Below are 69,803 nucleotides of genomic sequence, written 5' to 3' on the forward strand. Positions count from 1 at the left end.
AGGTGGTAAAAGTTAGTTAAAGCCCACAGAACCCTTTAGAACAGCTTGGGTAGCCCTGCCAGGTTACCCTGGTACCCTGAGTGCCAACATGTTGGGAATAAAGCCCACTTAGTCGCGATGGATTCACATTTTATTACATTTTTCAGTTCACGGAAGTTGTTTTAAAGCATAAGTTTGGAATAATAGATAATCCCTGTGTTATTTTAATGACCCCAGAGGAAAGCGAAAGGAGGAAGGAAATCACCCCGTTTGTTCAATGCAGCTATCATATTCTTAAAATGTGGGGAGGAAGCAAGCAAGTTCCTTTTTAATAAGAAAACCTAAGATCGGCAAGATGAAGGCCCTCGAAACAGAGGTCAGTTGACTGCTGCCGGGAAGGACTTGCAGGCTAGAGCCTCAAATTAAAGGAAAACCCTTAGTTTGAAAAAAAAAAAAAAAGCTAATGCCTTTTTTCCTCGAACTCAAACTCCTGTCTCAAACATGCTAATTTATTCTGTATTACTCATATTAAGACTCTCAGCATAATTTCATTCTTTCAAATGCGAGTGCAATATTGCTCAAGCTAAATTTTATAATTCATGAAAATTGATGATGATTCAAAAAATATGTCAGCGGACAGAAATGATTCAACAGCAAGCTTAGCAAATTGCTTAAAGATCTATGATATTCAGAGACGGAATGGGTGATTACAGTATTCAGAGCGATCCCTTTTTTTTTTTTTCATTCTACCGGAGTTTTCAAAGATGTGATATTTGACAGCTTTCTTCAAATCCTGAAATCCAAAGTCAAGTAATTCTTTTTATTTTCAACTTTTCCTCCCTTGTTTTCTAACTCTATAAAGGCAGCAAAAAAGAGCCCTAGAGATGAATCTTCCTCATACGTGCAGAAACAAAATGAATAAAATTTTGGCAAATCAAACCCAGACCTGTTTTAAAGACACATCTGACAGAGTAAGAGTCATCCCAGCAGTTCAGAGATGGTGCGAGTATAGGAAATAAATCAGCACAACCAAATGAAAGGAGAGATGCTGTAAGTAAATTTCAGGACATTAGCAGCCCCCCACAACCCATGACGTTGTCTCCCTGCTGGGTTTGGCATCCCCAGGGTCTGTCCCACCTCTGTGGCGTCTGTGCCACCAAGTCGGGAAATGCCAAAGCAAAGAGGCAAAGTTGGACAGATGGGGCGACTTTGCCTCAAAGCAGGCAAAGTTGGACAGATGGGGAGACTTTAATCAAGCAATGAGGGGGCCAGGGGGTACTACAATGAGGTTTGAACTCAGCTCTTCTGAAACAAGGGCAGGAAAGTTGTAGGCGCTGGGGTGGCAGGGAAAATATCTCACCTTGCCAAAATTATGTTGCAGGAAACCTTCTGGGTTGGAATTCTGCCTGCTTCTCCTAAAAATGAGAGGGAAGTGATTGTGTCATCACCCTGGGTGGTGAAGGAAGTTGTGAGTGGATGGGACCGGGCCCTGGGTGCTCCTCCATCTGGCTGCTGCGGGGCTCCTGGGCCCCAGGCAGACGCCCAACTGGCAGGAAACCGACCGGAAGGCCGCCCTGGAGTCTGAGGACCCCTGTCCCAGCAGAGGACTGGAGAAGTACGGGACTGTCAGGTCCCGCTTCACAACGTAACAAACAGGCATTAAAGGAGAACATTTTTGGAGTCTTCTCCATGTCTCGGTGCTGGGCGACTGCTGTCATCTCACGGGAGAGCAAACAGCATCCCAGGGCAGAGGGGGTGTTGTTCCCAACGCGGCACCCGGGGCCGTGGGAACCCAGGGCCGGCTCCTTGGCCTCCAGTCTTCTCTGGGACGGACCTGCTGTCCCAGACGTTCGCTGCTTATGCGCTCACAGCACCCCAGCCCTTGTCCCAGGCACAGCCTGACGCCCCCCACCTCTGACTGAGCAGCCCCTCACTAAGTGGCTCAAGGTGGAGGCCACCCTGCTGTCACAGGGGGTGCCCAGCAAGGCTGCCCCTGAGCTGCGGGTGTGCTGGGCAGTCGGCCCGGCACCTGTCCCCCTCACCTTTGGACTGCTCAGCACCAACAGACACGCCCCTGTCAGTTTGTAGATTGAAGGTTTCTTGGGGCTCAGTGGGCTCTGGGCCCCTGGACGGTAAGGACATGCCCGTGATCGCGCCCTCTCAGACCTCTTGGTGATGACCCGTTTGCCAGCCCTGGCTAGCATGGGCCTCTGTCTCGTGGTCAGATGCTCTGAGAGAGAACAAGCCCAGGGAGGCCCCCAAAGTCGTGATGGGGATCAGGACTGGCCCAGGGTGCAGCTTTCACTGTCCTGTGGTGGAAGGAAAAAGCCACAAAGGCAGGGGAAGACCCAGTGGCCACCAGTCTCAGTCGGGAGGGGCGTCCTGTCCCCTGAGGTCAGAAGTCCTGCTCCCTCTGAGTAATACAGTGCATGCCCTTCCTTAAGTTATACAGCGATCTTGATGCTAAATGACTGTCTCTTCCTATTAATTGTTCTTTATTTTAAAATAAAAAGTTAGTGCTCACCTTTCCTTCTCCTTCTTTAAATTTTACTCGCCAATATCAGGGGCACCAATATCAGTCTGGAGCCCACGTATGCAAGAGAGTGGAGCTGAGAAGGTGGTAGCAATCGAGGGGAAGGAGGCCCCTGCTGCTAATTGGGGCGCCAAGCTGTGCCTGCCGCTGGAGGACCACCCAGGTGGGCACATCCAGGGCACAGGGAGCACACCTGGGAACCGGCAGGCAGGACAAGGCAGGTGTCTCTCTGGAATCTTCACAGCAGAGATACCAGCATCGGGATGAAGACAGGACTTGAGTGTCAGAGGCCTGTGCCAGGTGACCCCGCTCTCAAGGATAAGTTTGCACCCTGGGGTGAGCCGAGAGGCACGGGGTGGGGGGCGGGGGAAAAGCTCTCCCCCCACACCCCCAGCAGCAGCCCAGGGCTGCTCCAGGGGCTGGGGAGGGATCTGAGCGCAAGGGTGACTCACAGCATGGAGCTGCCTCTGAGGGAGGGTCAGGAGGTGGCTGTGACTGGAGTCAGGGGTGGTGGGTGAGGAGGACTGGGGACCCCAAAACACTGGCCTTGGTAGGGGGAGCTTTGGAGAGATGGGAGAGAGGTTGAGGCCCACCTGGGCTCCTCCCCTGTCCTGGCAATCCCCCAATCACCCCCACTGGCAAGGACCTTCCCAGGCCCCACATGATGCCTGGCCTCTGTCCCAAGTCCCCGACTTCAAATACACAGACCTGGGGGCCAGAGTGTGAACCCACCTTTCCCTGGACTGTGGTTAGTCCAGACCTTCCTTTGTATCATTTGATTCTTTTGAACTGATAGCTTGAGAAAGACAGGGGAAGTGGTGAGCATTAGGAGGCATTGCCTACACACCGGGCTGGTACACCACAGAAGGGGTTGGGGGAACAAAGGGTGGGGCTGGGCAGGACACGGTGTCCAGGAGCTCTGGTCGGCTGGGACCCTTGGGTCCTGGACTGTCCCCTCACCACCACCAAGGTGTGAACACATCTGTTGCTCCACTGTCTCCTGATGGCAGTAACTGACCCGCCACGGGGTCTCCTCTAGGTACCCCCAGGAGAGAACCCTCTGGGCTTGGGGGCAGTGGCTGGCAGGCAGGACCCCCAGCTGGTCTGACTTTGAGACGACTTCCTTGGGTGGGCCCCACTTGGAGGCCTCTGTGTCCTTCATATCATCCTTTTATTATGTCTTTTCCCTCCACTGAATGCTGACAAATCTTACAAAATAAACTCCCACAGATCTAAAGCAAGCCATTGTTAAAGAATTTATGTCATTTGTTCTCGTGAGAAAATCCAGCGGAGTTACACCATGTCAAAATCCTTGCACTCACCTTCAGCACGGTCGGGGACACGGAAGTGACTGTGTGTGAGGAACAGAAACTGTCGTCATGTCTCTGGACAAGTCTTACTTGGCTATTTTCAATTTCCAGGTTGTAAAATAGCTCAAAGGCAAGACAAGGCTGGACTCAGCGCCCTCCTCCTGGCTGCTCTAACGAAAGTGGGGTTTCCCTTTGGAGACATCCACTCAGTTTTTTTTTTTTTTGCACACTCCAGACTGCCTTAAGACACAAAGAGGAATTTTTAAGTGTCTGATTAAAACTGTTGTAGGGTTTCTAGCAGGCCAAGGGCAAGAAAGAAAGTGTACTGAGCCCATATTCTGAAGCCAACTGGGCGAGGACCTGGCGCTGCATTCTGTCTCAGGGGCTGGCTCTGTCTTTTTCTTTGGTGATTATCCAAATATACACCAAAGGGCTGCCAGAGCTTCCTGGGGTCCCTCTCCCTCTGTCCCCAGCTCTGGGTGAATGGGACTTGTGGAGGCACAAGTGCACCTGCTCCTCTGGTGACTGCAGGCTGGTGAAGGTCATAGTCCATAGGAAGGCAGGGACCCCGCAGAGGCGCTGGGCCTTCTCTGGAAGCTTCCAGGCACAGGTGGCATGTGGGCCGTGAGCAGACAAAGCAGGCTGAGCTTCGGGGCTCCTGAAGGCCTGTCCAGCATAGCTGCTGGACACCAGCCCACGGGCCAGACCACACCCTCCCACCCACATGCCCAGCCCCCTGACCCTTGTCCTCTTAAAGCACCACATTTGAGGACAGGCTCAGGCCTCCGAACCCCAACCAGGACTTCTTCCCTCAGCCCCCACACTATGCCTCCTGGGGGCTGCAGACACAGAAGCCCCTTTCTCCCTTGGCTTCTCCTCCTTAGGAAATAGTTGAAGGCCTCGTGGAGGGTGATCGGCCTAACCGCGCTAAAGCCCGTGATGACTTTATGACAACAGGGATTGTTTCCATTTTACAGAGGCGGGCCTGGGCTGTGGGAGGTGCCTCGCTGGCTCACCCCCCCTCCATAGGCCTCTCACCCCCCAGGCCTTCTCTGTCCACGAGGCCATGACACAGGGGAGCCGGGCGACTTCACCCGCCCCCATGGGTCATGTGGCCTCACTCCCTCTGCACCCTACTGGCTGGTGTAAGTCATAGGCAGCGCAGACCCGGGGGCGGGAGAAGCAGACCCCCCAGCATGCCAGGCAGCAGTGTCCTTTCTGCATCTTCTCCACAGGAGCAGCGTTTGAGGTGTTGGCAGTGAAGATGCCTTATGCTTATTAAAGCCTGCTGGGTCATGCAAATTACATGCCAAAGTCCATCTTCAATGAACATATTTCATTCCTTTATTTCATAAATGTGTATTTATTATGGGAAAATTTGCAAAATACTGCTTTACAAAAGGGGAAATTGGAAGTCACCTGAAATTCCACTCCCTAAGGAAAACACAGATCTTTGGACTGACCATTCAGCCCCATTTCTGACAATTAAAATTCTTGAGAGACATGTTGCCTTCTGTGAATATGCATTGAAACTCACTCTGGGGAAGCTTGGCTGTTACTGGAACAGAGAGGAGGTTACGTTTCATCCTAACTTATTAGCTGTCTGTCTGGGGGATACTAGGCTTCTGCCCCAAAGCTGTGGGATGGGAGAGATGAATGTGGTAGTGGGAGCTACAGCAGAGGGATGCAGGGGAGGCAGTGGGGCCTCAGGGTATGAGTGGCATCTGGGAGACATGAGGAGAGATAGACCAAGTTCTCACATGTGTGATGCCCCCGAACATCACACATGGGAGATGCCCTGAACGTGGGATGAAAAAACATGGCACATCAGGGCTAAAAGACAAAGGGAAAAACTCGAACAAACACAGGCAGGGGAAGAAGCAATTTCTACAAGAAGAGCCTTTGATGAATGCCATGTCCCAGGTTTTGGTTTGTTTCCAGATTGGAATTTTATCCTTTAAAAAAATCTTTTATCTGGAAAACAACACAAGTATCCCAAACCGCATGAAGCATGTTCAGCTGAGCAAATTATTATAATGTGACCTTCCCTGGAGTCGCTCTTCCATGTCCTTCCCCAAGACAGGAGAGAGAATTTAGCCAGCCGCCCAGAGTGTCTCTCACCCCCAAACCAGCCTCCTGGCATCTACAGCCAACTCCAGCACTATCTTAATTTTCCTTATTGTTTTATGATGCTGTGTGCATTTCTGAATCCAAGCCAAAGTTTTTCCTTTTTAAACCTATGTTTCCCCTCCACATCGCTCTCATTTCAATGTGTTTGCTTATATACTTTCATGCAGAAGTTGAATGTGTCAGTTGAAGTATAAACACATACTTGTTATTTCAAGAATGAAAGGCTTATACTAATGAATGATTGTGAAAGCTGCTAATTTTATAAAGACAAACAGTAATTAAGAGCTTTGAATTGTTGAATGGGGAAATAGATTGATGGTTAATACAAATACTAAGAAAGAGTACATTGGCAGAGGCCAGGCACTGAGCTAAGGTCTTGCATGCAGTCTCTAGCTGGGTTCCTTCTACAGCCTTCAGTGGTTGTAGATGCTTCTCTGTGACAGGCAGTGTGGCTCCAGGGACCTGGACAAGTTTCAGGCAGGTGATTTTCACAGGCCACATTCTGAGCAGCAGTGGAGAGAGGGATCCAGCCCAGGCCTGCCTGGATCAGTGCAGCCTCCTCCCACTGCAGCCCCCAGGCATCCGGGAAGGCTACATAGAGGGACTTTGCATTGAGTTGACAGTTAGTGGCAGCGTAGGAGTTTACAGGAGACAAGGTGGGCAGAAGTGGTTCTGGCAGAGGGAACACCACCTACAAAGACAGTAAAACTCAGAAAAAAACTTGGTGTCTTTGTGTCCACATTTCTAAGAAGTCAGGCAATCTTGTGCACAGTCTCTTGTGTAGAAATGGTCCAACCAGCATCATTTCCTCTTTCTGTTGTTTCCTAACAACATCAGCATAAATAGGAAGCCTGAGAGACTCGGTGCCCCTGGACGCTCCAGCAGAAGGTTGATCTGTCCCACCACCAAGAGGTAAGACCCAGCTTTGGGGGATAGATTGGAAGGGGAGTGGGGAGCAAGGGGAGTGTGGGGAGACTGGGATGGAAAGGGACAGGGAGAGCCTGGGGGGACTGAGTCGGCAGGGGTGCTCTGGGGACCTTGGGGAGATTAGGGCTTGACCTCTTGACTGGCATTGACTGGGAGGGCCTAAGGGAGATTGCTCAGGGCTCGGGGGGACCCTGCTCCAGGAGCAGAGCACGGCTCTCTGTGCTCTGTCCACTGCTTTCCTCTAAAGCACTGGGGAACGTGAGAATACCCCAGGCCTCTGTCTCCTCATCCTTCCAGTAGGGACGCTGGAACCAGGTCTCCTCCCCTGTCCTTGGACAAAGAGAAGAAGGCGGGTAGGACCTGATTTGTCCTGTGTCTTCTCCCTCAGGCTCAGGAGGAAGAGCGTGGGTGGAAGACCACACTGCTGGTGAGTCAGGCCTGGCCTCCCAGGCATTGAAGACCCGACACCCCCGAGCCAGATCCCCATGCTCATCTGGAGCCCAGCTGGAGATGGCACCGAGGTGGGGGCTGCTCCCTGTCGCCCTGCTGGCCCTGTGCTGGAGGCCCAGCATTGCAGGGGACCAAGGTGAACCCCACTGCTCCTTCTCCTTCCCTGTCCCCCTGGCCTGGGGTTGATGCCCCCAGTCCCCTGGCCCCTTCCAGGAAGCTCCCAGACACCAGCAGCTCTGGCCTCCCCCGCCCGGCTTTCTTTCTCCCTCGCTCCCCTTCTTCAATTCTCCAGTCTTCCTGACCTTGCCTGCCCCCTGCCCTCCCTCACCCCACACTCCTGCTCATTTCCTCTGGCCCTGAGTCCATCTCACTTGTGCGGTGACACTGGACACCTCCAACCTCCAAAAGGCTGTTCCAGACTTTTCTCTGCCCGCCGTCCCCCAGGCACCTGCTCCTCTGATGACCTTGACTGGTTCCCACCTCTGAACTTTTGCTGCTGGGGCCCCCGAACCCCTTTGCTGTCTCCCTGCCCTGGCCCCAGCAACCTCCCCTGCCTGGAACCCCAGCTGGCTGGTCCTCAGGCTCCTGAGGCCTTGACCCCCTCGTCCAGGCTCCCAGAGAACTTGGCTTCTGGGTCACCTGGGAACCACAACCTCTTTCCACCATCAAGCTGGGGTGCCCACCAGAGACTAGGGTTGGGAGAAGGCTGTGACCCACTGCTTCTTAGGGTGGGTTTGTGCCTCCCCCTGGGCTGCACCCAGGAGTCAGGGCAGACCCGGGCCTGAGGCACATGCTGCCCTGGGGTCCTGGGATTCTGGGGTCCCGTTGTCCTGGGCTGGGGAGACCCTGCTCCAGGAGCAGAGTGCAGCAAGGCTCAGGACGTGAACCAACCAGAATGTTGAGGTTCTATGTAGATGGGAGAGTCCACACAAGGGTCCTCACAGCCCAGAGCCCCCACCCAGGGCCCCTGGGGAGCCAGGAGCCTCACAGGACTCTGGGGGAGCCCTCACCCCCAGTGCCAGGGGCTGGGAAGGCTGGGTGGGCGGAACAAGGGACACCTGGGGGAGAGGCGTGACCCTTCCTACCTGTCTGGGGTCAGGGACCACCCCGCTGAGGACGCTGCGATGCCACAACAACTACGACAGCCGCATCACCTGCAGGTGGGCGGACACGCGCGCCGCCCGGCGCCTGCTCAATGTGACCCTCCACCGCCGCCTCAACTCGTGAGTGCAGCTCGGCCAGGCCGGGCTGGGGTGCTGGGGCTGTGCCTGCGGGGCTCCCCAAGCACAGAGGAGGGAGACCCGCCTGGGAGCTCGGCTGGTATTGAGGTGGGAGCTGCAGGGGAGACCCTCTCTCCACGGCGATGCTGCTGATGGAGACGGGGAGAACCTCGCGGCCTGACCAGTGATCACAGCACCCCACGAGTGGGGCGGGGGTGCCGACGCCCAGGTCACACACGGGGCGGGCTCACAGGTGGGCTCCCCCTCCCAGACACATGGGGGTGAGAGGCCCAGGGGACCAGCGTCCTGTGGGGGTCAGGGCTGGGCTCCACATCTCCTGGACCTGCTGCCCCAGGGGCGGGGGTCCTTTCTGCCCTGGGGGGTCTTCAGGACATGTGACACTGGAGAAGGGCCTGGCGCCATTCCTAACACTCCGGCATTGAAAGAGTTAAACAGCTGGTGTCACAGGGTCCTGGGGTCCCCCCACCGCAGGCCCCCTGGGGGGGGCCCCCCCGCAGCTTTGCCTTCAGTTCTCTTTCCTGCTCTCCAGGTGCCCCCACCGTTCCTTCTCCCCGATCTTCAACCCCCCCTCCCCTCAGCTGGCACCTGCTTCTCCTGCACTGAGACCACAGAAAGCCCCAAAGTGAAGTCCAAGCCCCCTCCCTGCTCTCACTCCCCCCACATCTGCCACCTCCCTGGACCCGCCCTGCTGGGATCCCAGTCTCAAGCCTGTCTGAGGCCGCAGCTGGGGTCCCCCCGGCTTTGCTGCTCAAGCTCAGACCTGCTACCCTCGTCCCCCTCTGCCCTGTGACACAGCCCCTCTCACACTTTCACGCCCTGTCACCCAGCAAGCGAGCCAGGCCCCCCTGACAGACGCCCCTGAGGATGGCAGCTCAGTACCCCGTGACCTGCTCTCCTCCAGCTGAGCTTCATGCTCTGCTTTTTTTCTGGGAGACGCTGCTACCTTTTTCCATGTACCTCCTGTGAAGCCACCCCCATAAGGTTTCACCCCCCATGGCAGCCAACCCCCCGTTAGGATGCCTGTGCCTGTGTGCTGAGCCTCTAGCAGCATTCCTGCCTCCCTGGTGACCTCTGCAGAGGCGCACGGGAGACCCCCTGCCTTCTGCTTGACCTCAGGACAGTCCACTCTTGGGGGTACTTTGTGTCTCTCTGGCTTCCAATATCCTGCCTGCTTCTCCCTGTGCCCCGCCCTGCAAAGGGTCAAATCACAGCCCGTCCCCTCCCGGTGTGGTTTGTCCGTACGCAGTTTTCTCCGTGGACACGGGACAGAATACTCACCAGGAGGTCGGCTCTGCAGGCCGGGATGTCCGTGTTCATCACTGCCAGGCCCCCGTCCATGGCCAGGCCCCGTCCCTGGGAACCAGCCAATAACGCTGCTGCCGGAGTGATTCCTCCTCAGGGCTGACCCCCGCTCTCCCCTGGCAGGGACCCCCGTCAGCCAGTGTCCTGTGACCTCAGTGATGACAAGTCCTGGTTAGACGGCCCGTGTCCTGACTGTGTGCCCCAAAGATGCATCATTCCCTACCAAATGTTCTCTCTTGACCGATTGGACTCGTTCTCATTCCGCCCAGACCGGCCTCTGAACGCCCAGATCAGCATCCTTCTGACCCAGCATGGTGAGGCCTGGGGTCCCTGCAGGGGTGCTCCCCTGGTGAGCAGAGGGGCCCAGCCGGCAGGGAGCATGTCTCCCAGGGGAGGAGACCTGCTGGGCTGGGCTCCATCTCGGGAACAGAGGAGGCTCCTTGAGCACGCGCTGGCTCCATCTTTACCCAGCCTGAGCCACGCGCCCGTGAACGCTCCGCCTCACACTCACATGACAGCCCCTGGGTGCAGCCCAAAGGTCTGGGCTCCCTGAGGACAGGGGTCTCGTCAGAGTCACTCAGCTGGTAGGGCAGCCCGCAGCCCAGGCCAGTCTGCCCCAGGCTGGAGCCACACAGGCCCCTAGCTGCCCCCAAGTGGTGCAGCCCCTCCCAAGTGGGGCCTTTCCCTCCTCCCCTGCAGTGCGCCCCCCTGCACCCAAGGACCTGCAGATCACAGCCTCTGGGGACCAGGTCCTGCTGAACTGGAGCATGGCCCTGGGGCCTCCCGGCAGCCTCTGGCTGTCGGACCTGGAGTACGAGGTGGTCTACAGGCGACTTGAGGACGGCTGGGAGGTAGGGACCTCGGCAGCTCTGCCCAGCACCCCCAGGGAGAGGCTCCCCAGTCCCTGCTCCAGCGCCCCTCTCTCCCCACAGGACGCCCTCACCATCTACTCCAACTCCACCCAGGCCGCTCTGGGGCCCCAGCACCTCCTGCCCAGCAGCCCCTACCTGGCCCGAGTGCGCGCCCGGCTGGCCCCAGGCTCGGGGCTGTCTGGGCAGCCCAGCCACTGGAGCCCCGAGGTGCAGTGGGACTCCCCGCCAGGTGAGGAGAGGGACTGGCCGGGCTGTCTGTGGGACGCGGCTCTGGACGCTCCCAGGCAAAGGCAGAGCTTCACAGGGCAGGATCCGAATCTTCTGTGTCCTGGGGTTCCGGGAGCTCTGCGGCCCCCCCGCCGCCCCCGCCAGGACTGCAGACTGCGGAGCTGCATCCTGCTCAGTCCTGGGCCTGGTTTTCTGAGCCCCTGCTGCCAAGGCGCACGGCCGCTGCCCATGCCTCCGGGCCAGCTGTCTGTCCTGGAGCTGCCCCGGGAGCGACAGCCCCCACCTTCATGTCAGCCCCGCACAGACACTTAAGTGCTCGGTGCAGGCAGGTGAGCAGCTTCTGGAACGTGCGCGCTGACCCGCGGGCAGGCCGCTGGCAGGTCCAGGGTTCCCTGTCGCTGCTGGGCTCATTGGCCCCAAAGCCCTCGATCTGTGCGGAGGCTCCTGGCGGTGCCCGCGGGGGCTGGCGAGGGAAGGGGGCAGGCGAGGAAGCAGGGGCTGTCTGTGCTCGCAGGGGACGAGGCGCAGCCCCAGAGCCTCCAGTGCTTCTTCAACGGGCTCGACGCGCTCAGCTGCTCCTGGGAGGTGAGGTCCGAGGTGACCAGCTCCGTGTCCTTCTCCCTCTTCTACAAGCCCGGCCCCGACAGAGAGTGAGTGTCCGCCCCTGCTCGGGTCTCCCGTCCCTGGGCATCAGCGGAGTCCAGGCTCCTCCCGAGCCCCCCCTGCTGTGTGTGTCCCCCCACCCTTCACCTCCCCCGTGATCCTCAGGGAGAAGGAGTGCTCCCCAGTGCTGACAGAGGCCAGCGGCCCCTACACCCGGCACCGGTGCCAGATCCCCGTGCCCGACCCCGGGGGCCAGGGCCACTACACCATCTCCGTGCGGCCCAAGGACGAGGAGAAGCTCATCAAGAGCTCCAAGAACAGTGAGTCTGTCCCGGCCCCCAGCGTCTCGGCCTTTTACTCCTTGACGGGACTGTTCAGGTTGCAAGTGCTGCCCTGGCTGGGGTCCCTGCCGGACGAGGACTGGCCAGCAGGGCCCGGGGGTGTCTAGGGACGGCCGCCCCACGCGGGCTCACGGCGTTGCTTCCTCTCCCGCAGCAGGGCCGGGGGAAGGGCCTCCCGCGCCGCTCCCCATGTCCAGGTCCTTGCCCAGGCCGCGAGTGTGTCAGAGCCCAGCCCAGCAGCAGGTGGTCTCAGCCCCCTGGCCCGCATGCCCGTCTCCCTGGTGCTGGGCGCGGCTGTGACTTCTGCCCCCGCCAGGTCTTAGTTGCCTGTCGCTGGGCCAGTTGCCGAGTCCTCCTGGGCTCCGTCTGCCCCGCTCGTGGGCGATGTGAAGAGCGCCCGCTGGGCGGCTTGGGGTCTCGTGACATAATCACGCACTCTGAGCACGTGCTTCAGTGCCCACAGGTGGTCAAGACTCTGGAAGTTAACCCACTCATGGTGATTTTAGTTTTACTTTAACCCTCGGAGTCACCCGGTGTTGGGGTCACCTCACTACAAAGCAAGTGTATTTCAGCCTCGCCCCCGGGAAATGCTGCTGAGGTCCAGACAGATGACATGGTGACTCAGGGACACGAAGGCCCTGAGATGGGTGGCATGTGAGGTCTGGGCCGGGGACACACCTGTGACCAGCATGCAACACCGGCACGTTCCTCCGGAGGGATGGTCGGAGCCACGTTCCCTAAAATGCCCCCTCTCTGCAGTCCAGCTGGCGCGCCCCACCATCAATGTGACCAAGGGTGGACATGGGTACACGCTGCACTGGGAGGCAGAGAAAATGCTCTTTGACCACATCGGGCAAACCTTCCAGGTCCAGTACAGGAAGGATGCAGCCTCATGGGAGGTAAGGGCCTGGGGTGGTGGGGTCTGCGTGGGAGAGGGGGAGCCACCGCACCCCTGTATCCGGGGGCTTGGCGCTGATGACACTGTGTGATCAGCAGGTCAGCAGGTGAGGGAACTGAGGCCGGGAGAGGGGATGTGACTTGTCTGACGCTGTGTTGCAAAGGGGTGCAGAGGTCAGGGAGGGGAGGCTGAGAGATGCCAGGATGAGGGTTTGAGATGATGTCAAGTCCTGGCACATTTCTTCAGAAGAGGCCGCTCTGGGACCCTAGTGTGCAGTTTGATCAGAACTGGTCCTGATGGAGCAGGCAGGGCCCAGGCACCAGATTCTGGCTCCACCCCCTCCCCCAGGAAGCACTCAGACTTGCATGCAGGACAGAACCAAGAATGACACCTCAGAGTGTGACCAGTCTTTTAGGCTGGAAGTGGGAAACAGGGCAGGAGGGACAGCTGGCGCAGCGGGCATCAGCCTTGGCATCCAGACCCCTTGCCAAGCATCCAGAGTCCAGCCACCCCACTCTGCCACTCAAGGTGGACATAATTGTGGTCCTGGCTGCCGCAGAGGTGATGTCGACTTAGGGATTCTCAAAGGGGGGGTGTCAAGTTAGGGTGAAATCAGGAGCTGTCCATGCCTCAGTGTTGTCACCTGTAAGGTGGGCAGGGCATGCGGGGGTACAACGGCAGGATCCCCAGCATGGGGCTGGGTGATGCTCGGGCAGGTGCTCTTGTCCTGGCAAAAGATGCTGCTGCAGTGGAGGAGACCACCCCGCCTCCCCTCCCCTCTGCACCCACAGGATGCTGAAGATGATATTGTGCTGACCATACACCACCTCAAGCTCTCACAGCTGGCGCCGTCCAGCAGGTACCGGGCCAGGGTGCGGGTCAGAACCAGCTCTGCGGAATACAGCAGCATCTGGAGCGAGTGGAGTGCGGAGTGCACCTGGGACACAGGGTGGGGTATGTCCCCCCTCCCCCACCCTACTGCACAGTCCCGGCAACAGGGGTGAGGCCGGCGGGGAGCACCAACCCCAGGCCCTTGTTAATCTCCTCTCTACCTGGGCCTCCTGCCCTCCCTAGCGGGAATCAAGGACGTGCGTCGTCACAGACCAAAGCTCGCAGGCCTGTCCTCAAACTGCAGGCCGGGCTTGCACAGTGACCTGCCTGCACAGCTGGTTGTTCTCTACATCCCCTAATGAAGCAACCCTAGGAAGGGGCCCCTGTAGTGCACTCGTGGGCACCACGCGACAGGGCTCCTGCAGAGCGGGACTGAGCAGGTGCCTTTGCTCCACAGGCACCTGCTAACATGACCTTGGGTAACCTTTGCTGCCGCCTCTGCCCAGGGACCTTCCCCTCCCTTTGAGCCCCCAGCCTTTCCCGCCTAGGTGCTAATGGCCTTTTCCTCCCGGATGCCCCTTAGTGCTGCCCACGTGGGCCGTGCCGCTCCTCCTGGTCCTCATCACTCTTGCCTTGCTCCCTGTCCTGCGCTTCTGTGGCACCTACTGCTACAGGTAAGGGGACCCCGTGGTGGGTGGGGAGTGGGGTACCCGAGATCTCAGGGGCTGTCATGACCCCAGAGCCCACTCACCCAGATTCTGCTCTGTCCACCTCTTCCTGTGGGGGCATGGACATGTGACTGCCTCGTCGCGGGCCTCGGTTTCCCCTGCTTGGGCGCGGAGCAGTGTCCCCGAGGTCCCTGCTGCTGTCACCTCCCCGCTGTCTTTCCAGATTGACCCAGAAGTGGGAGGAGAAAATCCCCAGCCCCAGCAAGAGCCACCTGTTCCAGGTAGGATTTGATGTGAGGGCACTGGGTGGCCTGGGCTCCTTGTGGTGCCCCTGTGCCCACGGCCACATGCCCCCCACTGCCCCTCCCCGTGGGCTCTGAGTGATGACAGAGGTGTCAGGGGGAGGCCAGCAGCTCTGAGAACCGGGCCAGGACCGCAGCTCAGCCCTGTGAGCCCCAGGCCCTGCCCATGCAGCGGCCCTGACTGCTGGGCTCGCCTGGAGAGGAGCATCCACTGGGGCCCACAGAGTCCCGGGTGGGCTCAGGGAGGGGTGAGTTCTGCAGGGTGGACATCAATCTGGGGGACACCTGGTTTCCCTACGATGACACTGGGGAGCTGTGCTTTGGGACCCCAGGCCAACGCAGCTCCTCTCTGTCCTCTCCCCTCTGGGGTGGGAAGCGCAGGCCGGTCCACACCATGCTGAGACCCCCCTGTGTGGGGGTGGGGGCTCACTGGATCCTTGTCACCCCACAGCCCTCCCCTCTTCAGCTCCCCCCGGCACCCACACCCACAGGCACACATTCCTTTCTCCCCAGAACGGGAGTTCAGGGCTCTGGCTCCCCAACAAGGTGCAGGTCCTCAGCAGTGGGCGCCCCCAACTCAAGGGGCCCTGGAACAGCCTCATCCTGGAGCCTCAGGGGTGAGTATGTGGTCTCAGGGTTCCTAGGAGCCTGAGGGGCACCCAGCCATGCACACTGTGGCTCGGAGGAGAGGCCGCTGCCCGCAGCCCTGGCAGGGTCTGCACCAAAGCAGGGGCCGCCCAGTGGGTGGGGGAAGCGCACAGGCCCCAGGCTAGTGAGCGAGGGCCTGGCTCGGGACCCAGCCAGAGGCAGGAGATGGAGCATTTGGCCTCCCCCCAGCTCAGCAGCCCCCACACTGCCTCGGCCTCCTGAGGCAGCTGACCATGGTGGCCTGAGCACCTCTGGGCAGCTCTGCTGGCCCCCCCGCCCCCCAGGACAGCGACGCCTGGTGGTGAAGGCAGGAGGGAATGAGGGGGCTGCACGGGCTGGGGTTGACCTGGGCCTGAAGAAGTGAGTGTGCCAAGGAGCAGAGGGGAGGGGGCCTCAGCCGGCACAGGATGACCCTGAAGGCGGAGACCCCCGAGGACACAGGTGACCCTCAGCTTTCCCGCTCTGGCTGCTCCCCCGGCCCTGCTCTGTGCTCTCAGGACCCTCCCCTCAGAGGCCCCGCATGCAGGAGCCAAGGGTGTGTCCAGGGGCTCCCAGCATCTGTGCCCCTTTCTCCCCACAGCGTGTGCCCTGTGGACTTCGGGCGCAGCGAGGTGTCTCTGCTCACCACACAGGACCCTAAGGACGCCGCTGACTCCCCTTGTGAACCTGACACCGGTCCAGCTGCCTCAGACCCGCCCATGGCGCCAGCCCCCAGTGCCCCACAGGGCCAGTCCACCCCCTCCAGCAGACCTAAGAGCCAGGCTTCTGGCTTTGACTTCAATGGCCCTTACCTGGGCGCCCCCCACAGCCGCTTCCTTCTAGACATGCTGGGCTCACAGCTGCCCCCACAGGCCGGCTTGAGCCACAGGACGCCCCCTCCAGGGTCCCTGGAGTACATGTGTCTGCCTCCGGGGGGCCAGGTGCAGCTGGTCCCGCTGGCCCAGGTCATGGGGCAGGGCCAGACCCCACGTGTGGACAGCAGGCCCCGTCCAGGCACGGAGGGGAGCCCCTCACTGCAGTCAGGCACAGAACCTCCCCACTCTGCTCCTGGGTTCACGACTGGGGCAGTGGGCCCCAAGGACAGCCCCCCAGCTGTGTCCACCACCTCTGGGCACCCTGAGGACAGCATCAGGGCCTCTGGTTATGTCACCCCTGCTGACCTGGCTCTGTCCCCTCCCATGGGGACCTGGTCTACCTCCCAGTCTCCTGCTCTGGGCCTCCCCTCCTCAGAACTGCACCCCAGCCTCTGTCCTGGCCTGGCCAGTGCCCCCCCTGGAGGCCCAGCTCCTGTGAAGCCAGAGCTTGAGGGCTATGTGGAGCTCCCCGCAACCACAGGCCAGCTTCCCACATCCCTCGGGTCAGTTCCACCCCTCTTGTCGCCAGTAGTCCTGTCCTGAGCCCAGGGCAGCCCCCAGCAGATGTGACTCCGACCTCCCCACACCCTGAGGGGTCTAGTCCTGCAGACAGTGGAAGACTATATCCTACCCTCCAGCTTTAGGGCCTGCCTGGAACATCTCCAGGGCAGCCCCTCACTCTCAGAATGGGGAGTCCGGGTAATGTTGCCGGCTAAGCTATCCCGGCCAGGCCAAGTGTGATGCACCAGGTGTAACTCTGCTCCAAAGCTCCAAAGCCGCTGCAGGATCAGCGCCCAGGAGTGACAATGGGCTGGGACTGGAGGGCGCCCTGCGGGCCTCGGCTGGGGTTCTGACCTGCTTTCCCTCCTGTTCCATCCATGGGCTCCTTCCCATGATTTCCTGTGTATCTGTCAAGGCCAGTGGTGAAAATCCGGTTCTCAAACTTTTCTGTGGCCAGAATAACGGCAGTGTTTCTTACAGTGCAAAAGGTTTGGGGTCAGCGGGTGAGTTTATATTTATAAAGAGTTGCCAGGTGATATGGATACCTGTGGCCTGGGCACCCCAATTTGCAGAAGTGTTAACAAGATCTTCCCTCTTCCTTCACTCTGACTGCATCTCATGAATGATTGGATGTGACTGTCATCACGCCCCATATCTGCATTATTTAACTGCTACCTAACAGGCAGGATGCTGGTAATCAAGATTCATTATGAACAATTGAGATTCTTTTCTTCCCCTTTATTACTGATTTTTGGTTTATTATATTGTGACAGAAAATGTGGTCTGTAAAATTCCTACTCTCTGGAACTATAGTTTTTTTTGTTTATTTATTTATTTATGCAAGCACTGGGTACAGTCAGCAGTGCAGGAGGGTGAGAGAATTCACCAGAGCCAGAGCAGGAAACAGAATAGGCAGACTGACAATACACCGCTGAGGGGAGCAGCGGGCGGCAAGAGAGGTCTGCGCGCCATGTGGGACCCTCACCTGGCGGCCGGGGATGGAACCGGCGCTGCAGAGGCTGCGGGCAGCTTCGCAACCCAGCGCTCAACCGCTGCGCCACCGGGGAGGCCCTGGAACTATAGTTTTCTTGTGGATATCTAGATCTATCTCCTCCCTAGGAATAAGAGAAGAAAGCAAGAAAGGTTGGTCTTTCTATATTACACACACCTAGATATTATACATTTACATCATCTCACTTGTTAGTGATCATCATGTAAGTGGCAGGTTTACGAAGAGTGAAGAGTGCATTAGCTCTGGCGCTATAGCTAGGTTGTCTGGGTTCAGACTCCAGCTCACCAACTCACTGTCCACAGCAAATTCCCAGCCCTGTCTGTGCTCTGCTGCTGTCTCTGTAAATGGGATAATTATAAGTCCATCTCCTGAGGTGGCTGGAAGGATAATAGAGTAAAGGGCCTGAGTAAACGCCAAATTCTCTCTAAAGGTCTCTAAAGGTCAGTGTCTATGCAATTTCTTTCATTCATGGAGCGCATAGTTGCAGTTCACTCCCTGCCTTGAGCCAGCTAGCTGCCTGCTTCCGTGTCATCTGTTTATTTAATCTATGTGACCTGCCAAATATATAACAAATGTATTACATTTTTTAATTTTTTACTTTAATCCAATTCTCTAAAATTCATGAGGATTTGCCTTCCACTGTCCAGTTATCCTACGCTGTTCAACTAAAAAGCTTTGTGTGCATAGTCTCGTCAAGATTATTTTTTTTCATTGTAAATATACTTTTTGGTCCTATTTATTTTGCTTGGCCTTAAATCTTATTTCACCTGATGCTAGCACTGCACTTGCATGTTATTATTGTTACTGTTAGTAACTGGCTTGCTAGATCTTTTCATGACACCATTACCAACACTTAGTCCATTTTGGGGTGAGCGTCTTGAACCAGCTAGAGCCTCCCACCCTGTCTGGGATTCCTTCCTTGGTGGCTTTGTTTGCTTTTGTAGTGACAGTGATCTTTGATTTTGTCTCATTTTTCCCTTTTCCACTTTCCTTGCTTTTGACACACTAACATACTTTTTAAAATTCTGGTCTTATTTTATGCAAGGAACACATGAGAAGATGTCAGTTTGAAAGCGTGTAGAGAGACATCCCAGGGTCCTTCCTGCCTCAGGATGCCCGGGATGTGGGTCGTTGAGTGTGTTCTCAAAGCTTCCCTGTTGGCTTTATCCACCTGTGCGGGACTGGCTACTTCCTTCCAGCCTCCTGCGAAATGTGAACCTACTCAGAGGCTTTTTCTAAGCCCGGCTGTTTTCAGTGTACAGCAAGAATAAAGTCTTTCATTCAATGTTATTTTGTGTCTCTTACACTGATGAGGAAAAAAAAACATACAGGCTGACCCTGAGTGACGAGAACGGCATTATCCAGGATCTGAGACCGTCACACGTGGCTTCCGTCACAGCAGTTCCCAAGCAGGTACGGAAGACAGGCAGCAAGGGCTTGCTGGACTTGGAGACCTTCCCGCGATGTCCGTCCGGAGGCCTCTGGATGCACATACCACATCACGCGGCTCCCGCTCCAGGCAGCGGTGACGGGACTGGCTGCTGCCTTTTGTTAGGTTTCTAATTCTGGAAACAAGTGATGTTGCAAGTCATCTACACTCTCCTACCTTAGGATATGGGTCCTGACTAGTTTCAGAAACCAAATAGCAAGGTTGAATTGTATGTGTTTTTCATTCTGCTCATTAATCTCTAAAAAACAAGTTCCCTGCAAAAGAGTTAAAATTACCTGGCCTAAAGAATGAAGAGATGCGCCATGGCCTGCGAAAAAACACTTGAAAAGACATACCTGAGAAAAGACGCTTAATCCAAAATATTGCAAGAACTCTGAAGACTCCACAATAAGAACACAAAAAACCAGACTGAAAAATGGGCAAAAGACCCAGACATGTGCCCCAAGAGAACAAGTGCCATTGGCAGGCAAGCACAAGAAAGGAGCACCCCAACCAGGGAGCAACCCACATGGCGCAGCAGACCTTTCCTGACTCCCCGCTGCTCCCCTCAGCAGTGGATTTCAGTCAGTCTGCCTGTTCTGTTCCCCACACCTCTGGTGAATCCTCTCACCCCCCACACCTCTGGCCTGTACCCCAGCTCTTGTATGCATAATAAATAAATTTTTCAAAAAAGAAAGGAGCTTCACATCATGTGGAATGAGGGATTAGAGGGGCAAGAACACCACAGCAGCCACCACATGCCAAATAAAATGGCAAAATTTCAGAACCGTCAGCAGCAAATCTGGCAAAGACGTGGAGCAACTGGAACTCCTTTCTGTTCTGGTGGGAACAGCAGGACCGGCAGGTTAACTGAGAAGGGAAAGACCAGAGAAGGTGGAGTTTAGTTTATGGGGGGCTTAGAGAACTACCCAGTCCCCCGTTCTATTTTTAGCTCACAGCCCCAGGGCTAGGGAGGCTCCACTTGAATGTGGCCAGCACATCAACATGCCTGGAAACCCAGGGAAAGAAGAGGTTCTATCTCACTGCCGTGCAGTAAAAATTGACTTCATCAAATGAAGGCTATTGTAGCAGCAGGAAGGCACAGAGCAGGATCTCTGTGACTGGAGCAGACAGGTGAAGGGGGAGTCCTGGAGCCATCGGTGGCTTTTTCAGGCTTTATTGGGATTATTACCAGGTACCTGGCAGGCAGGGGTGCTGGAGGGCCGGGAGGCTGGCAGGCCAGGCCTCCCAGCCCCCAGCAAGTCTTCACTCTTCTGGGCTCTCTGGCATTCTCTCGTGGCCTCTGCTTCTCTCCTCCTTTAGCTCTTGTTCATTCTCCTTCTGGTCTCTTTGGCTCTGCTGTTCCACTCTCTCTGCTCTACTGGTGTCCCTGTGACGCCGCCCTTATAAGCCCAGTCTCAGCCCAGGTGAATCCCATCTACATAAGCCCACACCCTACTCCAGGTGTCCGCCATTAGGTGTGCATGAAGGACCACAGGGATCCATCATCAACGCTAATGGTGGGAGGGCAGAAAAGCCTGATAATCACTTACCCTATAGTGAGTCTGTCTTTCATGCCCCTTCCTGCCCACCGCTTCCATCATGCCCTCCTGGGACTTTCCACAAATCCTCCTGCTTCTCCCTCTGTTAGCACAGCAGCCCCACTGTGTCCTGACCATCCCCAACTACCTGTGGGGCTTCATAGACCGAAGGCCCATCTGTTGAACAGAACAATCCTCCTTAACACCACGGTGGTTTCCAGTAACACACTTCCCCAGCCCAGCATAGGGACACGAGTCTGGGTTTGGCTTTATAATAAAAATATTTTATTGCCATTTTCCCCCCCAGTTAACAATATCCAAACTGTATAGAGTTAATATCTTGGACTTCTTTCTAATACATGTACATCCATCACACTCATTTCAAATGCAGGATTCTACTTTAGAATGTTCTAGAATGTTGCTGTAGATGTCAATATAGATGAATGTTTACAATGCTTATTAATATTCTTCAATCACAATCATTGCTGTACCAAATGGGTATTTGTGAAGAGTACTCACAAAAGTTTTTGCTCTGCCTCATGTTAACACATCATAAAGCTATGGGTGTCATTGAGAGAATGATGTAATAACATTGCTTAGAAATCAACATAGCTTAGAAATCAGCTCTCTATATATGGACTTTTTGGATCACAATGGTGGCAATTCAGAAGAAGAAGGTGGCAATTCAGAAGAGATTTGACAAAGGATGTAAAAACACCTGCTGGCTCCTGTGAGTGAGCTCCCCGCTCACATGCAGACATCCCAAACATCCTTAAGTAAAGCTGAAACACAGAACTAGGAGAAAAATGAGGACAAATGCCCGCTTGGAGTGGGGAGTGTAAATTTGACACCAATAGTGGAACTGTGAAATCTGACCACAAGGTGTGCCCACAGACGCCTGCGGCGTGAAATTCAAGACAAGCACAAACTAGGAGAACAAAGCAGCGGCCTCCAGGTGAGGCCATATGTTAACAGTTCATCAGAAAAAGAGGAACACCTGACAGAACAGTCCTTAATGAAGCCCAGTAAAAAAAATACCAACGGACAAGAGATGTGAAGTTATGTGCAAACTTGTGAGTTCCCTAATAACGCAAAATCAAACAACTTAATGCTATTTTTTCTTCCTATCATAAAGGCAAATACTTAAAGGAACCATAAGCCCCAGAGCAGGCCCAGACACAGGCCAAGCACCCCTGGCCCACGGCTCTGGGGCTGGGTGGGGGAAGGTCTTTCCTGGGGAAGGGCAGCTGGTGATTCAGACAATAGGCCTTAAAGTATATGTGTGCCCTTTGATCATTTTCCTTTTGTTGAGCAGTTGTGTCTAACTCTTCCACAGTAGGCAGGGGTTCCAGAAGCTGTCCTCCTGAACCTCCCCAGGCCGCACCTGCCTGGGTATAGAAGGGCATCACTCCCTGGCCAACCTTGGTGTAGCAGGGAGCCGGCTCCACAGGCTGCTCTGGCCCTTGGCCTGTCTGCAGGTCCGTGGTGCCGGGCATGCAGTCTTGAGACTCCCCAGTCACCTCGGGGTGATCCACAGGGCTTCCCCAGAGCTCAGGAACATTCCTCCCTTGCATGTCCTCTATCATGCAAACTTCGTGAAGTGGCCACAGAGATGGTGCCTGGCTGCCACATCTGGGCTGCACTGGCCAGTCCTGGGCTTCTCCAACCCTAAACCCCAAGGCCCTGCCTGCGCCTCCTGCCTCCAGCACCTGCCCTGGCGCTGTGTCACCTGCGTGTGATGTCACCTGCATCAGGCCCCCAGAGGGACAGACCACAGACCCAATCCTCCGACATACCCAGAGTCAGATCTGAAGGAAGCCCGACTGACATGACACCACAGAACTGACTCAGCTCAGACCTCAAACTCACCCTAATGATAAGTAGTGGAAGGAGCAGAGGACAGCTGGTGAAGAACACGAGAGCGCGCGAGTGAGTGTGCGTGGTGCAGTGAGACTCAGGCCCCGGCCTACGTGAAATCCAAATAATAATGAGTGTGTGCGTGTGGGTGTGTGTGGGAGAGAGACAGAGGAGAGAAGTGATGGGCTGAAGGTCGAGAGGGGAGGTGGAGGCTGATCCATCTCCCCAACTCATCTGGTCCGGCTCGGAGGCTGCCCCTTGGCTTTGCGGCCAGGACCGTGGAAGGCAGAGAGGCTGCGGGACCCAGGAGGGCAGGAGAGAGGACAGGCCTCTCCTCCACCCTTGCTGTGGGTTGGGGTCTCAGCACACTTCTCCCCGCCTGCTCACATCCCAAGGAGGCAGAGACAGGTAGTCCTGCTGCTTCAGGGCTTTGAAGAGCTGAATGGCCGGCAGCTGCGGTGTGGCCTGGCACCAGGGCTTCTTGTTCTGGAAAACCTGATCCCGAATCTCTGGACAAGGGTCCGGAGAAGAGGGCTTGCTCTTGGAAGAGACAGGGCTGTGGGCCAGGCCAGGGAGGAAGCAGTAGTCTCCCACTTGTTGCAGGACCAGGAGCCCCTCAGAATGTGGGGAGGTCAGGGTCACATCTGCTGGGGGCTGCCCTGGGCTCAGGACAGGACTACTGGCGACAAGAGGGGTGGAACTGACCCGAGGGGATGTGGGAAGCTGGCCTGTGGTTGCGGGGAGCTCCACATAGCCCTCAAGCTCTGGCTTCACAGGAGCTGGGCCTCCAGGGGGGGCACTGGCTAAGCCAGGACAGAGGCTGGGGTGCAGTTCTGAGGAGGGGAGGCCCAGAGCAGGAGACTGGGAGGTAGACCAGGTCCCCATGGGAGGGGACAGAGCCAGGTCAGCAGGGGTGACATAACCAGAGGCCCTGATGCTGTCCTCAGGGTGCCCAGAGGTGGTGGACACAGCTGGGGGGCTGTCCTTGGGGCCCACTGCCCCAGTCGTGAACCCAGGAGCAGAGTGGGGAGGTTCTGTGCCTGACTGCAGTGAGGGGCTCCCCTCCGTGCCTGGACGGGGCCTGCTGTCCACACGTGGGGTCTGGCCCTGCCCCATGACCTGGGCCAGCGGGACCAGCTGCACCTGGCCCCCCGGAGGCAGACACATGTACTCCAGGGACCCTGGAGGGGGCGTCCTGTGGCTCAAGCCGGCCTGTGGGGGCAGCTGTGAGCCCAGCATGTCTGGAAGGGAGCGGCTGTGGGGGGCGCCCAGGTAAGGGCCATTGAAGTCAAAGCCAGAAGCCTGGCTCTTAGGTCTGCTGGAGGGGGTGGACTGGCCCTGTGGGGCACTGGGGGGTGGCGCCATGGGCTGGTCTGAGGCAGCTGGACCGGTGTCAGGTTCACAAGGGGAGTCAGCGGCGTCCTTAGGGTCCTGTGTGGTGAGCGGAGACACCTCGCTGTGCCCGAAGTCCACAGGGAACACGCTGTGGGGAGAAAGGGGCACAGATGCTGGGAGCCCCTGGACACACCCTTGGCTCCTGCATGCGGGGCCTCTGAGGGGAGGGTCCTGAGAGCACAGAGCAGGGCCGGGGGAGCAGCCAGAGCGGGAAAGCTGAGGGTCACCTGTGTCCTCGGGGGTCTCCGCCTTCAGGGTCATCCTGTGCCGGCTGAGGCCCCCTCCCCTCTGCTCCTTGGCACCCTCACTTCTTCAGGCCCAGGTCAACCCCAGCCCGTGCAGCCCCCTCATTCCCTCCTGCCTTCACCACCAGGCGTCGCTGTCCTGGGGGGCGGGGGGGCCAGCAGAGCTGCCCAGAGGTGCTCAGGCCACCATGGTCAGCTGCCTCAGGAGGCCGAGGCAGTGTGGGGGCTGCTGAGCTGGGGGGAGGCCAAATGCTCCATCTCCTGCCTCTGGCTGGGTCCCGAGCCAGGCCCTCTCTCACTAGCCTGGGGCCTGTGCGCTTCTCCCACCCACTGGGCGGCCCCTGCTTTGGTGCACACCCTGCCAGGGCTCTGGGCAGCAGCCTCTCCTCCGAGCCACAGTGCGCATGGCTGGGTGCCCCTCAGGCTCCTAGGAACCCTGAGACCACATACTCACCCCTGAGGCTCCAGGATGAGGCTGTTCCAGGGCCTCTTAAGTGGGGGGTGCCCGCTGCTGAGGACCTGCACCTTGTTGGGAAGCCGGAGCCCTGAACTCCCGTTCTGGGGAGAAAGGACATGTGTGCCTGTGGGTGTGGGTGCCAGGGGGAGCTGAAGAAGAGAGGGCTGTGGGGTGACAGGGATCCAGTGAGCCCCCACCCCCACACAGGGGGTCTCAGCATGGTGCAGACTGGCCTGTGCTTCCCACCCCAGAGGGGAGAGGCCAGAGAGGAGCTGCAATGGCCTGGGGCCCCAAAGCATAGCTCCCCAGTGTCATCGTGGGGTAGACAGGTGTCCCCCTGGCTGATGTCCACCCTGCAGAACTCACCCCTCCCTGAGCCACCTGGGACTCTGGGGGCCCCAGTGGACACTCCTCTCCAGGCGAGCCCAGCAGTCGGGCCACTGCATGTGTGGGGCCTGGGCCCAGGGCTCTCAGGGCTGAGCTGTGGTCCTGGCCCGGCCCCCTGACACCTCTGTCATCACTCAGAGCCCACGGGGAGGGGCAGTGGGGGGCACGTGGCTGTGGGCACAGGGGTACCGCCAAGGAGCCCAGGCTGCCCAGCGCCCTCACATTGGATCCTACCTGGAACAGGTGGCTCTTGCTGGGGCTGGGGATTTTCTCCTCCCAATGCTGGGCCAATCTGCAAAGACAGCAGGGAGGTGACAGCAGCAGGGACCTCGGGGCCGCTGCCCCGTGCCCAAGCAGGGGAAACCAAGGCCCACAACAAGGAAGTCACGTGTCCAAGGCCCCACAGGAAGAGGTGGACAGAGCAGAATCTGGGTGGGTCGGCTCTGGGGTCGTGACAACCCCTGGGGTCTCGGGAACCCCACTCCCCGCCTACCATGGGGTCCCCTTACCTGTAGCAGTAGCTGCCACAGAAGCGCAGGATGGGGAAGAAGGCAAGAGTGATGAGGACCAGGAGGAGCGGCATGGCCCATGTGGGCAGCACTAAGGGGCATCCAGGAGGAAAAGGCCATTAGCATCCAGGCGGGAAAGGCTGGGGGCTCAGAGGGGAGGGGAGGGGGGCTCGTATGTGCAGGCACAGTGCTCCAGAACTCATTGCCTTGGGGTGCAGATGGAAAGAAGGGCCAGACTCAGGCAAGAGGAGGAGGGTGTGAGTCTGGACTCCCCATGATGTGGGTCCTGGGGAGGACATAGAGGGTTAGGGCCTGATGCAGTGAGCATGAGGCCCATTGGGAGTGCCCTACACTTCCTACTGGGCAGCCTGGAACTCCTCATGGACTGGGCTTTTGAGGTTACCCCTTCCCTGGTCTAGACCCCCTTTCTGCTTTCCCAGGTCTCCTCCCCTGACAAGGCTGACTGAGGAATGGGGTCCCTGCTGCCAACGCCTCTGCCTGTCTCTGCAACCACGTCGTGGACTAGTGTGTTGGTGTCCTGGTGGCCACTCTGATGCAGATGATGGACAATGAGAGCAGCCCAAGCGGGGAAATGGGAAGGTCAAGATTAGACAGAAGCTTCCAATCCTGGGCCTAGTAGGTAGCTCCTGATGCTGCTGCCATGGTAACAGGCATATCAGGTTTAGTGCTCTTCTGGGTAGTGACTTCCCAAGAGGCTAAAGAGATCATGGGTCATATTACTAGAGGCTTCAGTTCCAGTCTGAAGGAGGAGAGGTGGTGAAACCTGCTCTTTTGTGCTCTTTCAAGAATTCCTCTGCAGTCTGTGTTGCACATCAGATGTCAATTTCCAGTAAGTCATGACACCTGGAGAATAGGATGCTCAGGCTGCATGGGGTCACGTCTGTGTGTCTAAGCCACTCTTGACCTCTGTCCATCTGGACTGCAACATAAGGTAGGAAGCCAGATGACATACCCCACTCAGTGTCCCAGGTGCACTCCTCACTCCACTCGCTCCAGATCCCGTTGTAGCCACTGGGGGTGGGCTTGACCCTCACCCTGGCCCGGTATTGGGTAGATGACTCCAGACGTGGCAGGGACATGCTGTGGGCATTCTGGAGTGATTCTACCTTGGCAGCCTGTGAGTCAGATATGTAAACAGATCTGCTGAGGTTGCTAAGTTACCTGGCCCATGTAGGTACACGCACACCACTTCTACCCCAGCACCCCAGTTTTGCTGCTCTGCATAAGTCCCCAGATAAGTTGCATCCTCAGATCTGCTAAAGTGTCACTCTACCAGGGAGACCGGGGTAGGCACAGCACTTTGCACGGGACCCAGATTGGCAGCTCCTAGAACATGCCCCCTGTGACGTGATAGCACTGAGGGCTACGGACCCCGAAGAGTCAGTTGTCCCTGCGCCCTTGAGTCAACTCAGCTTACAACTTCTTTGGGACTAGAGAACCCAACAATGGCCCTGTCAGGACTGCAGTTTAGGACACTGGACTATGGAGCCCTGGACAGGGGTTTAGAGGCTGGACCTCATTCCCAGCATGCCTGCTGCCATGCCCTCCTGCACATATTTCCATTGTGAAGGCCTGGGTCTGACTCAGGTTTCCTCTGGGGCACTGTGGAGTCCTGGGTCCTATATGCGAGTCCTGGGTCCTATATGCAAGCCCTGAGGACTGCTGGGTTTGGAGCTGGAACCTGATGCCTGGACCCTGCCTGCTCCATCAGGATCAGCTCTGATCAAACTGCACACTAGGGTCCCAGAGTGGCCTCTTCTGAAGAAATGTGCCAGGACTTGACATCGTCTCAGACCCCTCATGCAGGAATCTCTCAGCCTTCCCTCCCTGACCTCTGCACCCCTTTGCAACACAGCGTCAGACAAGTCACATCCCCTCTCCCGGCCTCAGGAGTTCCCTCACCTGCTGACCTGCTGATCACACAGTGTCATCAGCGCCAAGCCCCTGGATACAGGGGTGCAGTGGCTCCCCCTCTCCCACGCAGACACAACCACCCCAGGCCCTTACCTCCCACGAGGCTGCATCCTTCCTGTACTGGACCTGGAAGGTTTGCCCGATGTGGTCAAAGAGCATTTTCTCTGCCTCCCAGTGCAGCATGTACCCATGTCCACCCTTGGTCACATTGATGGTGGGGCGCGCCAGCTGGACTGCGGAGAGGGGGCATTTTAGGGAACGTGGCTCCGACCATCCCTCCGGGGGAACGTGCCGGTGTTGCATGCTGGTCACAGGTGTGTCCCCGGCCCAGACCTCACATGCCACCCATCTCAGGGCCTTCGTGTCCCTGAGTCACCATGTCATCTGTCTGGACCTCAGCAGCATTTCCCGGGGGCGAGGCTGAAATACACCTGCTTTGTAGTGAGGTGACCCCAACACCGGGTGACTCCGAGGGTTAAAGTGAAACTAAAATCACCATGAGTGGGTTAACTTCCAGAGTCTTGACCACCTGTGGGCACTGAAGCACGTGCTCAGAGTGCGTGATTATGTCACGCGACCCCACAGCCGCCCAGCGGGCGCTCTTCACATCGCGCACGAGCGGGGCAGACGGAGCCCGGGAGGACTCGGCAACTGGCCCAGCGACAGGCAACTAAGACCTGGCGGGGGCAGAAGTCACAGCCGCGCCCAGCACCAGGGAGACGGGCATGCGGGCCAGGGGGCTGAGACCACCTGCTGCTGGGCTGGGCTCTGACACACTCGCGGCCTGGGCGAGGACCTGGACATGGGGAGCGGCGCGGGAGGCCCTTCCCCCGGCCCTGCTGCGGGAGAGGAAGCAACGCCGTGAGCCCGCGTGGGGCGGCCGTCCCTAGACACCCCCGGGCCCTGCTGGCCAGTCCTCGTCCGGCAGGGACCCCAGCCAGGGCAGCACTTGCAACCTGAACAGTCCCGTCAAGGAGTAAAAGGCCGAGACGCTGGGGGCCGGGACAGACTCACTGTTCTTGGAGCTCTTGATGAGCTTCTCCTCGTCCTTGGGCCGCACGGAGACGGTGTAGTGGCCCTGGCCCCCGGGGTCGGGCACGGGGATCTGGCACCAGTGCCGGGTGTAGGGGCCGCTGGCCTCTGTCAGCACTGGGGAGCACTCCTTCTCCCTGAGGATCACGGGGGAGGTGAAGGGTGGGGGGACACACACAGCAGGGGGGGCTCGGGAGGAGCCTGGACTCCGCTGGGGCCCAGGGACGGGAGACCCGAGCAGGGGCGGACACTCACTCTCTGTCGGGGCCGGGCTTGTAGAAGAGGGAGAAGGACACGGAGCTGGTCACCTCGGACCTCACCTCCCAGGAGCAGCTGAGCGCGTCGAGCCCGTTGAAGAAGCACTGGAGGCTCTGGGGCTGCGCCTCGTCCCCTGCGAGCACAGACAGCCCCTGCTTCCTCGCCTGCCCCCTTCCCTCGCCAGCCCCCGCGGGCACCGCCAGGAGCCTCCGCACAGATCGAGGGCTTTGGGGCCAATGAGCCCAGCAGCGACAGGGAACCCTGGACCTGCCAGCGGCCTGCCCGCGGGTCAGCGCGCACGTTCCAGAAGCTGCTCACCCGCCTGCACCGAGCACTTAAGTGTCTGTGCGGGGCTGACATGAAGGTGGGGGCTGTCGCGCCCGGGGCAGCTCCAGGACAGACAGCTGGCCCGGAGGCATGGGCAGCGGCCGTGCGCCTTGGCAGCAGGGGCTCAGAAAACCAGGCCCAGGACTGAGCAGGATGCAGCTCCGCAGTCTGCAGTCCTGGCGGGGGCGGCGGGGGGGCCGCAGAGCTCCCGGAACCCCAGGACACAGAAGATTCGGATCCTGCCCTGTGAAGCTCTGCCTTTGCCTGGGAGCGTCCAGAGCCGCTGTCCCACAGACAGGCCGGCCAGTCCCTCTCCTCACCTGGCGGGGAGTCCCACTGCACCTCGGGGCTCCAGTGGCTGGGCTGCCCAGACAGCCCCGAGCCTGGGGCCAGCCGGGCGCGCACTCGGGCCAGGTAGGGGCTGCTGGGCAGGAGGTGCTGGGGCCCCAGCGCGGCCTGGGTGGAGTTGGAATAGATGGTGAGGGCGTCCTGTGGGGAGAGAGGGGCGCTGGAGCAGGGACTGGGGAGCCTCTCCCTGGGGGTGCTGGGCAGAGCTGCCGAGGTCCCTACCTCCCAGCCGTCCTCAAGTCGCCTGTAGACCACCTCGTACTCCAGGTCCGACAGCCAGAGGCTGCCGGGAGGCCCCAGGGCCATGCTCCAGCTCAGCAGGACCTGGTCCCCAGAGGCTGTGATCTGCAGGTCCTTGGGCGCAGGGGGGCGCACTGCAGGGGAGGAGGGAAAGGCCTCTGAGGGGCTGCACCACTTGGGGGCAGCTAGGGGCCTGTGTGGCTCCAGCCTGGGGCAGACTGGCCTGGGCTGCGGGCTGCCCCAGAGGCTGAGTGACTCTGACGAGACCCCTGTCCTCTGGGAGCCCAGCCCTTTGGGCTGCACCCAGGGGCTGTCATGTGAGTGTGAGGAGGAGCGTTCACAGGTGCGTGCGGCTCAGGCTGGATAAAGATGGTGCAGGCCCGCGCTGGAGGAGCCTCCTCAGTCCTCAGGGGCCAGATCCAGGATGTTGGAGTGTGGACTCCTCCAGCAGAGGGCCTGGGCTCAAGTTACTCCCCCCGCCCTCCACCGTCCCCAAGCAGCTCCAGGACCTGGCATGAATGACCCCTGGGACCCGCTGTTCCCCCTCCCAGGCAGGGTTATGCGCCCCTTGTCCCCCTCAGTCCCTGGACGGGCTTCAGGCTCCTGGTGGGGTCAGGTGCTGCCCTGTCTGCCTCTCCGGGTGCCGAGATGGGAAGGAAGGTTCTTGTGGGTGGCGGGGCTGGACACCAGCTTCCCCCCTCCCCCAGGACCTGGGCGGGCTGGCTCATTGCGGGGCAAAGCGCATGAGTGAGTGTGAAGATCTGGAGGAAGGAGGTACAGAGCACGGAGGCCACAGCCAGGGGCTCTTCATGAATCCACGACGTTGACCACCAGCAAGTGTGCACCGGCGGGACCCTCGAGGTCAGGGAGCAGACCGGTTACTGAATGATATGGGCCCGCCTTCCCCGAGCCCCAGCTGAGTGAGCGCTGAGGGGTGACTTTCAAACACATGAAAATTCAGTCACAGCCAAGCAGGAGGCAAGTGCTCTGTGCTGGCCCCGGAGCTGGTCTGGGGCATGTGCAACCGGTGTGCACAGCAGCCACTCGGCCAGAAGGCAGCTGGAGCAGTGGTGGGGCTCCCGGTCTGGGCAGGAAGGGGGTGCCTTTGCCAGGGGCTCCTCTATGTCCCTGCCCTGCCTTCCTCACCGAGACCACATCGTCTCCCCTCCAAGATGGAGCCCAGCCAGCAGGTCTCCTCCCCTGGGAGACGCACTCCTGCCGGCTGGACCCCTCTGCTCACCAGGGGAACGCCCCTGCAGGGACCCCAGGCCTCACCATGCTGGGTCAGAGGGACGCTGATCTGGGCGCTCAGAGGCCGGTCTGGGTGGAATGAGAAGTAGTCTGTGTCCGCAAAGACGAAAAGTTTGTAGGGAATGATGCATTTTCGGGGCACACAGTCTGGACACGGGCCATCTAACCAGGACTTGTCATCACTGAGGTCACAGGACACTGGCTGAGGAGGGTCCCTGCCAGGGAGAGCGGGGGTCAGCCCTGGGTGAGCAAGAGTTACCTGGCAGCATTGTTACTGAGTGGTTACCATGCTGAGGCCCGGGCCAAGGACGGGGGCCTGGCGGTGATGGAAATGGACATCCCAGCCCTCACAGCCGCCCCCCGGTGGATGGAGACACACGCGCGCCCCCTGAGTATGTGTGTCCTATATCAAATGGAGAAAACTGCATCCAGACAAACCATGGGAGGTAGAGGAGAGAGGAGGCCAAAGGACAGGTGTGGGGATGCAATATGAAATCAGGGGACAGGGCAGGTCTCGTGGAAAAAGTGACATCTGAGCAGAAACTTATAGGAAGTGAGGAAGCAACCTTGAAACTGGGGAGAAGGGAATGCGGGTAAAGCGCAGCACATGCAAAGGCCCTGGGGTCTGCACAAGTTGGAGTGCTGTGCGACTCGGCAGTTCCCCGGGAGTTAAGGTAGGGAGAGTGGGAGGTCTGAGAAAAAGGTTGGACAAGGTGCCAGGAAGCCACTGCTTTAAAGGAATTTAAGGAATTTGGATTTGATTATAAATAGAAACAAATTTGATTACATAAATTTAGTTCTAAGCCATGCAATGACATATTTTGACGTATCCCTTAGCAGCACTGGCTGCTGGACTGTAGATAGACGGGGTTGAAGGAAAGTGTGTGTGGGTTGTGGGAGGCAGGCTGGAAGGAAACATCAGAAGCTGAAGGGCCAGTTGGGAGGCTTCTAGAACATCCAGGTGACAGAAGTGATTTGAACCAGAGTGGTTGTGTTAACATCAGCCAGATTCACCTTCTGCTTGAAGATAAAATTAGCAGCACATACTGGTGGCTTGGATGTGGGGGTGGAGCCACGAAGAGCTCCCATCAAGTGGGGTGAGATGGGGAGACAGGAGCAGGAGTAACCACGGGAATTTGGGTTAGAACATCTAGGGTGAAGACACTTATCGTCTACAGTAAGGTGGAGAGCCAGATGCACCCCTTCTGGCATTCAGTGGGGTGCGGGCTGGAGAAAGCATGTGAGAGTTAACAGCCCGGAGCCTGAAGTGGGTCTCCTGAGCACGGGCTGGACAGAGAGGGCGGAGGCCCCAGGACTGGAAGGGCTGCAGGGGGCATTGCGCTGTCCTAGTCAAGGGCTATCCAAAGTCAAGGAGGGAGCAGGTCAAGCTGCCCACTAGATGCCCTCGGGGAGGGGGTGGCTGTCTTCCAAGGAGCAGTGGGGCAGCCTGTGGGGTGCAGCAGAATCCTGGATGAGGGGATCGGGGGAGAATAACTGGAAAGTCACTGGAGACAGGGGTCTAGACAACCCTTTAGAGGAATGTCCCCGCAGAGGGCAGTGAGACACCGGCTGGTGAGGACAGGGTCAGGGATGCTGCGCTGCCATCCTCAGGGGCGTCTGTCAGGGGGGCCTGGCTCGCTGGCCGAGTGACAGGGCGTGAAAGCAGGAGAGGGGCTGTGTCACAGGGCAGAGGGGGACGAAGGTGGTGGGTCTGAGCTTGAGCAGGAAGGCTGGGGGGACCCCAGCTGTGGCCTCAGACAGGCCTGAAACTGGGATCCCAGCAGGGCAGGTCCAGGGAGGTGGCAGATGTGGGGGGAGTGAGAGCAAGGGGGGGGGCTTGGACTTCACTTTGGGGCTTTCTGTGGTCTCAGTGCAGGAGAAGCAGGTGCCAGCTGAGGTGGGGGTGTTGAGGATCGGGGAGAAGGAACGGTGGGGGCACCTGGAGAGCAGGAAAGAGAACTGAAGGCAAAGCTGTGGGCCCCTCCCCAGGGGGCCTGCGGTGGGGGGACCCCAGGACCCTGTGACACCAGCTGTTTAACTCTTTCAATGCCGGGGTGTTAGGAATGGCGCCAGGCCCTTCTCCAGTGTCACATGTCCTGAAGACCCCCCAGGGCAGAAAGGACCCCCGCCCCTGGGGCAGCAGGTCCAGGAGATGTGGAGCCCAGCCCTGACCCCCACAGGACGCTGGTCCCCTGGGCCTCTCACCCCCATGTGTCTGGGAGGGGGAGCCCACCTGCGAGCCCGCCCCAGGTGTGACCTGGGCGTCGGCACCCCGCCCCACTCGTGGGGTGCTGTGATCACTGGTCAGAACGCGAGGTTCTCCCCATCTCCATCAGCAGCATCGCCGTGGAGAGAGGTCTCCCCTGAAGCCCCCACCTCAATACCAGCTGAGCTGCCGGGCGGGTCTCCCTCCTCTGTGCTCAGGGAGCCCCGCAGGCACAGCCCCAGCACCCCAGCCCGCCCAGCCGGGTCGCACTCACGAGTTGAGGCGGCGGTGGAGGGTCACATTGAGCAGGCGCCGGGCGGCGCGCGTGTCCGCCCACCTGCAGGTGATGCGGCTGTCGTAGTCGTTGTGGCATCGCAGCGTCCTCAGCGGGGTGGTCCCTGACCCCAGACAGGTAGGAAGGGTCACGCCTCTCCCCCAGGTGTCCCTTGTTCTTCCCACCCAGCCTTCCCAGCCCCTGGCACTGGGGGTGAGGGCTCCCCCAGAGTCCTGTGAGGCTCCTGGCTCTCCAGGGGCCCTGGGTGGGGGCTCTGGGCTGCGAGGACCCTTGTGTGGACTCTCCCATCTACATAGAACCTCAACATTCTGGTTGGTTCATGTCCTGAGCCTTGCTGCACTCTGCTCCTGGAGCAGGGTCTCCCCAGCCCAGGACAACGGGACCCCAGAATCCCAGGACCCCAGGGCAGGATGTGCCTCAGGCCCGGGTCTGCCCTGACTCCTGGGTGCAGCCCAGGGGGAGGCACGAACCCACCCTAAGAAGCAGTGGGTCACAGCCTTCTCCCAACCCTAGTCTCTGGTGGGCACCCCAGCTTGATGGTGGAAAGAGGTTGTGGTTCCCAGGTGACCCAGAAGCCAAGTTCTCTGGGAGCCTGGACAAGGGGGTCAAGGCCTCAGGAGCCTGAGGACCAGCCAGCTGGGGTTCCAAGCAGGGGAGGTTGCTGGGGCCAGGGCAGGGAGACAGCAAAGGGGCTCGGGGGCCCCAGCAGCAAAAGTTCAGAGGTAGGAACCAGTCAAGGTCATCAGAGGAGCAGGTGCTGGGGGGACGGCGGGCAGAGAAAAGTCTGGAACAGCCTTTTGGAGGTTGGAGGTGTCCAGTGTCACTGCACAAATGAGATGGACTCAGGGGCCGGAGGGAATGAGCAGGAGTGTGGGGTGAGGGAGGGCGGGGGCAGGCAAGGTCAGGGAGATGGGAGAATTGAAGAAGGGGAAGGAGGGAGAAAGAGAGCAGGGCAGGGGCGGCCATAGCTGCTGGGGTCTGGGAGCTTCCTCCGGGAGAACAGCCTCAACCCCAGGGTCCAGCTGCAGGGAGGGGGCCAGGGAAGGTGAGGGAACAATGGGGCTCACCTTGGGCTGCTGCCATGCCGGACCCCCAGCACAGAGCCAGCAGGATGATGGGGAGCAGCCCCTGGGTCAGTGCCATCTCCGCGTCAGTGCCTGAGGAGCATGGGGCTAGCACAAGTGGGGTCTGGCTGTCGGCTCAGTCTGGGGGTCCTCAGTGCCCAAGAATCTTGTGTTCCTCTGACTGGGAGCCAGGTCTGACCCATGTCATGGGCTCTTGTGATTCTGTCTCTGGGGCCCTCTTCCTCTTGGCCTGTGGAAGGAGATGTTGCTGGGACGGGTCCTCCCTGGCTTGTAGCCCCAGAGCAAGGACGCTGTGGGCAGCTGGAGAGGTTCTGATGCACAACTGCACCCCCTCTGGCCCCGGGCAGCCTCTTAGTGTCACTGTGCAGGGCATGGCCATGTTCAGTAGAAGTGGGTCCCCACGGGTTGGTGCCTTGGGCCCAGTGTGCACTGTGCCGGGCACGGGAATTCCTGAGAGAGAGAGGCCTGGGTTGCAGCTGCCCTGAGTTGCCTGTGAGCTCCCACCCCACATCTTCTCTTGGGACATCAGTGGGCTCCCCTGGGCATGATCACAGGGTGCACACTGCCACCCTCCCTCACACTCCCTATCTGTCACTCTTGTCCCTCGCTCCCTTTACAGTCATTCCTCCCACACCATCTCGAGTTCCCTTTTTTTGCAGAAGGCTGGGGATTTCCTCTTTTCATTTCCTCTGGCCCTGGGAAGTACCCTGAAGTAGAACAAAGGACAGTGCATGTACACGGCAGAGTCCGTGTTTCTGGGAAAAGCGCGTTCTGGACTCAGGGGACCTGAGCTTCAGCAGAAGCCCTGCCCCTCCCATGCCGGAGCTAACTCAAAAGCTCCCTGAACCTCACTTGCCACATCTGTAAAATGGGCACGAGGGCACATATCTCACCCAGCTCTCAAGAGGACAACCAAATGCAATAATGTGTGTAGAATGGTTGGTCTGATGCATGCACAGGAAAAGAGCGGGCTTCTTTAGGGAAGTGTTTGTTTGCATTAGTGCCTGAAGCAGGGGGCAGTGCCATGGGTGAGGAGCATGTGAGCACTGGGTGGGCTGGTACAGCTAGGGCTGCCAAGCCAGGACTAGCCCAAAAATGCCAGAGCTTCTGATTGGGACCTTATCACAATAGAAATACCACATGTGCAAAGAGAGAAATTCATCTCCCAAAAGTCGTAGGTTTAAAACAATTTCATTCAAAATGTAGTGGGATTTTTTTTTGCAGGAATTCAGAAGAAAAAATATGTGAGGATAGTTAGACTTTTTTTAAGGATTAGAAGGCCCTACCCAAAGTAAAGTGTATTACAAGCTCTGATAATGAAAGCAGTGTGCGCGCACACACACACACACACACACACACACATCCATGGACATGCTGACCAGATAAACTCTATTTTACCCAAGAATCTACTACATGGTAGATGAATCACTAATCAATGCCAACTGATAGAATAATAAAAAGTGCTAATTCAAATGAATCACAACATAAAACTGATCAGCCTAAACCCCTATCTCACACCATCTCCAAATATCAGGGTAATTAAAAAATTTGAAAATAAAGACTTGCAACAATACAATCCACAGAAGCAGACTTCACAATGTGTTCCACGACATCAATCACAAAGGTGTTTTTTGAGAGTCAGCCACGAGGGCAAGTGAAATAAAAGCAAAACAAATAACTGCCACAAATAAAAAGCTCAAATAAAAAGCTTTTACACAATGAAAGAAAATGTAAGTAGCAAAAAAGACATCCTACTGAATGAGAGAAAATATATATATTTTACAAACTGACAAGGGGTTGATATCCAAGCTCTATAAAAAACAAATACAAAACAATAACAATAAATGGGTAGATCTGAACAGACAATTCACCAAAGGAGATCTCCAGAAGGCCCATCAATGCTTCTGCTACGGCAGGTGCAGATGTGAAAACGACAAGGAAATGTTATCTCACACCCATGAGAACAGCACACATTAGAAAACAACAACAGGTGCTGGAGAGGTTGCAGAGTAAGAGGACGCTTTTGCACTGTGGGTGGAAGCGCCAAACTGGTGCAGCCATTTTGGAAAGCAATCTGGCTTTACCTTAAAAAACGAAACATGAAAATACCATAGAACCCAGCCATGCCACTACTGAGCATCTACCCGGAGAGCATGAAGCCATCCACCTCCAAGCCACAGGCCTGCGATGTTTGTTGCAGCGTTGGTCACAGTCGCCAGGATGTGGAGACACCGGAGTACCCAGAGGTGTGGGGCTGGCTGCGTGGTCCAGCCACACGATGGGACACGAGCATCCATCGAGAAGATGCAACGCTGCCATTTCAACAAAATGGGAGACTTTCGAGGGGCTTACATGTCATAAAGCGACTCAGAATGACACAGTAGTGGACATTTACATAACGGACAATTCAACAGAACCAAAATACTGATAAAAATGACTGACACTAATAAATGAAGTGAGGTTTCTTGAGGCCAAGAGGCAAAAGGGGGGGGTGAGGATGGCGGTGGGAAAAACATGGCGAAGATAACTGTAAAGAAATTAAATGTAATTTAAATTTTAATGTAAGAAATCATCTTAAACTTGCAAACCATGGAATTTAAGCTATTTAAGCTAAAAGCAGAAAAAATCAGAGAGACAAAGGCTGGTGGGCATACAAAAACCCCCAAATCTTCTGTATTTCCTGAGAATAATGGAACCATAAAGCAAAGGACAAAATACAAAGCCAAAAATGTGTGTGCTGAGTTACGGAGAACAGGTGATTATCTTTACCCTGTAAAAGATATTTACATTTATGTTATGTCAACAAACTAATGCCATTCAAGGGCATAAGTGCTCAGTTCACATACGCACAGACCAGACATCACTGAAAGGGCTCTACAGAGAGTGGCCCATCAGGGTGCAGGTCACTCTTATAATGTCCACTTGCAGACAGAGCCCCATGACCACAAGCCAATAAGGGACAAGCTGGGTGGCATGGAAGCCACATCAGTTTGCCTTGGAATTTGTGCTCTAACCCACACTGCCAACAGGGGTTGTTTTTCGCAATCGATGTCTGTCCTGACATATACTGACCCACCAGATGTGCCTCAGAGATGTACGTGCACAGCCAAAGCAAGACAAAACTGTAGGACATCTTGATCGCATCCTTGGGGAGATTTGAGAAATGACAACTGTAGACCTGACCTCTAGGCAAAGAACAAACATGTAGAGTTTTAGGAATCTGAAAGTTTGAAATCATAAAAATTCCTAATAATGGGTCAAATCACAGAATGAACATGACAAATGATCATGTTACAAAAGCAGATATTGAAGACAGAGAGAATGGGCAGGTATGGGGAGTCTCAGAGAAAAGTTGAGACTTACGAGAAAAAGATCCAACACCTACAAGTCCAGGACAGAGAGAACTGAGGGCAGGTGGGGTAGACAGTGCCAGCCTCCTCGCTGTCCCCTTCCTCTTTGGGAACAGATGCATAGGCTTTACCTGAGTTTATTGCTGCCAAATAAAAATTTATCTTTCCTACACTTTCCTGTCACTAGTGGTCATGTGATGTGACTAAATGTTGTCCAGCAAGATGTGAGTAGACATCTGGTGTGCCTTCCAAAAAAGGCTGCTTAAAGGGAGTGGCTCAGGAAGAGGAGTCCATTTTTGTCCTCTTCATTTTCCTCCTTCTTCCAACCCGCAACTAGGAAGTGATGGCTGGAGCACCAGCAACCATTTTGTATCATAAGGTTACCTGGAGGATGGAAGCCATATACAACAACAAGAAAGGACTTTGGATCCCCCTTATCACTGTGGAGCAACCATAGCAACCTGAGACTACCTAGCTCTGCATATCTTTTCGGTGAGGTGGGACAAATAAACTTCTTTATTGCTAAGTCACTATTGTTTGGGGATTTTCCATGTGCAACCAAACTATACAATTGAAAATAGAAGAAAATATCATAGGCTTTCAAAGAGACAGTTGACTATGAAAAGAGTAAGATTCATTTATAATTAGTGCCATGCCCAGTCACAGGTTGGGGAACTCTTCAGTCACCCCAAAATAAAAGGATAATTCTAGGAACTTCCAGAAGGAAACAAACAGGCTATCTTCAATGGAGCAGGGTCTGGCTGGACAGCTTTTCTCACAAGTGACCCTGAACTCTATGTAGGTAGTAATATCTTGAAAATACTGAGGGAAAAATACGTTTAAACCTAGAATCATAAAAAAAAAAAATCAAAAGTCAAGCTTACTTTGAAGTTCCAGAACAAGCAAATCCCAGCTTGGAAATATAAAGAATAAGGAAGGTTTTTGGCTCTTTTCTGAAAAATAGATTACTTCAGGATTTTTTTTTTTTTTTAAAGTGCAAAAGAGAAAGAGTCTGTGATACTGTGGCCAGAGATGAGCAAAGAAACCACATCGTGAAGCCAGGAAGACTTGTCACTGTGTGAAGTAGAAATAAATCTGTGATAACAATGTTGAAGTAAAACTCAGATGACTTTAATGTGGGGGCTGGCTGTGAGGTTGGAGGTGGAAGCTAAGGAGAACTGAAAGCTTGTGCAGGAGCTGTCCTGTCTGAGAGGAACAAATGCATGTAATCAAACCCATGTGTTGATGGAAAATATACATCAAATATGTGAGGATTAAAAATCACTAATCATGGAGAGCAGGCATGGAGCCATGGCCGCGGGGTCGGGTGTGGGGAGGAGGCAGAGGGAGAAAAGAGAGGAAACAAAGCCCTTCTCACTCAAAATTAACATGTACCCCCCCAAATCCCCAAACTCAGGAAGAAATTTAATAGTGGGTATAAAAACTGGGAAGGGAAAAAAAAAAGCAAAACACAAGTCCATTCCAGAAAAATTCATTTTTGAGGACAGTCTGCCAGAGACTTTTAAAAGAAGACTATATCCTGGCCACGCAGGGATTGTTCCAGGCGTGGGAGGAGAGCCACCAAGAAACAGCCAGATTGTAAAAGAAAAGGGGAGAGTCTGTTTTGACAGATGCATCTAAATTAATTTGATAAAGCACAAGGCTGTCTTGATTGAACAAATACTCCTCTGCAAGGGGAAGCTGGCGTTCCCCGCTGTGTCCCGGAATCTTGCAGCAACATGAAGATCAAAGGGAACTCGGGAGACTTCCCGTGGAAGACACAAGGAGGTGGAGGGGCCCAGTGTTCATTCCCAGCTGTCAGCCCTCCCCCCACAGCAATTGAAATTGAAACTCAAAAAAAGTCCAAAAGGATTTTTGATGGGCTTGATAAGCTGATATTAAATGATAGCAAACTGAAGATGAGAGACTTGCTAAGTTCCCCAGGAGAACAATAAGGAGTATAATAACAGGCAGATGGGACAGTCAGGAGAATAACCCAGCAGGAACTGGGGAGTCACACAGGCATGTCATGTCGCTGAGGGAAGAACGGGCTTCATATTCACAGTGAATGGTGCTGAGACAATACACTGATAATTCTTTAAGTCAGATGATTGCATATCACCCCTCCTTCTAAATGCCCGATGAAATTCAAAAGTCAAAATTTAAATGCTGAAAGCACTAAAAAATATTTCTTTCAAATTAGCGATTGAACAAGACATCAAAAGCAGAAAGCAGCGGCCTCCCCGGTGGCGCAGCGGTTGAGCGCTGGGTTGCGAAGCTGCCCACAGCCTCTGCAGCTCCAGTTCCATCCCTGGCTGCTCCCCGGCCACCGGAGGAGGGTCCCACATGGCGCGCAGACCTCTCCTGCCGCCCGCTGCTCCCCTCAGCAGTGTATCTCTTCGTCAATCTACCTGTTCTGTTCCCCGCTCTGGTGAATCCTCTCACCCTCCCGCGCTTCTGACTGTACCCAGTGCTTGTATAAATAAATAAGTAAATAAATAAATAAATAATTAAATAAATAAATCTTTTTTTAAAAAAAAAGCAGAAGGCAAAAAGTAAAATTAATATAATAGGTTGGACTTAGAAGTGATAAGCACATATAGATAAATCATTACACCATATCATAAATGAGTCACTCCTAAAGTTAACATGGAAAAGACAAGGAAATCATCAAAGATGAACAGAGTTTTCCATGCAAAGCATAAGAGGAATTCAAGTGACTGATAAACCTGCGGAAGATGCACCGTCATCCTTGAACACGGCAAGGGAAACCGCGAGCCAGGACAAGTCACTGTCATCCGCTCTAGCGAACAAGAGAAAAGATGGGCAATTTCCCCAAAGACAAATGAGTCTTTTTAGGCACAGCATTGGGGTGGATGTTAATTTAGTGATGAGGAGGATGGTTTCATAATATCTGTGAAAATTTAAAATGCGCAATCTCCTGTCTAGCAATTCTGTTTCTAGGAAACTGGGCTGCCAGAAACCCTCTCACTAGTGAGGAAATATTGGAAACAACCCCAGTGCCAGCTGTGATAGGACTGGGGCAGCTGAGGTCATGCCCGTGCTAATGAAAGCCATGTATTTTTTAGGGTTCACCAGCGAGTGAGATCTGTGTGTACTACTGAGGAAAGTTGTCCAAAACGTGCATCTTATAATCCCATTTATAGGCAAGAAAAGCTCTAGACTTGGACCACGCTTAGCGATGTTTTGGAAGGATGCAAATGTTGGACAGAGTGGGCTGTGGGACTACGGGACAGAGATGAGGGGGATTTGTCTTTTAAAAAAAAAAAGCATCTATTTATGCATACAAGAGCTGGGGTACAGGCCAGAGGTGTTGGGGCGGGAGAGGATTCACCAGGAACAGAGTGGGGAGCAGAACAGGCAGACTGCCTGAAACACACTGTGAGGGGAGCACTAGGCGAGTCGGGAGAGGTCTGCTGCACCATGTGGGCAGCTCCCTGGCCGTGGACCAAACTCGTGCTGCAGAGGCTGCGGATTGCTTCATGGTGCTGTGCTTAATCCCTTGCGCCACCAGGGAGGCCCCAAGAGGGATTTGTCTGCATACTACATAATTCCGGCTCATTCGAATTTCTAATTAAGCCTATATCTGTGAGTTTATTTCAGACATGCTCCCTGAACAGCTACAGACTGTCCTGCAGAGCTGGTGGGTATAGGAGAAGGTAAGTCAAACCAAGGGGTGAAGAGAGTGACCGGAAGCTAATAGGAAAGGTTGAATTCCTTATAAAATGATTAGAAACCAGGAAAGATGATAAGTAGAAAATATTAGAATCTGGTTATCCAAAAATAGAACAGTGGGGCTTTGGAAGTGAAAAACTTACATTTTGGTGAATCTCCCCTGCCGCCTGTCTGGCAAGCCCCCATAAGCTTGTACCCCAATGTGTACCCACAGAAACATCTGCCGCTCCCTTCCACATGAAAGTACACACTCCTGCACCCACCGTGACACAGATACCCCCAGCGCCCAGACACCTGGCCCACACACTTGGATACAGAACACACATATCTGGACCCAAGCCTGGATGCACAACAGTATTCAGGGCAGAGTGTGATAGTAAAAATCATCCTTTCATGGGGAGCAAAGTCTCTGGGTGAGGGACAGGGCTCTTGCTGCCTTCCAGCACCAGCTCTGGGCTCAAGTACAGCAAAACTCCAGGTTCACCCTCTGCCTCCCAGCCTAGCTGTACCTCTGCAATGTCCCCCCCCCTCCTCCCCGCCCCAACATACACACACAATTTCCAAACCAGGACATCAGGGCCTATGGGTGTTCTCTGCCTTCCAGAGATGAGGAAACAGAAACTCAGGGCAGGGTGAGAATGTTCTCACCACCATAACACTTTAGGGACAACTTTGTGACAAAACAGAGACTCCCAGGCCTGAGCTCTCTACTCCCACAGGCATCCTCCCTGCTGCCAGGACAGTTGGACTCCACTGGACAGGCCTGGCCCCTAGAAGCCCTTTGCATATCACCCAGGCAGGTTGGCACCCCTCCTGTCTCTGTGCCCACTGGCTGCCCAAGGAGTCTGGTCTTAGGTCTCCCAAGAGGCCAAGCCCTAACTTCTCCAGTCCCCAGAGCACCCTGCCTACTTAACAGTCCTAGGCTTTCTCTGCCCTTTCCATCCAAGTCTCCCCACACTCCCCCTGCCCCCCACCCACCTTCCAATCTGCCCCTCAAAGCCAGACCTTACCTCTTGGTGGTGGGGCAGACCAACCTTCTGCTGGAGCCTCCAGGGGGCAGCGAGTTTCTCAGGCTTCCTATTTATGCTGACGTTGTTAGGAAACAACAGAAAGAGGAAGCAACGCTTGCCAGCCCTTTTCTACACAAGAGACTGTGCATACGATTGCCTGACTTCTTAGAAGCGTGGACACAAAGACACCAAGTTTTTTTCTAAGTTTTACTGGCTTTGTAGGTGGTGTTCCCTCTGCCAGAACCACTTCTGCCTGCTTTGTCTCCTGTAAACTCCTACGCTGCCACTAACTGTCAACTCAATGCAAAGTCCCTCCATGCAGCCTTCCCGGATGCCTGGGGGCTGCAGTGGGAGGAGGCTGCACTGATCCAGGCAGGTCTGGGCTGGATTCCCCTCTCTGCTACTGCTCAGAATGTGGCCTGTGAAAATCACCTGCTTGGAACTTGTCCAGGTCCCTGGAGCCACCCTGCCTGTCACTTACAGAGAGGCATCTATAAACACTGAAGGCTGTAGAAGGAACCAAACTAGAGACTGCATGTAAGTCCTTCCCTCAGAGCCTGGCCTCTGCCAACCCCCAAGGGTTGGCAGCATTATTTTGATTTCCCTGGTGTCCTATCCCTTTGTACCTCCTCACACTGCCCCCCAGGCTCCAGGGCCTTCCCCACTACTATCTGGTGTACATTCACATTTCTCTCCCTGGCACCCAGCACCATCCCCGGCACAGAGCAGACTATGCAGAATGAATGAATGAGTGACTCCCTGAGCTCAGCAACTGGGATTAAGGCAAAGTGAGTAGTGCACCCCCTGAGGTGCAAAATTGAAGGGGGCACCAAAACACTCAGCAATTCAGATTAATAATATTTAAATGCTATATCTCTGTCACACATTTACACCAGTTACATTCTGGAGGAATGTGAGGCAGAAGGAAAGGCTGGGCTGTTTCTCCTGAGTAGAGACAGCAGGAGAGAGGAGGAGGGCGAGTCCCAGAGGAGAGGGCCTGGGGGTGGGGGGGCCAGTGAGGAAGCCACTGGACTCTTGACCTGGTTGTTTTCTGTTTTCCTCCTGCCAGGAGGGCCACCCCTGGCCAGGAATGTTTGGAATGCCCTTCCCAGGTGGAGAAAGTGCAGGCTGGAGGGCATCATGGTGGTGGCAGCGCCCATGTGGTATCCACACTCCTGCCTGGGGAGTAATCGCTTCCTGGGGAAGGGGGCAATAAAGGCGTCTGCCCAGGGCTGGGGAGTCCCCGCTTCTCTCCCAGGTGCTCCCACCCAGCCTGTCCTCCCCGAGTTCCTGTCTCGGGCTGGCCAGGCTGACGGTTGGGACCACAGAAGGGGCCACATCCAGGCCTGGCCACCAGGAGTCCTTCAGGAGGAGAGGGACCTGCTTATAAAGAGTAAATCAATAAAATCTAATTAAAACAAGACACCCCCAAATGGCCAGTGAGATACAGACATCAGCAAGGAAGTGGTCAAGTGTTCCGCCGTGTTCCGCCCGTGGCCTGGCTGGCACTCGGGTCTGAGGAAAAGCGCAGGAGCTGGGCTTCCCGGGATGGCTGGGGTCCTCCTGTCCCAGGGCCTGGGAAGGTCCATTCATTGCCCTGAGGAAAGGACTAAGCCTTCACTGCCCACCAAGACAGGATGAGAAACCCACACAGGGGAGGCTCCTGGTTAAAACCTGCTTGTGAGTCTCAGGCCGAGCCCTAAGTGACGAGACAGCTTTCCCTGCCCTCCCACTCTGGGCTCAGGGCACATGCTTGGCAGGTTTTAGGGGGTCCCCCAGCCTGTCATGGCATCTTCTAGGGGGGCCCCTGAGTCCGTCATGCTCCTTCACACATTTGCATTCCTGGGCCTCTTATCTGAGGTCTTGGCCACAGCTCTTCAGGCACCTCCTCGGAGGCTGCCTTATGGGGAAGAGAATCACCTGGAAATCCCTGTCCGTATTCTCACTCAGCGCCCTGCACTCACCCCCACACCTAGTCTTCCGCCCTCTCCCTCGTCCGGCCCAAGGGTCGTGCCTCGTTCTGGCTCCCTCAACAGCAAAAGCCGCCATCTGACCCTGGAGAGACACCCTTTCTATGTGACAACGGAAGAGGGGGCATCAGTGTTTCCTTCCTTACACTTTTTTTAAAGTAAATTTTTATGGAAGTAACATCGATTAGTAACATCACACAGGCTTCAGGTGCACAGCTTTACAATATAACAACTATATCTGCTCCACCGTGTTGACCAAAAGGCTGGTTTTCTCCTGCCATCTGCTTACACCACGGCAGCCAGTGGTCAAGGCTTAACTCCTCCCATCAGGGGCGACTTGCTGCCACTGGCCGCTCCCGCACCTGGGGCTTGCTCCCCTCCCAGCTCAGCTCCTGACAACAATTCACACCCCGTCCTCATGTTGTAGAGCAACCCCGATACAAAACGGGGTGCCTGACTGTGGGTCCTCACCCGCGCGCTTAAAAGGACTAATCAATGCTCTACTGCAGGCACACGTGAAAGGTTAATAAAAGGTTTATTTACAAGGGAAGGGGAAATGAGGAAATATACAGCTCTGGGAGAAAAGCGGGAGACAAAGTTTTAAATGAGTCCTACCCGATCCGCCGATCTGGAACCCCAAAATGGCGCTCTGAGAGCTGGCCGCCAGCCAGGAGCGGTGAAGCCGGGAGGCGAGCGATCGCGAGCCAGAGAGCCCTAGGCCCACGTGTTTGGTTTTTTATATCCAACCTGGCTGCCCAACTCCACCCTCAGGTCCCAGCCACCCTCCCCTTGGTGGTGATGGGATTTGTCTTCCCCAATGTCCTGATGGTTTTAGTCTGGAGTGGGGGTGGAGTCCACAAAGCCTGTATGGGATTAACTCAGGACATCACTTCCCCCTAACACTCAGACGCACAGGCCCCTCGGCCTCCCACCGTCCTGTGTGACCAGGGCCCTGCAGCGCAGTGGCCCGTAAGTGAACTTATCCGGAGGTCCCAGTGCTCAGGGTTTTTTTTTTTTTTTTTTAAGATTTATTTATTCATGCATACAAGAACCAGGGTACAGGCCAGATGTGTGGGTGGGGGGGGTGAGATAATTCACCAGAGACAGAGTGGGGAGCAGAATAGGCAGATGGACTGAAATACACTGCTAGGGGAGCAGCGGGGAGACTGGAGAGGTCTGCTGCGCCATGTGGGCATCTCCGCGGCTAGCCAGGATGGAACCTGTGCTGCAGAGGCTGCCGACAGCTTCACAGCGCTGCGCTCAACCACCCGCACCACAGGGAGGTCCCCAGCACTTAGGTTTTAAAGCCAGAGTTGTCTAGACATGTAAATCGGTGAAGATTCTATGGGAAATCGTATGAAATTTCCTTAAAAAGCCAGAGGCGAATGCCACCTGTTCCAACAATAGCACTTCCAGATTTTTTATCCAAAAAACATAAAAACATGGATACAAAAAGATGTGTGCCCTGTGTTCACAGAGCACCCTCACAACAGCCAAGGTGTGGAATCCGCCCAAATGCCCAGGTGCATTGCTAAGAAAGTGTGGCCTACAGCCCCAGTGGAACATTACTCAGCTATTAAAAAAGATGAAATCCTGCCTTTTGCCACAACCTGAATGCTCTTGAGGTAATTGTGCTGATGGAAATGAGTCAGAACTTGAAGGAAAATGACAAATGGTTTCAATCTTTTGTTGACTATAAATAACCAAAGATAACAATCTGGCAAAACACAACAAAAATAACTCTGAAAAAGATGGTGGGGGTGGGGGGAGCTGGGGAGGGAGGCAGGGACAGAGGGGTTCTGTGATAGGGTCCTAGCCTGGCCCTGTGGGGTGGGTGAGGAGGGTGAGGGAGGCCGGGCACCTGTCAAGGTGCGGGGCTAGTTATGTGGCCAGGTGGTAGTCAATACAACTTGATTTAAAAAAAAAAAGCAAAAAACAAAAAAAAATTGCCAGTGATATAAAACCAAACCAAGAAGAAGCAAGTCAAGCAAAAGAAAATAAGAAAATCTTCCTCATGTTCCCAGGGGCCTTCCCTGGGGTGTGAGACCTCACAGGGGAGACAGGCCTGTGGGGACTGACGGTGGTTCTGGCTGCGGGGCCCGGAGGAGGCTCGGACCCCGAACCCCCCGCCTGCCCTGAGTGTCGGGGAGCCTAGTTCCTGTCCAGCGGGGACCTATTTTTTCCATATATTAAGAAAATGTCTCCTCTATTGACATTTAAATTTTGTGGATGCACAGGCTCGCAGGCACACAGATCTTGAGGCAGAGACGTGTATAAACCTACATCCTCATGGAACCACCACCAGCTCCAGCACAGAACATCACCAGGTCCCAGAAGGCCCCTCTGTGTCCCCTCCCCGCCACTGGGTTTCAAAAGTAACCACTTTTCTGATTTCTCTCACTGCAAATTAGTTCTGTCTGTTTGGCTTTTTTAATCGTGGGAAGTGATACATCAGATGGAATTGATGGCGAAATGGAATTTGTCATCATGACCATTTTAATGGCTTTAAATACAGTGAGTGTAATGGCGTTCTGGGAGGCCACCACATCCCCTTAAACATTGTCCCCACCTGTCTACTTCCTGTCTCTCTGAATGTGACTCCTCTGGGTGTCCCATGGAAGCCAGCCAGGAAGGTTTGTCCTTGGGGGACGCCACGTTCATGACCACTGTGTCTCCGTGGTCCCTCCACACTGCAGCCTGCGTCAGAATTTCCTTTGTTCAGGTTGAGTGCTGTTCCCCTGCGTCTGTGCACCACAATTTGTTTATCCAGTGTCCGATGGTGGATATTTGGGTTGTTTCCATCTTTTGCTGCTGTGAGTTCCGCTGCTGTGGCCAGAGGCGAGTACCTGCCACGTCCCTGCTTTCACTTCTTTCATGTGCACGCTCCTCAGAAGTGGGCCTGCTGACCTGATCATGGAGGCCTTGGATCGAAAGTTTGAGAATCGGCCTTACTGGATGGTGCCTGGTTTTTGAACCTCCCTTGAATGGAATCATTTTATTTTGATTGCCCCCAGCTTTATTTAGGTATAATTGACACGTAATGTGTCCAATATCGGGCCTCCCTGGTGGCGCCAGAGGTTAAGCCTCAGCACAATGAAACTATCAGCAGCCTCTGCAGCACGAGTTCGATCCCTGGCCAGGAAGCTACCCACGTGGCACAGCAGAACTTTCCTGCCTCGCTGCTGCTCCCCTTAGTAGTGTATTTTAGTCCATCTGCTGCTTCTGCTCCCCACTCGGTCTCTGGTGAATCCTCTCACTCTCCCCCACCCTATACCCTGTTCTTGGATGTTGTAGGGTAAAGAAAAGGTCAGGCTTTTCTGCCCTCCCGCCATCAGGATAGATGAGGGAACCCTGTGGTCCTGAATGCATGCCTGATGGCGGCACCTGGAGTAGGGTGTGGGCAGATGTAGATAGGATTCCCCTGGGCTAAGACTGGGCTTTTAAGGGCGGCGTCACGGGGACGCCAGCAGAAGCTGAGAAAGCAGCCGAAAGAGAAGCCGAGAGAGAAGCAAAGAAGCAGAAGCAGAGATCACCGGAGAGCCCAGATAGAATGAGGATTTGCTGGATTTGCAGCATCCCTGCCTGCTGTATGCCTGGTGAACCCCAATAAAAGACCTGCAAAAGCCACTGAGGACTCTGACTCCTCCTTTACCCGGTCTGCATGGGATCCTAGAAAACCTGCTCAGTGGCCATTCCTGCCCCTTACAAATGTATAAATAAAATAAATATTTTAAAAAATAAAGTATCCAGCATGCTCATTGGATACACTTATATGTGGTGAAGTAATTACCCCAATAAGGAGAACTAACCTTCTATCACTTCACATCCTCACCTTTTTAAAACATCTCTTCAATTACAGCGTGTGGTGTTGTGAAAGCGTCACTATTGCACCTCAGCCCCCAGAGTGGATTTATCTTATAAGTGCGGGTTTGTGCCCTTTGACCAACATCACATTCCCCCATCCCGCCCCCTCCCTTGCACAGAATCATTTTTCACTTGGTTGCACCTGAAGTGCTTCAAGCATTCAAAGTCCCAGGCAGAGGCTCACTGATACCAGGACTGCTCACCAGCTGCTCCGTCCTGCGTGTTCATTCTGACTTGATGGCACCACAGGTAACCCAGGTCTCACCCTGAGATTCTCGTCCAAAGATCACCTGCAACTTGGGCGGTGCTATCAAAGTGCAGATGTTAGGCTTCCTGATTAAAGGAGTGAGATAAACCCCTAGGCTCTACCTTCCTGATATCAATCAAAACATAAACTATTGCCTGAGAAAACCAGGCAAAGATGTCCCAGCAGCCACCAAGCCCCAGTGGAGGTTGTGGACGTGACTTTTCTCTTGTTCTCATTATGCACAACGTAGGAAAGTCGTACCACAGGTCACGGCTGCCACAGGGCATACCTCTGACCCTTAGTCAAAAGCATACTGAGAAAGAGTGAGTCAACAAGTCCCAGCAGAAATAACCTCTGTAGAGGGAGGAGCTGCTTGAGGGGTGAAGTATGAGGCCTCTGCATTTCCAAAGAAAGGGCCTCAAGGCCTTGCATACCACCTGTGTGGGATTTTAAAAAAAAGTTAGCCCAGCCTTCATGACTCCACTGTGACTTTCCACAGTGACTTTCCAGGATGCTGGAAGGACTGGGACATGGGTGGGTATCTGCCCTGAGATGCCAGGGTCCTTTTATCAGAGTGCCCCTACATCCTAGCTAGGCTTCGTCTTTAAACGCCGATCTTCTGAGCATGGAGGGAATTCTCTAAGCCACACACCCCGGTGAAAACAACAACAAAACCACAAATTAAATCAACAAAAATAGTGAGCTGAAACCTGAGTCTTAAGTGAACAGGAAACATGATGTTCAGTTTGCTGTTAGCGCAAACGCTCATCAGTGGTTTGACCATCTAGACTGGAAGCCTCAGGGTTTCCAACGTGGGGGCAGCTGAACTCAAGAGCCTCCCCTGAAAGTCAGGGTCCTGGTCAGGACCAAAGTCCACCCCAGAATAGCGTGACTCACGCAGTCACGAGTGCAAATCTGCCTGGGACAAAGGATTCTCAGCCCAGCCCTGGGTTTCCCACAGATAAGCCAGCAGTGGACAATCACCAGACTCACGAGGAGACAGTCACGGGGGAGTAAGCAGACACGACAAACAGGAGACGTAGGCCCTCACGCACGCAAGTCCCTGACACTCACATTTTGGATAGAAAATATGTGTGACAGAGACGGAGATGAGAGTGGTCACTCTCCTAGCACCTTCCCTCTGTCTTTCCTTCCTTCATTTTCCTCAGATTGCAGTTCTGAATATGTGCAGAGTGTGGTAGTGGCTGGGAAGAAAACTCCAGGGAGAACTTTTCCAGAGAGGAAAGCCGCCACACCAACGCCCCCGCAGCCCGGAGGGTGCTGGCTAGTAACAGGCTCTGAATGAAACACTCCGAGCTCCCAGCTCCAGACGTGAACAAGCAGCCTCTGGCACAATGCGGCCAGTTCATGTTGCCCGTAATGTTCCTTTATGTAATCAGTAGTGACAGAAGATTAAGAAAATTCTACATTTAAAGAATTCCAAAAGGGCTCTCTCAACAAGGATTTCAAAACTCTAAGTGAGAAGAATCACTTTGTCACTTTAATTGGGCATGTTTTTATTTTTCCAATGGCAAATGATGATGATGATGATGATGATGATGATGATGATGATGATGATGACGTGTTTGGTAACTGATGATCAGAGGCTATAAAACACAGTAAGATCCCGCCAAGTGCATACGGCTAAGAATGACCCAGCACAGTGCGTGGACACTCCTGGCAGAGGCTGCACTCTGCTCACTCCCACGCGTGAGCCCTCACGACACCCTTGATACCGCGTCTGTTTTCATGTTACAGATGAAAACACCGAGCCATAAAAAGTGAAATAACTTGTCAAAAGCAGCAGAGCTGGCCTATGGTCATATGGCACTGTTTTACTTTTATTCTGAAACAATTTCAAAATACAGAAGCATTAAGGGTTCTACAGAGAACTCCAACAGACCCTTCCCATGAAAACCCCACCAGTTTCACTCACTGCCTCGGTACCCGCCCCAGGACAGTCGGCCTCACACCTTCGCGGGTGCCGGCATTTTGCAGGTCGACTCTTGACCAGGCTTGTCTGCTGTTTTCTCATGATGAGACCCAGGCTCTGCATTGTTGACTAGAATAACCCAGAAATGATACTGAATTCTTCCTGTGAGTCCTACCAGGTTTTAGTTTCAACCTATTGCTGGCAATTTCACTCTGATCATTTGATTAGGATGGTGAGGGCCAAGTTTCTCCAAGGAATTACTCCCCACTTTTTTTTTAAGATTTATTTATTTATTTATGCAAGAACCGGGGTACAGGCCAGATGCGCGGGAGGGTGAGAGGATTCACCAGAGACAGAGCAGGGAACAGAACAGGCAGACTCACGAAATACACTGCTGAGGGGAGCAGCGGGCACGACAGGAGAGGTCTGCCGCACCATGCGGGACTCTCTCCAGCTGGTGGGGATCGAACTGGTGCTGCAGAGGCTGCGGACAGTTTCACAGCGCGGGGCTCAACCGCCTGCGCCATCAGGGGAGGCCCTACTCCCCACTTCTAGTAAGTGTTTAGTGGAGAGATCCATTAAGGCTACATGAAATCCTACTCCTCAGCCCACTTGCACCTGCTGTCTCACCACGCAGCTGTGGTCCTTAGGAAGTTAAACATGATCATGATGGCTGCTATTTTTAAAGGTATCAGTCCCTCAGCATTTATTAGCTGCCACTCTCATATAAGAAAGAGCTTTTTAAAACACTAAAAATGGATCTACCTTACAACCCAGCAATTCCACTCCTAGATTTCTGCTTGTTCTCCAGGGCTGTCAGACAACCCTGTTCTGTTGTTTTAAGCACCCAGTTTTTGGTGCCATGTTACAGTAGTTCTAGGAAAGCAGCACCCCCTCCTTGCTGCCCGTCTGCCCTCATCAGTGACTGACTGAAAAGGATGGAAGGGAAGGGAGGTGGGCGGAGAGGAGCCGGGGACAGACGGGAGGCGGGAGGGAAAGAGGGAGGAGGGAGTCTGACTCCGAAGTTGATTATAGACCCATCCGTCCGCAGAGACTGTGCTCCTAACTGTTCTGTTCTTTTTATAGAATCATAGGAGAGACCAAGATGAGCCTATCAGCCAGCAGATTTTACTAAGTGCTACAGCAGGTACAGGTGTACAGCCCAATAAGGATTCCAGCTTGTTTTCGTTCAGCCTATGTGCTAAAAATGCTTTAAAATGGTTTGGAAAAAAATCAAAAGAAGAATCCTATTTTGTGACATGTGCAAATTATCTAAAAGTCAGACTTCCACACTGATAACTATTTTTGTTGGAAGACAGCCAGCATCCTCCACTGACGATGTGTCTGCGGCTGCTTGTGTCTGGGCTACCACGCAAACATCAAGGAGTTGAAGCCCCAAGCCCTGTTTACTGTCTGGCCCTTACAGAACAGACTGCCAGGCCCTGTTCTACGGCAGACAGTCAAAGAACATTCTCTGGGACATGAGGAAATGAGTGGGGACTTCTACCTAGAAAGACAGGGAGGGTTTCCAGGGCAGTGACGGTGGCTCTCGGGCGGGGGTAGGGAGCATCTGTAGTTTGGGCGTCAGTCACTAGTCTCGCCTCCCGGTGCTGAGCACCTGCTGATGCCGGGTGATGGAACGTGGAGATGATCAGTGCCAGTGCCCGAGCACAAGGATCCACAATCCAGGGAAGCTGGTGATCGGGCGCCCCCTCCTATGTAGGAGGAGTACCCCCACTCATAAAAGAAGCCCACGGACACCAGAGGCTCCCCCCGCCCGGGAGGTCAGGGGAGACCCTACAGAGGGGGACACCCCTGGAGCTGGATCGTCGAGTTCCTGGAGGCTTTGTCCTGTGTTCTGGGCACCCCTTTGGAGGAGGAGACTTTTGTCCCTGGATCATCATTCCAACTCACTGACATGGTTAATGCAGAAGGACCTCAGGCAATCAAGGCCTCCACGTGAGGCCCCCACTTCCAGGCTCTCTGGCAGTGAGTGGGGCCCCGAGGTCACTACCTGCCAGTGGCTGAGCTGAGGCCAGAGCTGCCTCAGGAGCTCGAGCACAATAAGCGATCCCAGGGCACATGTGAACCCTGAGCTTTCTGTGTCTTTCCAATCCCTGCACCTCCCAGCTCTGGGGACTTTGGGAAGAGGGGGAGTGAGGAAAGCTCAACACTCATCAGCAACATAGGAAGCAGGCAAGAAGACCCTTAACTCTCCCAACCCTCTGTCCCCCCGCCCTCGCTGCGAACCTCCAGTTCCGCATCCTCCATGCCCTGTGGCAGCTGCCTGCTCCTCTGTCTCCCTTGCTGACCTGACAGCCAGGCCAGGGCAGGGCCCAGAACACTTCTTTCTCATCTCTGATGCTGAGACACTGTAGGTGCTCAATTAATGTCCGTTGAGTGGACTGAATGTAGCTGAACTGAAGGGCATGGCCAGGTTGGGGCTGAGCCACACAGGGAAGGTACAGGCGCCAAAGCGTGGCCCAGCAGGGCGGAGGCGGCTCCCTCTATCAAGCCCAAGTATCTCAGACTCTCCCAGTGACTTTCGATGGGGACGGAGGAGGGAGATAAGTACTAAATTATCTTGATGAGTCTTGCTGACAATTTATTTGCAATTGTACTTAAGACCAAAAAAATTATGGTATCTCAGTGGACTTCCTTTTTCTCTCTTGAGCAACTGCAACTACCAAAACCTCAGTCGATTATCTCCCCAGGACAGCCCCCGCCCTGATGGAGGCTTTCCAAACAGGACCTGCACTCAGTACTCCCCAGCCGCGTCCCTTCCCCCCTGCTAGATCTGAAGTTGGGTTCATTCTGGCCTGGCAAAAACATAGGCTTCCATGATGTTCTACTGTCCTGTTCGTCCTCCCCTGCCCCAACCAAGCCTGATGGTGTCTCCAAGGGCTTCCTGCTGAAAGTTGTCCTAGCGCCAGCTCATCCTTGCAGGGCTGCGGGGTCACAACCCCTGGTGCACCACTCACTCCGTGCTCCACGGGACTGAGTGGTCCCCAGAGCAATCGGTCACACCCTCACTCAAAAAGACCATCAACTGGATTTGCACCACCCTCCCTCCCCCACTCCCGGGTGTGAATCCGAGCCCCTCGGGGTTCTGTGAGACTTTCTGTGACCCTGATCTCAACTGCTTCACCCCTCAGCTCAGGCTTGTGCAAAATAGCTGACCACATGACAAAGGTCAGACACTGGGACCTCCCTGGAGTATAGACAGGCAGGTTGCCAGGGAAGCATTGGGCGTGCTCATTTTTCTTCACATTCCCTTCCTGAAATGTAAGATAAATAAAGGATTATGGTGTGCAAAAGTCTGTTCAAGTTCAGTCCAGTTCTTTTTACTCACCCCCCTCACACCTGGAGCGGTGGAGGCTGAGTCTTGGGCTTGATTGTGGGGCGGTTGGCTGATGGCTCTTCCTGGGTAATGGCTCTTCCTGGGTGATGGCTTTGCAGGTGCGTTTTGATCTACTTCTGGATCTCACATTTCCTGAAGCCCACTTGTCTGGTAGAGGCGGAGTTTCAGAGAATAAGCACTTCTGCTTACTCTGATCCACCAGGTTTTATCTTATGACCACACTCAGCTGCAAGGGAAACTCTTAACGCGCAGCGACTACGGGTACTTGTGTCCTTGAGTCGCTGTCCAAATCACTTGGTGGCTGCAGACGACTGAAATTTATGTTCTCACAATTTCAGAGGCCAAAATTCCAAAACTGTGTGTTAGCAAGGTCCTAGGGAAGACCCATGGTTGGCCGTCTGGCTTCTGGGCTCTCCAGGGGTTCAGTGGCCAGAAGCTAATCCTTCTCTACCTCCACCTCTGATAGCCAGACTCTCTCCTTCTTCCTGTGTCTGTCCTCTGCCCTATTCTTATAAGGACACTTGCCATTGGATTCAGGACCCACTTGGATAATCCCGAATGATCTTATCTGCAGATCCTTCACTTAATTACATCCACACAAGCTCTTGTTCCAAATGAGACCACAGTCACGTGCTCGGGCTTGGATCTCCTGGGGAGAAGCATCACGCCCACCACTGCCCTGCTGTCCTGTACAAATTCTTTCATGAGGAACAGAGATAGATACTGGGGGATGGTGGGAAGTCCCTGCCACCTGCAGAATGGTGGGGGACTCTGGGAACCTACAGAGCAAGCTGGGAAGGTAGCTGGGGAGCTGCAGATGATGGCTTTGGGAGAGTTGCACTGTCATCCACAGCCACCGCTGTCACCACTTCCTTCTCCTGACTTACCCCTCCTGCCCCTGACATTAACAGCCTCAGCCCCACCCCTGTACTGCTCACCGCCTCCCAGGGGCTCTCCCATCTCAGGGTCTGTGTCACCCACTCTTTTTTCTATGTTACAGGTGAGCTCCGTGGGAGGCAGACTCTGGTGTTGGGAGTGCTTATTCAAGCATGCCCCTGGGAGCAGCACTTGTAGGGGGCAGGAGAAGCAGCACCCCAGCAGGTGCTGGGGGGCAGGAGAGGAAGCAGCACCCCAGCAGGTGTTGAGCATGATGCAGACCTGAACTCAGCTGCGGCCCTGAGTCCGTGTCCTGCCTGGGGCCACTTCTTTTTCTGCACAAAATGCTCTGCCCACGAGGAGGGTGTTTCCTCGCCACTGTCTTTCGAGGCCACTTCTGTGTGGGGTTGCAGGGCAGCTGCTTTCCCCTTCTGCAGGCACCTCACACCCCCAACCCCAGTAGGCGTGGTGCTTAGCTTTTTCTGTCAGCTTGTTTAAGGGCCCCTTCTGTGCTTTGCAGTCAAAGCAGGAACCGAGGGAGAGGAACTGGCGCAGGCAGCACCTGGGCCCAGAGCATGTCTGTGCTATGCCCTCTGCCCTTGTTCATGCCTGACCCCAGTGGGCCTCTGTCCTCTGATGATGTGATGCTCGGGCCTGCCTACCTCACCACTGCGTGTATTTGACAGATATAAAGTTCCAAGTGTGCAGAGCTGGCCCCATGTTGTGGGGCTCACCAGAATCAAGCCTTGTGTCTCCAGCAGGACCCCCCAGCATATGAAGAATGGTTTTTCAAAAGATATACAACTCTCCAATGCAGATGGCATAGCTTTGCCCCAGCACCCCGGGTCTCTGTCATCATCGTCCCCTGGGGCTTGCCACGTGGCATTATTTCCCAGCACGATGTTGAGCCACATCGCCCAAGGGCAGGGCTGCCTGAGCTGGAGCTGCCTGAGCTCTTCCCTTCTCTGAGTCCCTCTCGAGTCTGGGAATCTCTACTGTGCCCAGCATGTGCCTAGCATGTCAAAGACATCGCCCCAGTTCTGGAACATTCTCTGTAGAAGCCTCTGCGCCCTGTGATCTCTCCTTTGCAGCAGTGAGCGTGAGAGGCACTGTTCTGGGCTTCACTTCGGGTGGAACGCCCCACACTCTCTTGGCACTGGATTCTTTAAAATGCATCAAAATGGAAAGCCCTTCCCACGCGCAGTTGCAATTGGAGCTGCTGCCCTGGTTGCTTTTGCAGTAGGCACCCCACTCTCCAGGACCGCAAGTTTTCTCAGGGGACAATCACTGGTGACTTCAATGGAGTCACCCATGTGTCCTCTAGATCTTTAAGAGGGACACTGCTGTCTGCTGCCACCATTGACCGCTGGTGAAAGTGTTCGCAACCCAACTGCCACTTTGCTATTTATGGTTCACCCGCCCCAGTGATGGGGGTCCTCACCTCCAGCTGGGCAGAACCAACCCCCTTTTAGTGCCTGCTTTCTTAAGCCATCCCTGCCGCCAGCTGTGGCAGGTGAGCTTTCCCAGGAAGCTCCAGAGGGTATTTGCTAAGCCATGCCCTCGGGCACTGTGGAAGGGAGGACAGGGAGGGGATTAAGCTTGGGGAAAAGCTGAACTGTGACTTGGACCCACAGGTGCCCTGACCGACCCCCCAGTGTTGTCTTGCGTTGGGTGAAGACAGCCAGGCTTTCTAGTGCACCCACTAGTCACCGGTGCCTCCTCTAGGGAAAGGGCACAGCCCTGGGCAGGTGAACTCTGCAGCCGCCCCTGAAGGGGCAAGTGAGCCAACAGTCCTGCCAGTCACTGGGGGAAAATCCTTCACGGTGGCGGCTGTCAGTAGCGTGCCCGTGTCTCATCCAGGGTGTTTCAGCTTCTGCTCCCATAACCAAACCCTCACTTGCTCACGCATCTGTTCAGGTTCACCAAGGAGAATGAAACAGACTCAACTAGCTCCAGAGTCGCTGATGGACATGCAGCCATGGCTGAGGCTGGCCCCCTCGTGGGCTCGTCCCCACCATGATGCCCACCCACGCCTCCCCAGGCCAGCCAGGGACCCAGTGCACGTCTCGCTGGTCTGCTGGGCATCCGGGACAGAAAATGGGGAACTGCAGGGAGGCTCAGACCCCACCTTCCCCTGAAACCACTCGCTTTTTTGAGAGTGGGCCACTGTGACGGAGGAGATACCAGGAACACACAATGTGGTTTGGAGTCATGAGGGAGCTAAGAGCACGACAGGGTTTCACATGTCAAAGCCAGATAGAACATCCCTCGCGCCAGGAGGCCCAGGAAAATCCCTGCCCTACTTACTCCCCCTGCTGAGAGACAGGCTGCCTCCCCAGGCCTCCGGGCAGGAGGGTTCAGAGTGAGGAGACAGCAGGCAGCTACCAGAGGCAGAGAGAGAGAGAGAGAGAGAGAGAGAGAGAGAGAGAGAGAGAGAGAGAGAGAGAGAGAGAGAGAGCCAGAACAGAAAGCCGCTGTCAACAGGCCCGGGAGAGGGGCCTGAAGCAGACCCTGCCCTCAACCGCAGCAGGAACCAAGCTCGCCTTCACTTTGGCCTTCCAGCCTGGGAACTGGAGACAATACCTCTCAGCTGGCTAAGCCGTCAGCCGGGCACCTTGTTGGGGGTGGCTCCAGCAAACCACTACACACCTCGGCTCTGAGGGCACCTGCTGTCTGCCCACACCTGCCTTCTACAAACCCCGGCTGGTCAGAGGTTCACCCCATCTTACTCCACCCCTGCCCTGGGTGGCTGGCATCTTCCCCGGAGAACCCAGAATCTCAGAGCACTGAAGCAGAAATGACAGGTTCTGGAGGGGAGATGTTCATCTTCTGGAGCCAGGTGCCTGGGTTTAATTCTGGTGCCTTTAGCTCCCTGTGTGGGTGGAGGCGACCTCCTCCCAGTTGCATGGGGCTGAGAGCCCCGGAGGCCGAGTGCTGGGGGGGCTCAGCCTGCGCTCCTCAGGTGCTGCATTTCTCCAGCCTTCTCTCTGCTTGTTTTGCAAGCATCCCAGGCCGGGTAGGCTCACCGTTAGTTCAGGCGGTTCAAAAAAGAAGCTTGGAGCCCTTGGCATCATCCCCACATGTTTTTCAGCAGTACGCAGGGCAAACAGCCGCCAGGGTGGCAGCAACTCGGCCCCCTGCGAATCTTATACGCGTCCCTCTGGGCTTCCTCTCACAGCTGTCACCCGCCCGCTCGCAGCCCCGCCGAGTCTGAGTGACGCCACCCTTAGGTCCCTGACCTCTGGGCACAGGTGTGCACGCTTACGCATGCCCACGCCACACGTCAGGTGTCCACAATCAGGCACGCGTGCCCGCGCCCACATTCACAAGCACTCTGGCACTAGCGGCGTGAAAGCCTGGCCGATTCACTTACCCTACACGCCCCACAGCAGACACACATGGGGGAGAGCGCCCTGTTTCTGGGTGTGAGCAGCCCACTGAGGAGAGCTTGGCGACAGGCTCACTCCTGGTCGGTGGAGACGCTGTTTCACTTCATAACCACCAACGGCAACAACTCCAAGTCCCCGGATGAAGCCGCCACCATAGTTCTCAGATGAGCACGTTTGGTGTGGACTTGAACACCCTCATTTGCCAAGACGTGGATTCTGATAACAGACCGAAAGTCAAAATAAAACCTAAGCCTGGAACCAAGCCTTGGGCCCGGCCACAACTCCACCTCAGTCTGAGCTGCCTCCCACCACCCACAGTGTCCGACACCCGAGAATGGTGCAGGTGAGTCTGATGGGGGGAAATGTGCTACTTCAAACACTGAGGGGACTTCTGGAAGGATGGAGCATTCAAGTAAGGCCCATCCAGAAAGGAACACAGATGCTCTCCCGCCCACAGGGCTGTGGTCCCCGACTCAAAGGCACCCATTTCTCGTTAAAGCCCAGGACTTCTTGGGGGTTCTTATTCTCTAGTCTGCGCTTATTGGGTGGCTACTTTGTGCCAGACAGTGTGCAAAATATGTTTCCTTGTTTTTACAAAACCTGATGACAGAGGAAGGCAAGGTGACATTCGTCCATTGGACACGTAAGGAAACTGAGCCCCTCTCCAAAGTTTCCCTGGTGGGAAGTGGTGGAGCCAGTCGCCAGGTCTGCCCCGGGGGGGCCACACGGCCTCCCCAGCTCCCGCTCTCTGCTGGCAGCTGCCTCCCTTTCCCTTCAGCACGAGCTCGCCTCCCCCGCCCATGCCGGCTGTACCTGCCCTTGCTTCCTCGGGTCCTATTCCTCCTTGCCCCTGAGGACTGACCTCTAATCCAAGACTACCACTCGCAGGGAGATGAGGCGCGAATCAGAATTTCACAGGTGGAAAGTCCCAACATTTTCAGGCTGGGAAGACAGCTCCCGTCCCCCCACGCCCCCTTTGGCCTCCTGCCCCAGATGCTTTCCTTCACCATCCACAGCTTCTTCCCTCCCTGTCTTTCAGGAAAGTCCCCTCGTGACTGCGGCCAGAAGAACTGAGAAAATAAATATGTCTCCAACGCAGTGTGCCTGCTGCAGCCTGCGCCACCACGAAGAACAGACATCTCAGAAATTCCAGCATCGTCCAATCATTGCGGAGAAGGGGAAGGTCACCCCTGGGTCCTGCCTTGGGCCTTCTGGAGTCAGGAGAAAATATGATCAGTGTCACTACGTCAAAATGTGCAAAGTGACCCAAAGTAGGGAGAGCAAATGCTCAGCTTAATTGATCAAAAGAATTAATTCAGATGAAATGAAGCCGAGTTGAAGAATACAAATCTCCCATGGGAGCCAACTTTAAAAATGCAATCTCTGGGCCTCCCCTGGTGGCGCAGCGGTTGAGTGCTGGGCTGCGAGGCTGCCCACAGCCTCTGCAGCACCGGTTCGATCCCCGGCAGCTGGGCGAGGGTCCCACATGGCGCGCAGACCTCTCCTGCCTCCCACTGCTCCCCTCAGCAGTGTACTTCGTCGATCTTGCCTGTTCTGCTCCCCGCTCTGGCTCTGGTGAATTCTCTCACCCTTCTGCGCTCTGACTGTGCCCAGTGCTTATATAAATAAATAAATAAATCTTTTAAAAAAAATGCAATCTCTGTTATATCTTTAATGTCCCATTTGATACACGGACAGGAAGATATGTAACATGCATGTAAGCTATACGTGTAATATAACAGCCATCCAGGAGCCCGCTACTCAAACCAAGGTGCTAGAGTACAGCATATTACTGTGACCGAATTAACGATTACCGAATGCCAGAGTCATTCTGATCCGCTTGTGTCTCCTCTGGGTATTCCTTCCCTCTGCCCCAGAAGCACCGCCATCTTGAATGCTTTGTTTACTAGTCTTTGTTTAGTCTTTGAGCTTTATAAAAATAGAATCCTATTTTCTGAGACTTGACTTTCATTCTAAAAAATCATGTTGTCATTTGAGTTTTCTTTGTGCCTTATGATCAGTGGATTGGTTCTCTGGACAGGTATTAGGGTGATTCACTTTTGTGGGGAGTTCTTGCAAAGAGGGCCACCATGGGGATTTCTGCTATTGTCCCTGGGTCTTGGGTAAGAGTTCGGCGTGGCATCATAAAAGACATGAATATTCAGCTTTAGAAAATAAGGACCAATGGTTTTCCAAGGAAAACATTTTTTTTGTTTGTTTTATTTGAGGAATTCCTGCTCTCCTAGGATTCCAGGGTTATACATTTTCACAAAGTATTTCCCTTCCCTCTTATGACTTAACACGCCACAGCTGCCTTTGGAATGGTTTGGATTAGGGATGCAGTCTCGTTTGGTTGTGTTGCTCCTGATTAATCAGTTTTCCCAATTGCCCTTTTGGATTTTGTTGCTTCTTCCCCTGCTGACCTGCAAAGCTTGCTCTATCAGGAGTGCTTGGTACTCATGGCTCCACTGGGTCCTCTTTCCCCTTCACTGCCCCTCCCGCCCCACCTGCTGGCTTGATTCCACAGTGAGATTGCTAGAGTTTGGTTTAATTTGATCTGTCCCTTTGTGTTGTTTCTTTATATTCCACATGTGACGGAAATCATCCAATATTTTTTCCTTTTCTAACTTATTTTGCTTAGCATACATAACCCCCTCCAGTTCCATCCATATTGTTGCAAATGGCAAGATTTCATCTTATATTTTTTTAGAGTTGTGTGGTATTCTATTGTAAATAGGAAACAACCCAATTGAAAAATGGGAAGAGAGCTCAATAGACACGTCTCCAAAGAAGCCACACAGATAGTCATCAGGCACATGAGAAAATGTTCATCGTCACTTACCATCAAGGAGATGCAAATCAAAACCACAGTGAGATACCCCACAACACCCATTAGAATGACCCATATCAGAAAGACCAGAAACAAGAGCTGACAAGGATGTGGAGCTAAAGGAACCCTCGGACACTATTGATGGGGACATAGACTGGTCCAGCCTATGGGAAAACAGAATGGAGGTTCCTCAAATATTAAAAATAGATCTACCATATGACCCAGCAATTTCATTCCTAGGAATCTACCTAAAATATGTAAAAACACTGATTCAAAGGTTATGTGCACCCTTGTGTTCACAGCAGCACTATTTACACAAGCCACACTATGGGAAACAACCTAAGTGCCCCACGAAAGATTAGTATTTAAAGGTGGAAATTTAAATTTAAATAAAGTAAATAAAGGTGGAAATTTGGAAATCTAAAAGTAACTGCTAATTAACTAATATTTCAAAGAAAATAACCATAATTGAATTTAAAGTCTACTTACAGCTGAATGACAGTGGGACATATCAAAACTTGTAGGATACAGCAAAGTCACATTTTTAAAAATTAGAGATTTGGGGACTATTTTTGCCACTGATCCAACAGACAGATAAAGGGGTTATTATCTTGACTGGGGTGTTTGATCCCCATTAAATTGGAGGGGGGAAGACAACAACCTTGTTGCTGTACGAAAGAGGCAGAGATATTTGGAACTTGGGAGATTTACATGGGTGCCGCTTGGTATTTCCTTACTGAAGGAACAGGGTGGGCAATTCAGGCTTTTTTTTTACCTCCCACCACCAGCCTCTGCAGCCGCCACCTGCAGCTTTGTTTTCCTCTGAGGTTTCATTACCCACACGTGATACCTTGTTATTGTAAGAAAGTGCTTAGGAGCTGAGTACAGCATGCACACCTATAAATACAGACTCCTGGGCTGAGAAGCTGGCGATCACAGGGACTAGGAGGCTTGGAAGCTGCCCGCCTGCCTCCCTACCTGTTGGTCTGCCTGTATCTGGTCCCCTGCTTCAGCATTAAAGCCATGTCGACTATACCTAAGGCTCCAAGATTCTTTTTCTGTTTACCCAAATCAACCGTGAACCTGCCTGGCCGGGGACAGTTGCACAACTCTTACCCAGAAGTTTTGGTCAATGAAAGGCTAAGGAAACCCAACATGACAAGACTCCTAAGAATGTAGATGCCATAGGAATGGAGTCTCGGGTCACTCCACCAAATCAGACCCCTAGGAGGTCTGTGTTGCAGAGTAAGGGAATGTGAAATGACTGGTGGAAGAAAGGAGCACGCACGACTAGCTTAGGACAGGTGTATGTTATTCAATCCGTGGTGCCTCCCACTACTCTATGCAAGGAGTACCTGTGCAGCTAATGGCTCAGGTGTCAGGAGGGAACATATCTGCCTTGATATTCTCCTACCAGCTCAGTGTAGATGATGGATTTTTCCAGATTCTCTGTCCAGGAAATGTGGACTTTTCATTTAGATGAGGGACAAGGTGAGGAGAAATGGGTGGACAACTTCATCTACACGCTTCACCATCGCACCCTGTCCTGGAAAGCAGGCCTGTGTGGATTATAACAGCCCGTTAGATTTAGCAGGAGATCTGGACGATCAGGAGGAGGAACCAGGGGGAGGAGAGGGGATTTGTTTCTCTGATTCCCTCCCTGCAAAGTTATTTTAAGCTGACTGTGTCCAACAACCAAAGGTCACTGGTTTTCTCGAGAAGGCTCTCTCCTTCCAGGTTTTGTAAACACTTCCTCTCTTTATTCCTATGGACCCAGGAATGTAATAGGTCCACAGTCCTAAGTCTGGGATATTAAACTATTCTTTGTGGTTTTCCTACATACTGCCTCCATCTTTATAAGTACTTGCTTTATTAAACGTACCATGAATTACTCTCATCTGAGGATGCTGTGGATTTCCCAGTTAGACATTGGATCGTCAGGAACAAGGTTCTCCAGTGAAGAAGCAGCTTTGCCATTGATTTTCTTCTTAATGATTCCTCCAGGGGTCTAACCCATTAACATGCATTTCTATCTAAGAAAATCTGTTTCTATTAACTACAAATTGCTTAAGTCCAATAATTAAGTGATCACGAATGTTCACCGTATCATCGGGGTGAATATTTTCATCTGTCTCCATTATCTCATCACTGTCATCATGATTTCGCCAGTCAAGTCTATTAAAGCCACTTGAGCAATTTTACCACCACGCAAACAAGAAGGATAAATGAATTCAGCTCCACTAAGTTGGATCTACTTTTGGCAAACAAGCATTTTGTGCAAGAATGAAGCTTTATTTCATCACCTTCTCATCCATCACAAAAAGGACTTGAAAACCTTAGGGAACCAGTCATTTTTCAAACATCACGGTACACAGTGGGTGTCAAGCTTTTGTGATTGTTGATTTATCAGCATCATGCTGGAATGTGTGCTGATGATATTCTTAAGACCAAACTCTTTGGGGAGTTATGGCGTGGTTGGAGCACGGACGCTGACGAAAGGGTTTAACTTTGCTCTAAAATGCTTAGTACCCAGGCTGTGCCATGCGGGTCCCTCTGGGGAGGAATAAAGCGAACACCACATTTCACAAGAAGTTCAGGAAGGGGTGTGCACTTCCAGAAATTACGGTAACATCTGAGAGTTGCTTTTTCCCAGGCTAGCATTAGTTTGCTTTATTGGTGGGAAGCGTATTTGCTCTAGTGACCCTGGTGTATTCTTTGCATCATAACGGGCAGTAAATGACATACACTTTTCTAAGATGGTAGATGCCGACTTTTCCCATTTAGCTCCAAGTGTGTTCTGTGTCCCTGGAGCTCTGGACACACAGTCATTCCCTTCTCAGTCATTCCGCAGAGCACTTTGATTCTTGCTGTCAATTGATCAGCATCAAAGTTTTCATCGGGTAACCCACTGACAAGCTGGCAGCGCAACCCACTGATGCTATTTTCAGCAGCTTCATTGACAGCAAAAAAGGTTTGCATTTTTGATTTTGACATTTTCTTACTGCAATTATAAAGTCACAAAGTCTTTTGTTTTATGCAGTACATACTTATGACATACTAATCTCTGAGACTTTGTATGCTAGGAGGCTGCTCTGCTCCACCCCACTCCACAGATCAGTCCTTCAAATCTTTCCCTGAGTCCTCCCGGGCAGCCAGCCTAAATTCTCCCCTCGGACACCGGTTTCCTCGCACATGGGCCTCTAATAAAGCCTTGCCTGGCTCCGCTACACCTGGCGCTTTCTGGTGAATTCCTCCTCCAGGGGCAAAGGACCCGCGTTTGGGCTGGGGCCTGTAAGGGCACCTCCACCGCGTGCAATCAGGAGAAGGCACAGCAGCACGCCGTGCTCACGTGCCACAAACGCAGTGTTCTCACTGGGGTTCTGTCCGCATTCTTGAATAAACGCTCCTCTATTTGCTGCTGCTCTCGAACAAATTCCAGACACACTAAATGCTTGCTTTCAGGTACTTCCCGTCAGTGGAGAAAGGGCCCACGAAGCTCCTAACACCACCATCCTGGTCACATTTTCACACAAGTCAGAAGAGAAAGTCTCCAGTTCATAGAAGGTTCCATCCTTCTGCTTCTCTTTCCTCCTCAGTGTGCCACAGGCCTCCCCACCTAATCCCCGACGCGCAGTGGAAACCACCAAGGCTGAGACCCAGGTCTGCGCTCCCCTCTGCAGAGCAGAAGAGGGCAGAGGAAGCCCTGGCCACACAGGGGGCTTATGGAGGGGAAACGAAAATTATCAGGATTTTTCCGCCCTCCCACCATTAGCATTAATGACAGACCCCTGCGGTGCTACACGTGTGCCTGATGGCGGGCACCGGGAGTAGGGGGTGGGCGTGCATAGGTGGGTGCACCTGGGCCAAGAAACGGGGCATATAGGGGTGGCGTCACAGGCATGCCGGGAGCAACAGCAGAGAGAGCAGAGAAGCAGAGACCATGAGGGAACGCAGAGAGCCCAGAAGGAGTGAGGATTTGCGGGGGGCTGCCAACGTCCTGGCCCTGCGCCCCCCCTGCCTGCTGCGCCCCAGGCTGTTGCACTACAAATGGTATACAAAGCTCAATTAGAGCCCGAAAAAGCCACCGCGGGCTCACTCGCCTTTACGCGTCTGCCTGGATCATAGAGAACCTGCTCTGTGCCTTGCTGGTGCTGCAGCTTGGCATGGGCATGACCCTCAAGGGCCCTGGGTGTGGACTGTATCTGAGACAGGCAGTCCCAGCAAAGGGGGCAATGGGCGAATGGATTAGAGGCCCAAAGTTGGGGGGCTCCTAGATAGCCAGGACCCCAGTTGACACCCATTAAAGGATATTCTCCGTAGGGAAGCGAAACGCTGCCATCCCAACAGATCTTTCTGGCAAAAAGTGGATTTCAGGGGAGCAACTCTGCAGGCTGGGGAGAGGGTGACTCTGAAAGAGACATTTTTCTGTAAACTTCTCTTTAAGGGTCTGGAACAGGAAGAACCAATTTTTCAGCGCAGGCAGAACTCGTTCTGCACACTTCCCTGTACTGACCCTCCCAGCAACCTCCCGAGCTCACCCTCCTCTCCCTCCACAAACTCTGTCTGTGTTGATGAGGCTGTTGAAGGTGACATCAAGGCCACCAGGCCAGGTCACCCCATCCTGATGGGTCTCCCCCACATACCCAGGAGGTTTGCAGGTTATTATTAAAGTTTGTTTTTACTTTTATCAATCTGTCTGAAGCTTGCTTGCTTATTGCCAGCCTAGAAAAGCCCAGAGGGGTAAGGGATGGTTGCCTTTGCACCCGGCAAGCCCCTCCTCTCTTCCCTCAAAAGACATTATCTTAAAAAGTCTGACCCTTGACATGAAATGGTTTATTTAAGTGAGAACCAGGCACGGACGCTGACGGGACAGCCCAGCAGTCCATCAGATTCAGGACCATGAAGGCAGCCCCTTGCCAGCTGCTCCAGGCCCTCATCTCTTCCGGGGCTGAAGTTTCCTGGCCAGTGTCCCCTCATAGCCCAGGGGCATCGTGGGCTCAGGGGGCTGTGTTGTAGACCCTGTAGTCGTCTCTCTGGGTGACATGCAGCTTCCAGGGGAAGAGGCGCTTCTGTGTGGGGAGATGCTGGGCCTGCCTCACCATGAGGTTCACATCCTCATCCGACAGCAGCCGAACCAGATCCCCCTCGGCGTCCCGGTAGTTCAGGGCGATGTCCTCTCTCTGGAACTCCCGCCTGGGGGGTTGGGGGGAGGCAAGGTGAACGAAAGGCCCCTCAGCCTTGGGCCTCAACGTGGGGCCAGGACAGGGGGCTTAGGGCCTGAATGGAAGAATTCAGAAAAGGTCAGAACTTGACTTGGGCCTCCATGGCCACAAGGTGAGCCTCCCAGGAACAAATGCAGGAACAGACTCTGGGGGGGAGGGGGTGCTCAGAATAAACCAGTGTCCCAGCCTGGAATGTCTCCCGTTACTGTGGGCTGAAGGTCTAAGAACTGTTGTGGGGAGGAGGAGCCAGCCTCAGCCTGGCCGGGCGCAGCAAGGCCTGCGCGGCCCCTGAGGAGAGCTCGTGGAGGCTCGGAGGGTGCAATGGGTGCAGGGAGCCGGCATTCCTACAGCTCTCTATGGGTCATTAGACAAAATGGCCCAGAAGCCTGACAGCTGTGCCAGCACTGCGATCCCCAGAGTCTACTGCTAGGAAATCATCTTAAGAAAACCACTGGGCAAGTCATCAAATATGTTACCCAAAATAGTTTGTAGTAGAAAAAAGTGGAAGATAAACTGTGTGATGTCTCTGTATCCCCAGGGGCTGACAAGGGGAGCTGGGACCTACCTTGTCAGGGGGACGGTGGGGAAAACCAGAAGGCAACAGAGATGCAGAATGTCTAGCACCTAAGCACTCTGTGTCCCTCCTCTGCTTCTCCAGGCCCTGACCCCTCTGCCTCCCACCGCAGCGCCTCACCTCATGAGCGCCAACAGGTCCTTGAATAGTGGGGTGCTTTTGAGGTCTTCCTCCACTGCAATGTCCCTATGGGAACAAGAGGCCAGGGTGAGGAGGCATCAGGCCCAAAGGGGCACAAGAATGAGGCTAGCCAGGCCATGCTGGACCTGGACCTCTTGCTGTCATGGCTTCTCTGCAGGTGAGGGGCAGCTGCTGCAGGAGTGTGGGTGTGTGCGTGGTAGGGGGGGGTGTGTGTGCGCGCACGTGGGCGCTGGGAGTTGACATGCGATCTAGTTTGGGTCTCTGGGGCAAGGTGGGTCATGGGGGGCAGGGAATGGCCAGGAGTGTGGCAGGACGGGAGGCCCCTCCCTCCTGCAGCCACACACTTGATGGTGCTGATGGTGTCCTCATAGTAGTAGCAGCGCAGCCAGTTGGTGGGGTCGTCTTCCTCCGGGAAGTCCTTGAGGATCTTCACGAAGGACAGGGGGAAGATGCCCGTGGTTCCCCGGACAGTGCCCTGAGGGTGGGAGGAAAGGATGCAGGGTTCTCCAGGCCCTCTTTAATGATGCGAAAAGGCGGATGAGGTCTCTTAGGTAGAGGGAGGAGAAAAAAGCAAGCCAGGCCACGAAGCTGTTCACCCCAAGAACCGATAAAGGCCTGAATCTGTCTTGGAAGAGACTCTCGTCTCTCACTCACTCCTCACTCATCCCAAGCTTCGCCCAGCACCTGCTCTGTGCCAGCTCTGGCCGCTCAGAAAGGACGTGGTCCTTGTACACCCCCAGGGAACTTCCACTATGGGGAGGTGACAGCCCATGGCAGGTAAGTATGTGAACTTGAGTGAGCCCGCAGGTGGGAGAGGTTAATGGAGAAAACAGAGAGGGAGGAAGCTCACACTTTCATCATTTTGCTGACACCACCTGCTCGAGACCAGCAATCTGCACATCTGGGGCCAAGACCCAGCCTCGCTTCTGCCCACAGGTTTTCTTAATCTTCATCTTCACAGCCCTCCAGAAGACAGTATTCTTGTCCCATTTTACAGACATAAACTGAGGCTTGAAGCAGCACCCTCACCCTCCCCTGGCCCCTCCCCCCATCTGAAGTCATAGCTGGCCACATACTGACACAGAACTTTCCAGAAAATAGGAAGGCAGCAAACACTTCCTGTTTCTGCACAGTGACCCAGCATCAGGCAGCAGTTGAGTACTGAGACAGCTCCGGGCAAGGAGGGGGCTGGTGGCGGGTGTGGAGAAATCAAAACCACAAAGTCAGCAAGCCCAGGGGTCCCTGCTCCACACAGGGACTCCCTCCCTCAGTGGTCCTGAACAGACTCACTCCCCCACCCCCAGCCCACAAACTCCCTCAGGCTCCCTCTCCAAGAGCCCCGAGCAAAAGGCATCTTGTTTGAAAACCACAAAGGCTGGCAGCCAGTGACCTCCCATCTCCACTCACAAGTCCTACGGAACCCTTGCCTGCGCCACACGCTCTTCACCACACGCGCACGCGCTCGCCTCTGTGTGTGTGTGTGTGTGTGCAGGGACAAAGCGTGAACAGGACAGGCAGACTGTGGCTCCAGAGTCTCACGGAGCCCTCCCAGCACCCGGCTAACGGCCACCTGGCACCCAGGCTCTACCACCCGGCCCTGAGCAGCCATGCCCCCCTTCAATCTTCCCAGAACCCTATGAAGCAACTGCCCTCACTATCTCCATTTGCAGAAAAGGAAACTACCCAGTTGAGCAACTTTCCCAAGGCCACAAAGCTGCTTCAAAACAAAGCTGTGATGTAACTGCAGACTCCAGGGCTCTTACTGCTGCCCATGAGACCAGCAGCCCAAATCCAGCCTGTGGGTTTCGGCCCAGTGCCCTTGCCCCTGGCCCCAGCCAGAAGTCTCACATGCTTGATGCTGCAGCTGCAGGGCTGATACTGACATCTTGTGGGTGGAGGCCGAGGTCACTGCTAAACACCCATGATGCCCCCATGGGCCCCCACAGCAAAGAGCTGCCCGGCCCCAGGACTGCTACTGAATGAATGGGCTGAGCCCAGCACAGGCTGAGCAGCCAGACCAAGAAATTGCCCTCAGGTTCCAGTGAAGACTAACTGATGTGCCCCAAGTGACTGCTTTTGGGGTCAGAACCAAAGGCAAGTGAGGTTCCAGAATCTTCTATTCACATACCTACCGCCCTAGTGGTTATGTCTCCTCATAGTCCCCCCACCACCTGCCCAGATCTCCAGGATCACCATCATCAGTGTCTCTTCCTCTGGTTCTCTGATCCCCCACCAGACTCAGTGACCTCACCTCCAACTTATCTCCAACCCCACCTCCAACCTCACCTCCATCTGCACCTCCAACCTCACCTCCAACCCCACCTCCATCTGTACCTCCAACCCACCTCCATACTCACCTCCACCCACCTCCACTGCACCTCCAACCCCACCTCCATACTCACCTCCAACCCCACTTCCATCTGCACCTCCAACCCTACCTCCATACTCACCTCCACCCACCTCCATCTGCACCTCCATCCTTGGCTCCCCCCCAACCATTACTCTCACCGCCATCCTCATCCCCGACCTTGACTCCATTCTCCTCTCGCTCACCTCCAACCTTACCTCCAGCCAGTCTTTATTGATCCGACTGAGCAGGAAGATCACATCTCCAACTTTGAAATTCAGCTCCAGTTTGCTGTTCCCAGTGAAGTCAAACAGCGCCTGGGAGAGAGTGGAGCAGGAGGGAGGGAGGAAACGTTAGCTGGGTTCCCACGAAAGTGCTTCACGTGCCAGGGCCCATTTAACAGGCAAGAAAACAGGCTCAGGGAGGGTGAGTGACTGTCTGAGCTCACACCATTCACTGGGAGAGGAGCTGGGATTAGAACCCAGGTCCTCCTGACTCCAGAATGAGTCCTCTGCCTAGATTTGCAGGATGAGCATGGGGAGGAAAGGGTCCAAACTCTCCTGGGG

The 69,803-nt window shown here is 54.7% G+C and overlaps 3 protein-coding genes across 3 annotated transcripts in view; 1 reads left to right on the forward strand and 2 right to left on the reverse strand.

Annotated features, from left to right (window-relative positions):
- Positions 1–7,389: 7,389 nt before the first annotated feature.
- On the forward strand, positions 7,390–16,858 carry LOC311184714 (cytokine receptor common subunit beta-like; the record flags this gene model as incomplete). The annotated part of the gene is given in 15 exon segments (XM_084254904.1): positions 7,390–7,465; positions 8,429–8,552; positions 9,996–10,186; positions 10,572–10,723; positions 10,805–10,973; positions 11,487–11,622; positions 11,741–11,895; positions 12,676–12,815; positions 13,606–13,768; positions 14,229–14,319; positions 14,537–14,594; positions 15,129–15,232; positions 15,844–16,610; positions 16,613–16,712; positions 16,714–16,858. Coding segments are annotated over 15 exon segments (2,571 nt in total).
- A 5,959-nt stretch (positions 16,859–22,817) lies between these two features.
- On the reverse strand, positions 22,818–34,485 carry LOC311184715 (cytokine receptor common subunit beta-like; the record flags this gene model as incomplete). Its single annotated transcript, XM_084254905.1, has 13 exons — positions 22,818–24,162; positions 24,552–24,655; positions 25,176–25,233; positions 25,451–25,541; positions 26,424–26,586; positions 27,479–27,618; positions 28,400–28,554; positions 28,673–28,808; positions 29,323–29,491; positions 29,573–29,724; positions 30,866–31,056; positions 33,322–33,445; positions 34,410–34,485. 13 exons carry the CDS (start codon positions 34,483–34,485, stop codon positions 22,818–22,820), a joined length of 2,904 nt encoding a protein of 967 aa, XP_084111031.1.
- A 31,416-nt stretch (positions 34,486–65,901) lies between these two features.
- The window catches only part of NCF4 (neutrophil cytosolic factor 4), a gene marked incomplete at its 5' end in the record, with an annotated part of 12,754 nt that continues 8,852 nt past the window's right edge, over positions 65,902–69,803 (reverse strand). The window contains 4 exons of the mRNA XM_084255639.1: positions 65,902–66,146; positions 66,870–66,935; positions 67,235–67,365; positions 69,456–69,554. Of these exons, the coding sequence (XP_084111765.1) occupies positions 65,951–66,146; positions 66,870–66,935; positions 67,235–67,365; positions 69,456–69,554 (492 nt within the window). The 3' untranslated portion in view covers positions 65,902–65,950. The remainder of the gene's footprint in view (positions 66,147–66,869; positions 66,936–67,234; positions 67,366–69,455; positions 69,555–69,803) is intronic.

This window comes from Talpa europaea (genome assembly GCF_964194135.1).
Source record: "Talpa europaea genome assembly, chromosome: 15".
Lineage (NCBI taxonomy): Eukaryota > Metazoa > Chordata > Mammalia > Eulipotyphla > Talpidae > Talpa > Talpa europaea.